This window comes from Mytilus galloprovincialis, chromosome 4, assembly GCF_965363235.1.
Source record: "Mytilus galloprovincialis chromosome 4, xbMytGall1.hap1.1, whole genome shotgun sequence".
In the NCBI taxonomy this organism is placed as follows: Eukaryota; Metazoa; Mollusca; class Bivalvia; order Mytilida; family Mytilidae; genus Mytilus; species Mytilus galloprovincialis.
This window is the reverse complement of record NC_134841.1, coordinates 24,071,530-24,143,618: the sequence shown is the minus strand read 5'-3', so window position 1 is coordinate 24,143,618 and position 72,089 is coordinate 24,071,530. Positions and strand designations below refer to the sequence as shown.

Sequence of the window (72,089 nt, the reverse complement as noted above, 5' to 3'; positions counted from 1 at the left end):
GTCGAATTCCTTACGCTTAATGGCTTCATGGAGTGCTAATTTCCGTTTTTTATAAACGCCAGAAATATGAGTTCCGAGTTGGCTATCGTGATTTCTCGTTCTATTATGTAAACGTTGCAATCTATTTGCCTCACGTCTGGACTTAAGCATCCGATCTAGGGGTTTGTCCCAAAAGTTTCTATAATTATTTACAAACGGAACTTTTTTCATAACCATATCAGCCGCGTAGTTAACTTTGGCTTTCCAGATATCCCAAAGACCATTAATATCATTCGAAGCTTCGTGCCAATGTTCATCGAATACATTGTCTATGTTAACTTTGAATTTGTCCCAGTCAACATTTTCAGTTTTCCACATAAGCCGTGTCGGATTACGCCGTTTATTAACTTCGTCTCGTTGTTTACGCAACCGAATCCGAACAATTACATGGTCGCTATGGAGATGTAAACTCCCAAGTTCGTCGATGAAAACCGATTTGACATGGTTACAAAGCGCTTCCGATAATAAAATATAGTCAATTGCAGACTTCTGGTTATTAAGAACCCTGGTGTAAAAACCTTCACAGCATTTCATAGAGTTGGCAATTTCTAGGTTTACGGTTTCTGAAAATTGACGAAGTCTTACACCGTTGTAGCTTTGTTTTATATCGGTTACTAACGTCTTGCCAGTAAAATCGCATTTACTTAGGCATTTACCATTAAAGTCGCCCGTAAGACAGATCTCGTACCCGAGCCGGCGAAAGACTGAACAGTTTTCCAAAAGCTCGTAGAACAGCTTATCAGTAGTGGGTTTATCCACTCCATCATTTGGAAAGTAAACCACCCCTACAGCCGTTTTAACATTATTCATTCTGCACAGGATCCAAAGTCGTTCAAAACTATCGTCTCGACTATCTATTAAGTTTTCGTCTAAAATCTTTAGCCGGGAGTTAACACATATACCAATTCCACCCTTATCTTTAGAACCAGTACGACATTTTCCTACCCAGACATAGTTATTGTGCAAGTCCCTAGGTTTGCAATTTGTCTTCAAAAATGTTTCAACCAAACAAAGTAAGTCTGGGGAATCTTGATCAAGGTGTTTGTTTACCTCTTGAATTTTACCCTTGATGCCTCTTATATTTAATAAATCAATACATGATTGTGACATTTTATTTTTATTTTTTCCACCCCTGTGATGGCGTCGATTCTTTGTTGTCTGACTACATCTTACGTTTAAAATATCATTCGAACTGTCGCCGTGTCCGGCGCTAACATCATGGCCAAAAACCTATGTAATGAGTCTTTCACAATATTTGAGAGATTGGTGAGTGTGAACCTCCGTATATAGTTTTACCAAGAACAGCTGAACTAATAAAACCCAGATCTTAGCCACGATAAAAGATTCCCAATTTAACATTGATGCGTGAATTACCACGGTTGTTGGAAAGGAACTGAATGACTTGATTAATCTTGGTACGACCATAATTTATATGTGAAAAATCTTGAAAATATTTTGGGTGCAGTTTGATGGATATTTCTATTCAAGACAATTATTTTCGAATGCAAGGCTACTGATTTTGTCTATTAAGCAACTGACATGGTAGAATCAAGCTTCTGTAGGTCTAGGCGTACCTTGTTAAACAGTTTATTGATGATAGGAGTGTTGCGGGTTTTTATATTCAAAGTTATGTGCAGGATGGCTTATATTTCCAAATTTATGTTCATGGTTATTATTTTGCTTGCATGTTCGAATCGAGGGTAAACCAAAAAGTGTAGTTGATTTTTATTGGTTAATCAGTAAGGACTCTCGGTGTCTTTACATAGTATTTTCTTTTGATCTCGGTATCATCAATAGTTGTTTAGATTAAAGCATTTTCGAGTGCTCTTTATATACAAGTTTGAATTGTATGCGGTTGGTTAAAACTGGGACTTTTATATTATAATAGTCCCAGGTTAGAGTTGTTATTTTTTTACCTGTACGTGGTATATAAAGCAGACATTTTATTGATTCGGCCGCTTGGTCGTTTAACTAACGCATTGGCTTGTGGGTGGTAGGGAGATGTAGTTATATGCCTTATCCCATAATTCTTCATTACTTCTGCTGTAATTTTTTAATTGAATTCTCCCCAACAGTCAGAAATTATTTCATCTGGTGCTCCGTAACGACAAATTGTTTCTGACAATTTCTCAGCAACTTCCTTAGCCTCTTTTCTATACAGGGGAAATGCTTCTGATCATTTAAATAGATAATCTATCATAGTTATAACATATATGCAAAAAAGAAATGTATTTCTTACTACCAAAATATCTACAATTACGTATTAAAGCTGGTAAAAAAATGAGTGTACATCTGTTCACAGTTTTTAAACAATTTTACGGACATACAATGTACAAGGTCATGATTTATGAAATGCAACAGCTGAATCTCATTTTAACTGGTCAATAAACAAAATTTACAGAAAAAATAATATCTTTGATTTCTACATGTTTTTATTAAAAAAATAGTAATCTTCATACTTTTACAGACAGAATAATAATTGTTACAGTTTACATACATATCATTTAAAAACATTCAAATTTGTTCTTTATTATAAACCTGTATTGTATTATGATGGTAAAAAATGCAATATATCACCAAATTTGATTTATGATTTAATAATGTCCCCAATGAACTAGTGTCCACCGGACATTATTCCCTAGTTAATACGGTCCCTGGACAATATTTACTTATATTTTTAACATTGCTTTTAACAATTTATATATATATACTAACCTATATCCATTTGTTGATATTGGTAGTCTTTCCTTGTTTATGAATGGTCCAATTAAACCAATCCCTATTTCCCCCCAAATTCTCTTTCCGCATGGCACTGGACATAGCTCTGGGATTATCGTCTTGGCTTTCTTATCCTGTTTCTGATATTCATCACATGTCTGTATATATTTCCTTACATGTTCTATAATGTTTGGAAAGTAAAATTTAGAAGTAATTTTACTAACTGTCTTGTTAACACCAAGATGGCATCCACTTTCATCATGACATGAATAAAACAGCATCTAGCTTGTCACAGTGTACCACTAGTTTTTCCACATTTTTTTTTGCTTTCTTGTCATAGTACATATATTACAGTTCTTCAAATTTAATTTTAAACTTTACACATTTCCTTCTTATAGTTCTTCTTTCATTTACATTTGTATTATCAGGATATTTCTTATAACTTAAATAGTTGTAGATTTCTCTGTATTCCTTTCCATCCATTTTTTTTTATTTTGTTTATATTAATCAATTTCTAATTAAACTTTCTTATTTTATTAAAATTCAAGCTTATATTAATAAAACATTATAATGACCATTGTATTACTTCCCTTGGAGGACACAATTTGTTAATAATAGTAGGATTTAATAATGTCCACTATGAAATAATGTCCTCTATTTCATAACATTCTGTAGTCAAGTGGACACTATTTCATAGATATATTGCTATGACAATCTGTCCACTTAGGGGACAATAATAAATGTCAATGGACATTATTGAATACCTAAATTCTAGGAAATAGTGTCCATGTGGACACAATTTCCCAGGACACTGTTTTGCCTTACACTGGTTTGTTGTTTTCATGTTTCTTTTAAAATGTTTAAGTGTTTTATTGTCTTAGAGATGAAATCATCTGTAGGTTTTTCTTATTTGAGGTTGGATTGTAATGCGATGCCTAGGTACTTATGATTGTGAAGAATGTACCTATGTTGCAAAGGTTAATGTTTAGTTGTGATAGAGAGAACAGTGCATTTGTCTAGGTGGAAAGCCATCATCCAGTCCACTTCACATTTCGCTGCTGCATCAAGATCAGCTTGAAGTTTAAGGCAGTCATCCTGGGATTTAACTGGCATGTATATGATACTGTCAGCAGCAAATAATCTTAGTTTGCTATGAACAAGATAGTCTGGAAGGTCGTTAATAAAGGCCAAGAATAAGACTGGTCTTAAGACAGTACCTTATTGAACCCCAGAGGTGAATGGGACTGTGCTTGATGATTTTCCTTCCAGAACAATTGTCTTAGTACGGTCGGAGAGAAATACAGAGATCCAATTAAATGTGTTTCCAGTGAAGCCAAAATGATTTAATTTGTAAAGTTAGTGACGATTTGAAACTTTGTCAGAGGTTTTTGCAAAATCCACTTTTACGAGTTCTGTTTGTGTATTTGCAGTTCATGAATGAAAGAGAGAAGTTGTGTTTCACAAAATAGATAGTACCGAAAGTCATGTAGGAGGTCCTATGAGATGTTATTGGATTCAAGATGTTTCATGTTCGAGGTGACTATATGCTCCATTAACTTGCAGTAAATACAAGTTAACGGATTGGTCTGTAGTTGACCGGTTTATGTTTGTCCCCCTGTTTGTATGCTGGTGCGACTCTAGCATATTTCCAGTCTTTAGGGGTAATTCCGGTGATGTAAGATTTTTGGAAAATTTGACAAAGAATTGGTGCGATTTGTGTTTGCATTTCTTTGAGTAAGCGGCAAGTGATGTTAACTGGGCCTGTGGCTTTATGAGGGTTAAGCTCGTTTGATTGCTTTTCGATTCCTTTTGATGTGATATGTAAGCTACTGATTTTAGGATGTGTGTTGATGCCCCTTTTGGTATTTGTTAGGGTGATTCTTCGTTACTTCGTTTGATTCTGTTTTATCTAAAATATAGGGTCTAATTCCACAGCGTGTTCTTGTAATAATAGAGTTGGAGAGTTTTTATATAATCCTGGTACCTTTGATAACTATTTAAATTTCGGTGTTTTAAACTTAATATTTAATGAGATTACCATAAAGTTAAATAGTTTAGGGTTTTTACGGTAGAATTCCGTTTGTCTAGAAGCCGTTAATATTCCTCTTACATTTTTGAACTATTACATTAGTTTATAATGCAATATTTTGATAGACTTGTTCAAGTGCACTGTTTACGTATACATTGTTGACTTTGATACGTCATATTGTTATTGCATTTGACATGTGTTGATATGTGAGCGACCTTATTTTAAATTATTTAAAAAAAAGTACTAAATCGATCTCTTCAGCCATGGAGACTCGCGGCCCAGTGGTTCGAACCTTTTATGAGGTTAACGGAGGTTTTATAATTATTGAAAGTCGGAAATATCAAGTAGACTTGTGTTTCAGAAATTAATTCTTACCGAGCCATGAAATCAATTCAGCTTGATTTAATGTAATCGTCCGATTGCAGGTATTCAATTTGAGATATTGAGGTCAAGGTGCGTGATCAGTATTATTAGAGGTCGGTCATTTAAAGACGCATCAACCGTATCATATATGTTGACGTATCCGCATCTGCAGATATACCAAAAAACAGTATGTGATCCCGAAAATTTAATTTATGTACTTTCAATAATGAAAATGGGCGACTGATTAATTTCTAATGCAGAAATTTACAAAACAATAAGGAAATTTCGAGATTTTGTGGAATATGTAACCCGACTTTTAAAGAGATTTCGGATAGTTAGAACAGTTTACAGGCATGATAGGAGTGAATACAGTAAAATCAATTGTGTGTGTGTATGAACTTGTGCTCACGTAGAACCAAATTGTTTATTATGTCAAATAGAGTGATACTCAGTACTTTTCTATTACCTTTTATGATACAATCGCAAATGAACAATATTCAAAGTTCCTTACATGTATATAAGTATTGCATTTGGTTTTGAAATTTTTTTAACTATATTATTAAAGGATTGTGTATATTGGCTTCTTTTTAACGGCATGTAAAAGTAGTTGATAGAACCCCTTATTTTTTTTTACAAAACACCATTTTCATAAATATTGAAACTATGTTTAATTGTTTCGAAGAGATTTCAATCACTTTGTTTTAAATGAAGCATGATCTTATTAATAACCTCGGGATCACATAGTATTTTTCGATATATCTGCAGATGCGGATACGTCAACGTATACGATACGGTTGATACGTTTGTAAATGACCGACCTCTAATAGAGCATTTGCATTAATCAAGTATTTACTGGCGTATCCGTATCGACGTATCGTATAACACGTATATGAGGAAAGGATAAATTAAGTCAAGTGAGTCCCGATGAAAATATTATATAATGCATTAAATTTTAATTGAGATCGGGGTAAAATCATTATTGTAAACAAATCTGTTCGATACGTATAGGTCGATCCGTGCACGTATCCTGATACGTGAATAATGCAAATACTCTATTAGTGAGTTATAGTATTTATTTGTCGGTGTACTTATAAAGGTGTGTTCGAGTAGTAGAAATACATATTGTTGGAGTAGATTGTATTTTTACACACTATTTACACACTATTAAACAGGTCGAGAACTCTAGAATTCCTGACGTTAGAATATATTTGCATAGTAATTTCCCAAACACAAGGCAAATACGGCCTTGAAAAACTGACCAATCGACTCAATGAACTACAATGCATTGTGGGCTACTACAAGTTTATTACAGTAACTACTTGAAAACACGTGGAATTAGTGGGAAAACTGTCAACTAATATAGTGTCTGGGACTCTGAAAATAAATGTTTTGTTCTGCGAATATGTTTATTGTAAAATATATAACATAATCATCAATTTGCATGCTCAGATTGAAAAAAATATTGTTTACGGGCTTCACAATTCGACTTTATTTTTCGCCATGTAAAAGTAGTTGAACAGATTTTTTCCATTGTTATGCATTGTCCTTGTGCAATTATTTCACGGCGTGAAAGAGTGAAATGTTAGATGAATTAACCACTGTCTAGTATGAACAATTTTTTAGCTCTTTTAAACCTGTATAATGTCATTCCAAAAAATAAATATTTCTGCCTCGAAAAACATGAAAACTGGCAGTAAAACACTTCTATCTGTACTGGATGTGTAAACATTTTCATCAGGACCTGAACTAAAAGTAAGAGCACCACAATATTCAGTATGCTAAAAATAAGTGTTTAATATTAAAGCGGGACGTCAATAGCTGAAACATACATTGTATAGTCTCATCCATCGATAATATCCGAATGTTGCTAATTTTATCCCAAAATATACCACAGAGGTATTCGTATCGTTCAGCTGCTGTCCTTTTGACGTATGCGCAACATCTTCAATTATTTAAATCCTCTGGATCATAGTGGGTGCCAAATTACCTATTAATTAGGTTTTCTAGAACGTGCTTTGTTTATAGAAATAAGAAGATGAGGTATGACTGCCAAATGGGACATCTTTCTATCCACGACACAATCTAGTAGAGTAAGCACTCATGATAGATTTCAATTCTGAAAAGTAAGCTATACAGGGATAATGAATTACAAGTGTAAAACAATCCAAACAATAACAAAAAAAAAAAACAACGGCCTTTTTTATATACTAAAGGAGAAGAAATTTATCCAATAGATAAAAGAAATATAATAGGTTTAGATCCAACGCTGCAATTTTCACAAAAAATATCAAAGTTCCCACTTTGTCGCACATAAACATGGATAACTTTAAATAATAATAATCTTTATTGTCAAAAAAACAAATTTAAACGTGTTTGTGACAAACTGAAGAAAAAAAAAACGAGCATACACTCATATTAATGATTTTATTAAGGTTGGCAAATGTCCGAGTCCGTTAAAAAAGAATTTAAAAAAATCCAATATCTCGTTTAGAAAAAAAAACTTTGCAAAGACAAAAACAAAATGAAACTACAGTTGCATGTTTCACTACCTTCAGAACAAAGGGAACAGTTTGAAAGTCCTAATACTGAAATATGTCAAAAATTAAGTTATAGATTTTGTTAACACTGTCAGACAAGAATTTAAAAAGGTCTTGTGCAGTTTTGATGAAATATGATAGATGATATAGGCTTTGTTCATGTACTTTACCCGTCAAATTCTGAATAGGGAAATATTACTTAGTGTTCTACAGACGTCGGTTAATATTTCATAATGGAAAACCGAACTTTCTGAAAGACGTTTGTATACAAAAATAAGGATATGTGATATGATTGCCAATGGGACAATTATCTACTTAAGCTCAAATGAAGTGGATGTAACTTATGATATGCAACCGTAATGCCTTCAACAATGAGAAAAACCCATACCGTATATATAAATGGCCCCGATTGATGATTATTAGTTGTTGTTTTTAAAGACAAATGAATACAAACATTCTTATCGTCGATTTAAATTAGATTTTAATCATAAAAGAAGGTACAATATCATAAAAAAAAATGTGAAAACCCCATCAGATATTTGTCAAACTTTTAAGTCTTCGCCTTTTTGTACAAACAAAAAATTCAAGGATCACACATTTTTCTTTAACTTTCTATACGAAAATTGCTGCCCTCATGAATATAAGCACCGGCTGTTATCGACGGCTAACCTTACACTAGGAAGTTAAATTTGTCGTGTGGGTAATTGTGTTTTTATACGACCGCAAAAATTGAAAATGTTTTGGTCGTATATTGGTATCACGTTGGCGTCAGCGTCGTCGTCGTCGTCGTCGTCCGAATACTTTTGGTTTTCACAGTATTACTTTAGTATAAGTAAATAGAAATATATGAAATTTAAACACAAGGTTTATGACCACAAAAGGAAGGTTGGGATTGATTTTGGAAGTTTTGGTCCCAACAGTTTAGGAATAAGGGGCCAAAAAGGGCCCAAATAAGCATTTTCTAGGTTTTCGCACTATAACTTTAGTTTAAGTAAATAGAAATCAATGATATTTTGACACAAAGTTTATGACCACAAAAGGAAGGTTGGGATTGATTTTGGGTGTTTTGGTTCTAACTGTTTAGGAATTAGGGGCCAAAAAAGGGCCCAAATAAGCATTATTCTTGGTTTTTGCACAATGACTTTGGTATAAGTAAATAGAAATCATTGAAATTTAAACACAAGGTTTATCAACACAAAAGGAAGGTTGGGATTGATTTTGGGAATTGAGGTCCCAACAGTTTAGGAATTAGGGACCAAAAAAGGGGCCCAAATAAGCATTTTTCTTGGTTTTCGCACCATAACTTAGTATAAGTTAATAGAAATCTATGAAATTTAAACACAAGTTTATGACCATAAAAGGAAGGTTGGGATTGCTTTTGGGAGTTTTGGTCCCAACAGTTAGGAATAAGGGGCCCAAAGGGTCCAAAATTAAACTTTGTTTGATTTCATCAAAAATTGAATAATTAGGGTTCTTTGATATTCCGAATCTAACTGTGTATGCAGATTCTTATTTTTTGGTTCCGTTTTCAAATTGGTCTACATTAAGGTCCAAAGGGTCCAAAATTAAACTTAGTTTGATTTTAACAAAAATTGAATCCTTGGGGTTCTTTGATATGCTGAATCTAAAAATGTACTTATAGATTTTACTCATAAAATGTGTAATTCTTAATATTTTAGGAAATCAGATCAGAGGCCAGGAACCAGTATTCTAGTTTGAACAGTTGATGGAACTACTTATTCCCAAAACGTCTTTTAAAAAGAAATTATTTAAAACTTGAATCAATCCTTTGTTTTATGTCACTTTAGACTAGTTAATTTATTCATCATTAAGGCGTTTTCTTAATATACAATTGTTTGGAATATGCGTGAACTATTTGTCACTGAAAAATAAACAGTTCACAATCAATTAATCAATAGTTTCTGCCACATCTATTTAACATGTATAAGTATCAATACGTATGCTGACCTTTTTTAGTCGTTGGGTTTATGTCTCAAAGACAGATTATGTTCTTCATGATTCGCGTGTGTTGTTTAAAAGATCAATTTTACACTTTGCATATCTACAATGTAGTACTGCTGATTATGATTAAGCAATACATTTTTTTTAACATTTACCGTCAAATGAATCCCTCTGAAACAAGGATGAAAGGTGTTTTACAAAAACTAAAATCACCTATGATTCTTTGTATGCCTTTAAAAAATATTATGTGTATGCATGTCTTATTTTGTAGAAAGTATTTCACCCCCCTTTCCCGCCCTAGGTGACTATTTAATTTTGTTGTTTGGTTACTGTTTTATTTACGCTACCCAACTTCTCTGTAAACACTTCTGTTTCTTACAGGTATTCACAAAAAAGAGCAGATGCCATTTCGCCGCAGGATGAAGACACTTTATGGTGTAAAAGAATAATATTAGGTTTAGATTCTGCAGAGGGCTTAAGCTATGGCATATTTTACTATAACTGTAAACTGTTTGGTTTTCGTGGCATGGATGAAATCGTGACCTTGATGCTACACAATTTGAAGTGGTAACGGATTCTGTCCAAAAGAAAAAAATGCGTTACATTCTAGGGCCGTATCAGTAAAAATAATAAGGGAGGTTTTTTTCATAGAAAGATAGAACAAAAAAAAAGTAATACAGTGGGAAGATAAAAAATATCCTCGGGATATTGTAAATTTGTTTTCTACATATCTTCCTCTCATCCCGAAAACGGGCCCATTCTACCGAAGACCTATAGGATTAAACACCTCTGGAAAACAACACAAAGTTCTCTGCACAAGTTGTTGGTGTTAACAAACTTTCAACATATATAAAAACAATGTTTGAGTAGCAAGTATAGACCACACTGACCGTAATATATTAAACCACTCTGGGAAGGTTACTTGTGTAACAACCTTGTATGACAACGGTTTTGACAATGCCGGGGTAACATCAAGAAGTGGCCACAGAAGCAATGCTGTCGAAACTTACAAAAGGCAGAGTGTAGAAATGAATGATAGGAGAATCAAATCTTTGAAACCACATTTACGACCCTTCAAATTTCGAACCTTGATTTCAGGTCTCGGAACATATAGTCTCTATAGGAACCTTGCAAAAAAGATCTCCTCTACAATAGCTTTATAGCCATAACACTGGCCTTGACTAACCAACTATTTTTACAGGAATACATTGTACATGGAATAGACCACGCCACCACTTTTCGACCTGTGTTGTCGACTTAGTTTTGTCGATTGTTTGAATGATTTTAACACCATTTAAAAACGTGAAAATCTAACTATCAACCGTCGGCACGAAATCCTTGTCAATTAGAATTGGATTCGAACGCATGTTATCAACAGCGGAAATCTGTATTGATATATCAAGCTGAGAGCCGTGGTGTAGTGGTTAGTGCATCGGACTACTAACACAAACGTTCCTAGTTCGATTCCCGTTCGGGATGAAAATTTCAGGGACTGAATTTTCGGCTCTCTCTTGACACCATTTGCGAGTATGATCTTGAGGAAACGATGATAGTCCGTCGGAAGGGGACGATAAATGGCTGACCCGTGTTAAGAGAGAGCCATATCTCTTGCACGTTAAAGACACCCTTGTAGATATCGAAAAAAGAGCAGGTTAATGCCATTACAAGGCAGCACTCGCACCCGCAAAGTGAAAGGGATTAATATAAGTTGCAAAACTTATTTCCCAATCCACTATAAACAAGTATATTTAAAACTATTAAGCTGATGATCACCGAAGATGCAAACTGTTTGGGCGGGAATTTCGACTGTTCACATGTTACTGTCATCAAATTGATTGATTTAAACAATATCTGTACCTTGCCACAGCTTGGTCTATGGACATAAATGAATCACAACTACATCCTATCTTATTATGGTTTAATTGCAAATAAATGTTAGCTTTGCTGATAAATGATAACATGCACTTTTTATAACCTTTGCGGTTTTATAATAAACAAACAAACATAACCTGATGCGTGGGTAAGTTGTTATTATTGTAAATGTCTCTCCTCATTAACTTGAACTTGTGTTCCATCATTTGAAAATGAGTCCTGTATTTTTTTAATAAGTTGACATAGTTTGGGCGAACGCCTTCTTTTTATTATGTTTCTAGGTTTTATTTCAGTTTATAATATGTTAATAATGTAATATGAGGTTACATTTTGTCACCAACGTTGTGTTGACGTATACATTCATATTTTTAACATCTTTGGTATCTGACTTGACTGTCTTTAAATTATGTATATTGACTATTCTGTAAATAAAACACATAAAAGTTCTGAAAAGATAAGGAGTGGTGTGATTGCAAACCAGACAATTATCCATGTAGATGAATACAGGTCGTCGTCCCGTAAATTCAGCTTTAAAAACCCCGGTATGACAAACTGTTTAAAAAGAAAAATAAACTGCCAGATTTTTATCACAACATTGAACGTAAAACCAAATATGGCAGACAACCAATGACAAAGAAAAATAAAGAAAAAAAGCATTAACAAAGTTCAATAATTTCACTTTAAGATGCATAACTTCAAATGTTAAATTTGATATATTTAAAGATGGTCAACCTCATATACTGTAATCTGTTTTCAACATCCTATTTCTCAGTAGTTACATACCGTCTGTCCCATCATATGGCTCTTAAATATTTATTTTGACACGTTACTATCGTGCCTTTTCACTAGAAGGAAGTCATTAAAAGGGAGTTGTTCCTACAACAAAATTAAAACTACTCTAACTGAGCTGAATGTAAACGAGAACAAACGACAGAAATAGTCGGTTTATAGGTGTTATGATCGCCCTCACGAGTTGGTCAACCTGTACGATGTGATTTACTCACTTGTTACATGTTTGTTGTGGTCTTAGATAATACAACACAATAAACGTTTTGATTTCAAACATGTAACATGTCCACACATAGACAAACTGGTGAAAAAGATTAAAAAAAAAAAAAAAAAGAGTACAGGAGTAGATCGGATATCATCTAAGCTAGTACGAGCTGGTACACCAGTTCTGAACAAATGTGTAACAAACTTATTAAGAGTACTATAGAATAAAGTGAATTTCTAAACAGACTCAAATAAACTTAGGTCGTAACTCTACACAAAAAGAACGATCCACTTGCTAAAAGAACAGACCTGTATTAAAGCATTTTATTCTACAATTTCAAAAGTTTATGAATTAAGTGGTTATTTCTGACCATTTTATTGTTTTTTAAATCTATTTCACGCCTTTATTATTTGCATTTAGAACAGGTCATAAAAGTCAGACAAGTTTGATGAGACTCCTTGAATTAAGATGTGAAAATAGCTCTGAATAACAATATGTATGTGGCAACAATACTAATGGATCATTCGTTTTGACTGTCTACCACATTCATGCCATTCTTTTAAGTTAATAACCTGCCTCTGGTTTTTCTTCGAAATCAGTGAAATTACTTCAAAATTGACATAGGCAACGCATCAAAATTCATGGAGTATTCAGCAGTTTGACTGGCATCCAGAAAGGGGTACACCAAGGCTCAAACATCGGACCTCTATTATTTAAAAATTTTTTTAAATTACATATTTTATTTTTACTTTGCGATGACCATGAGGGCATTCCGCCGATGATGCATTGCTACCGCCTAGATTTCCATTACGTAACTTTCGTTTTGGGTTATATATATATCAACATTATAAATACGCGCACACAAACGAGTACAAAATAACATTCCTTATCGTTTGTTATAAATACATCTCTTAAAGGAATACTTATAAAAATATTTTTGCTTAGAACATAAATTAATACTTGTAATATGAAAATGTTTTTTCGTTAGATATGTATATACAAATGAATGATTTTTTATTTATATATATATATATATATAATAAGTAAAAAATCAGTCATTTGTTATTTTCTATGCACACGTACCGAAAAAGCGTGTTAATGCTTGCAGAAGATCATCTGAAGAACGTTTTTTGGTCATCCCCGCAAGGACTGGTAACTCTGCATGGAATATTGGTTTTGCGGGAAAATATAAATGTCTATAATCATATCCAATCTTTTAGAAAAAAGGTTTACAGAAGAGTGTCCACCATGCACTTGCACTGCACTATTATCAGAATAGTAGATTGGAATGATATACAAATGGATGAAAATTATATATACAGGTGCCGATCCAGCCATTTTTAAAAGGAGGGTTCCCAACCCAGAGTAAAGAGGGGGTTCCAACTATATGCTCCCATACAAATACATTGATCGTCCAAAAAAAGGGAGTCCAACCCCCGGAACCTCCCCCTTTTTAGATCCGCCAATGTATACATATAACTGTTATATTGATATGATATATAACAACAAACCAGTGTATACTGATTTGTATCACTTCAATATAATAGTTATTAAGGTGAGATTGAATTTCCTGTCATTTATTCATCATCCAAGCACGAAATAAGTCCCAGATAAAGAAAAAATATATCTCTGTTCATTAACCCCAGTTTCCGGTATAGAGATGTAATTTGTTTCTGAAACAAGTACCTTTAACCATCCACAAGAACTTGCGGTCATCCGATGTTCAGTACTTCAGTACTTTGTTCTCAACATGGTATCCTGTAATAAAAACGCCGACGATAATACTATTTTGAAAATTTATTATGTATACTTGAAAGACACAGTGCTGTTTTAATTGATATTTTTAGATTCAATTGTATAAGAAAATCCTAATGAATTCCAAGATTTTGTGGTTGGAAAATAAAACAATTGCAAAGAAGCCTGATTTTAATTTACTGTGAGTCAGCTTAAATATCACGTGATGAGATTGACCAATTATTTAACCATATTTTAAATTTTTGTCGAAAAGCATCTCAACAACTGAATGTTTAAAGCGCAGTATTTGCTATCTTACTAAATTGAATAAACTTACATTTTTTCATACCTTTATTTTATCTAATTTATTTTTTTTGTCCTTTGTCATGGCATTTTTACAACCAAAAAAAATACCACTTAGTAGAGGTTTCTCAACATCTTACGAACGGACGAAACTCTACGAACGTATCGTTATGGAGCAGTAATTTTGTTATAATAAAATCCATAATAAATGTCTTCCGATACTGCAGTGTGTTTAAAAGACAACAGTAAACAACTAAATGTCCTTTTTTGCAACCTTGCATTTTATTGTTGTCATTAAACATCCTTGTTCCAATTTATTTTCTGTTGTTGACTGTTGCGTTTTCTTACGTTGAGTTCCGTTTGTTGACATGTCGTATATATGCGTTCGATTTATCTCCCTTATCTATTCAAAAAGAACATTTTTTTTATAATGTCCTTGATTAAAAAAATCAACACATCTAGTTTGCAATTGGTTGATTGATTGTTTGGTGTTTAACGTTCATTGGCAAATATTCCATTCATTTCATTGCGAAATTAGCGTTTGGTAAAGGATTGATAAGTGATTGAGATAACACATTGGATAAGTTAATTAAAATTTATTATGAAATGTATCCACACGTCCCTTCTATGGGTCCAATTGGTTTGAGTTACTATGAGTTTCATTTTTTCGTGTCGAAGAGTATCTTGGATAGATACGTCGTAACATAGCTCTTTTATTTCTAATATTTATTGGGAATCAGTTTAAGAAATTTAAAGGTGCACTCTATCTATCGTTAGAAATAGAGTTTTGTGTGTTTTTGTTGAAAGTATGAGTGCTACAGCCCTAACAAAACTGGTAGTCACATAGTTATCAAAATATATATTTTTATATATAACACCCCTAACTAAAAAGAAAAATGAGAAATATGAAAAACAGAGGAAATATGCACAGTATGCCGTAGAAGCTTAACGGAAACAATAAATAAGAAAAAAATTATGTATATACATGTACTTATAATTATACTATAAAGGAAACATACACACATAGAATAAGAAAGGCCATGATAACAAAACAAACACAATATATAAGTTTAAATATGTATTTCAATATTTTCCTTTATTTTTTTTGTTAAGTCTACCAATGTATAACAATATATCAATAAGAAGAAATCATTTGGATCTTAGGGGATGGGGCAAAGAAGTTATCCCGGAACTTATTGGGATTTAAATCGAAAGGCGTTCACTCCTAGATTTATTTTACCTCATGTCCACGAAAGAATTTTTACCGTTAATCAACTTCTAGCTAAGATTCAAAAAGATTCCTATCCCTTTCCATCCATATATCTATATTTACCTTTTTCACATATACTACATAGTGATGTTGTCATCATGTTTATTAAAATTTCTTGTACGATTACTGTCCTTTGATTAAATATTATCTATTCTTCGCTTAAATTTATAGATCAGTAAGACTTTCAACTGTGTTGATTGAACAGTAAATTGTATATTATATATTGAATAATATCAAATAAATATAATATGTATTTGATTAAAAATGGATTTAAAAAAACAAGCATGCATATTTTACATATAAAAGACATTTCAAAGGGAAGAAGAGCACAGCCGATAATCCAATATTATAAGATAAATTACTGCTCCCTCTTTTCTCGTTACGGCAAGTTACGTCAAGTTAGGGCGATTTTCGTTCGTTCGTAAGATGTTGAGAAACCTCTAGTAAGATAAAAATTGACGAAAAGCACTTTACGATTATAAGCTACGCTATTACGTACGATGAATTACTTATACGAGCAAAGTTTTCGTCACTGAAAATTAGACGTATGCGTAACATGGATATTGAATGTTTAAAATGTAACCACAATGTATAACCGATTTAGCTGTATTAAAAGATTGTATTATATATAATTCTAGATATTCTTATATTGTAGATAAACCTCTGGTTCGAAAAAGATGTTTATTGCGTTTCATTTTTGTGTTATGGAATTTATTGCACATGTACATTGCGTTATTTTATTGTTATGTCTTTTATGTCGGTTAAAAGCTCATGAGCCAAATGATACTGAAATAAATATACATATTTATATAAAATTATTAAGTTTTAAAAAAACTTATTCTTATATATCTTTATGTTAAATCATTACGTTTTATATCATGAGTCTTGCTATAAATTATTTAAAGTTACAGGAAGTTTGAGTTGTCATAACCGTTGTCAAAATAATAACATTTTTATGGGTAGCTGTCACATATGTTTACGATGTATCTGATGAAGAAGTTCCTTGCGAGATTTGATATTCATATACCTTTTGCGTTTGTATTCCTTCAATTGGTCAAGTAATATTGTCCACTGGCGACTTGGCGACTTGGCGATTATTGCCATTAGTCTGCTGTAAAATATCTATAAAAGATTCTATGACAAAAGGGATAGTCACTTTTATAACATACGTGTCCGAAAACAGACACAATCATCTGTCATTTATTGCGCTTAAGTTCATTTTAAGGTTCTAACATGTATATATCAAACTTGTAAAAAAAAATACAAATCTATTCTGTAATGTAACTATATGTTGTACCTATATATCTAAGCCTTCAGTAAATAAGAATATTTGTCATCGTCATGAGGATCAAAGAAGGAAAATCTTGCACAAACTTTTACGATCTTGTAATATTTTTTCCATCAAAAGTTGGAGTAATATCGCTCAATATCATACGTTTCGTTTCTACTTATTAGTACTAAAGAAATTTCATACAGTGCGACGTTCAATTTATGAATATGAATTTGCGTACCCTTTCTGGGGCCAAATATTTTTGTTTATAAAACAACAAAAATAAAGCAATTAACCGACAAAATAATTTGAACGATGAAGACAGCGTTTGGAAATCTTGTTTTTCTATTTGTGTTATGGGGTAAGTGTTTTTTACTTGTTTTGTGTCGTAAATAATTCAAGCGCTGTTTTACATATTTACATCAGAAGTAAGCATTGACGAATACTGATTCGCATGCTACCCATCTGTATTGAATTTACTAGTATCAAAACTGTCCTTAAACCTGCAATTGATCAATGATTATGAAACAGTGTACGGACACCTCCTCATATTTGACTTGTTTTGCTGCACGGATACCTGCTCGTCTTTGCTTTGCTACATGGTACATACATCTGCTCATATTTGACTTTAGCTAGTTTTCTATTTGTGTTTTGTGTACTTTTGTTTGTCTACTTGCCTTTTTTTTTTAGTCATGGCGCTGTCAGTTTGTTTTCAGTTTATGAGTTTGAATGTCCCTCTGGTATTCATCAGCTCATTGTTGATATACTAGATATATATACACCTCGCCAAAAGTAAAGCAACACCTGATAATTTTCCAGAATCGTTTTTTACTGAATTCATAACTTATCGAAATATCGATACAATGAACTAAATGTGTTTTTATAAGATAACATATATAATATAAATTGAAAAGTGAAAGTTTGGAATGTTTTCATGATTGTATTTTTACTATTTCATTTTGGCAAATGGTTGTAAAATGGCAAAACAAAATACAAGATGAAGTTTCAACTTGTACTGACGTTTTTGAAAATTTGCTTTGCTCTATACACAAATTCCTTTTTAAAACTCGACAGTGACAATTTGTTAATACATTAAATCTTTCACGCTTCCGGACAAGTTAATTCACACGTCGTCTCAAGCTTTGAACCACGCCGCGTTTATGTTCTAACAAGAATTCTTTGCCATTCTTCAATCAAGGCTGCTCGTAATTCCTGTTAATTCTTACTAGCAGGAATCCTGTTGTTGATTTTTGGACCAATATCATCCCAGACATGCTCAATGGGATTCATATCCGGTGACATGGGTGGCCAAGGAATAGTGTCAGTTACCTCCTTGCGTAAATAATCTGAAACAATGCGTGCTCTGTCTGGCTTAGCATTATCGTCAATGAATATTGGTCTAGTTGCAAGATTGTGATAGTCAAAATGTGGCTCATCGATATCCCGGGTATGTTATCACGATATTTTAGACACGTCATAGTCCCATCCAGAACATAAAGGTCCATTTTGCAGTCATATGAAAAGCATCTCCAAAATGTCAAACTCCTACCACCAAACGCTGTGGTTCCAATAATGTACTGTTTCCTTTATGCTGTATTCCGAGGACGCCATACGGCCATGCGCTCATCAATATGATGTTGGAGGAATTTTCTCTCGTGAAATTTTCAGATGAATCGGACAACCGGTTGTTGGGTTGCTGCCCTGAATTGGTAATTTTAAGGAAATTTTGCCGCTTTTGGTGTTATCTTGAATATTATTATTAACAGCAATAATGTTCAGCAAAGTAAGATCTAAAAATGAGTCAACATGACCAAAATGGTCAGTTGACCTCTAAAGGAGTAATTGTCCTTTATAGTCAATTTCTAACAATTTTCATTAATTTGGTAAATTGTTGTAAATTTTTACAAAATATTTTCCTCTGTAACTAAAGTAAAGGGCCAAGTTTATTATAGATAGAGACAATTGTAAGTAGCAAGCATGTTCAGTAAAGTAAGATCTACAAACACAATTCTGTCATGAATCCATTTGTGTCCTTCATAGACCAAGGTGAGCGACACAGGCTCTTTAGAGCCTCTAGTTTAAGGTACCTAGGAATAGAATTTGTACCTGAATTCGTACCTTTCGATTAACAATAGATTAAAGAAATATGTGGAATCAAAGCAGTATCAAATTTAATTTTAAAAAAAAATAGGAGAAAAAAAAGTAGGTGTTGCTTAACTTTTGGCGAGGTGTATATATAGAGTTCACTTATACTTCTTGCGATACGGACAGAATTTTATCGTTTAAATTTAAGACTTCATGGACACCGCCTGATCGTTGAATTTCTAGACTGCATATATATACATGCTAACCGTTGATCATGACTTGGTAGACTTACTTCTACTGATATTTGACTTGGTAGACTGGTCGGACTCTAATCGATATTTCACGGACACCTGGTCATCGTTTAAGTGGTAGATTTACCAGATTCTTATTGATATTTGACATATACCTACGTATCGTTTACTTGTTATACTGCACAGATTTCTACTCATGGGTTCATTGCTTTGCTATCGGACACTTGCTCATTAATTCATCAAACATGAGTCGTTAAACTGGACGGTTTTATATACTGGTCTTTGCATTGTACATGTTCTGGACACAGCGGACATATTATGGTTACAAAATTGAACATTTTCACATTTTGTAAAAAAAAAAGTTTTCTCTCTCTTAATACATCTACTACATTTATAAATTGAAAATTACAGACAAATAGAATTAAGATCTTGCCCTACGTTTTATTATTGGATACAAAACATTCGAAATTTGTCCTAATCCTTTTGAATTTTCTTGACATTTTTATGTAATTTTAATTTGGTAACATACTCAAAATACTTTTGCAACTCCGAGCATCACACATGAAAGCTGACCTATAATTTCCGTAGTGAATAAAAGACTAATTAAAAGCTGCATGTACATTTTAAGTTTTCAAACCTTTATGAATGATTGGAAATATAGTGTGAAACAAAAGCTTTATTGAAGTGCAAGACTGAAATACAACTACAAGTACAATCAGATAAAATTTAGAGAGGGTGGGAACGATATAAACAGCTTTTCCTAACTTGTGAATCTTACTTCCAGAAGTGATGTTAATACAACAAATTGGGACAAAACCTGTCGAACCCCCACACACATCTAATACAGCTGATACCGGAAGTCATGCCTCTAAGCCAGTTGATACCGGTACTCAAAAGGTTCCCTCAAAGCCAGTAGATACCAGCAAACAAGGATCGCAGCAAGATGATACCGGAAGGCCAGCAGATACCGGAGTACCAGCATCGAAACCAGCTGATTCCATTACACCACAACAACCGTCTAAGCCAGTAGATACCAGCAAACAGCAAGGATCTCAGTCAGATGATACGAGAAGTCCATCATCTAAACCAGCTGATCCCGTTAACCAACAAGAGCCCTCTTCGCCAGTAGATACAGGCAAACAGCAAGGTTCTAGGACAGATGATACTAGAATTCCAGCATCAAATGTAGCTGATCCCGTTAACCAACAAGAGCCCTCTACGCCAGTAGATACAGGCAAACAGCAAGGTTCTAGGCCAGATGATACTAGAATTCCAGCATCAAATGTAGCTGATCCTGGTAATCCACCAGGTCCCTCACCGCCAGTAGATACAAGCAAACAGCAAGGATCTCATTCAGATGATACAGCTGGAAGTCAGGCATCTAAACCAGCTAATCTTAATAGTCCACAAGTTCCATCTAAACCTATAGATACCATCAAACAGCAAGGATCTCATCAAGATGATACAAGAAGTTCGGCATCTAAGCCAGCTGATCCAGTTAACCAGCCCTCTACACAAGTTGATACAAACAAACAGCAAGGTTCTAGGCCAGATAATGCTGGAAGTCATGCATCCAAACCAGCTGATACTGGACGTCTAGCATCTAATCCAGCTGATTCCGGAGGTCCATCATCGAAACAAGCTGACCCCATTAACCAACAACAACCTTTTATACCACTTGAAACCAGCAAACAACAAGGGTCTCAGGCAGATGACGCCAGAATTCAAGCACCTAAACCAGCTAATCCTGGCAGTCCACAAGATCCCGCAAAGCCAGTAGACACAAGCAAACAACAAGGATCTCAGTCAGATGATATAAGCAGTCCAGCATCTAAGCAAGTTGATACCGGTAGTCAAGCATCGATACCAGCTGATCCATCTAACCAACTACCTTTTATGCCAGCAGATACTATCAATCAGCAAGGATCTTTGCCAGATGATACTGGGAGTCAAGCAACTAAGCCAGCTAATACCGGTACTCCACAAAGTCCCGCAAATCCAGTAGATACCAGCAAACAAGCATCTAAGCCAGATGATATCGGAAGTCAAGCAGCTAAACCAGCTGATCGAATTAACCAACAACAGCCCTCTACGCCAGTTGATAAGCCGGTAGATACCAGCAAACAACAAGGATCGCCGCTAGATAATACCGTAAGTCCAGCATCTAAACCAGCTGATCCCGGTAATCAACAATTTCCTTCTAAACCAGCTGAAACTGGTAGCAAACAAGGATCTACGTCAGACGATACCGGAAGTCAACGAGAACCTAAGCCAGTTGTTTCTGTAGATCAATCAGCCACTACAGAATGCCCGAATTTACCAACACGATATGAGGATAACTTACTCATTATTGAATCAAAAGACTGTGAAATGTAAGTATAGCAAATACTGTATCAATTAATGTTAATATATTTCCATTGCTCAAACGACCAGAAAAATACAACAAATTTCTTGTCTATGCGTAAATCTGACACTAGTTATTTTTTTAACGAAAGAGGTTATATTGATCCTAATTTTATTTTCAGAGAAAAAAATGATAATAAATAAAAGCACTCTCTGGATATTTGTAAAAATCATTAAATGTGCACTTGTCTGAAATAATAAAATTAATGTAATAATTTTAATTCACAGAGGAGTCTATAAATTTTCAAGGCGATAGAAAATATATTTTTTTTAATTTGATTTGAGATTTATAATATCCTCATTTAGGTATGAATTTTTCCTTTTTCAAAACCTATTATTTAAAATGAGATTTACTTACTTTCATTTTTTATTTGCATCATTAATTAAAAGAGTCAAAGAGTAAGCTATTTTTTTTGGAAATTCGACGTTTCCGCAATAAATAGTGCAATGAGAAAACAATTAGAAAATTAATATGTCGTGTACAAGTTGCAATTTTGTACAGGTTATAACATGTACAAAAGTTTTGTACATGTTATAATTTTTACAATGCCAAAATACAAGTTATAACATGTTCTGTACATAAGTACCTCGTACATGTTTAACATGTACAAAATATTGCTTAAAAATGGTTTTAACCTGTACAACATTTTAAAAAAATAATAATAAAGCAGAATATACATTCACGTAAAATTTATCAAATAATTAAGAACAATAATCAAATGCAAACGTAGGTGCATTATTTAAACTATGCATAAAACACCTCATTTTCATACATTTTAGAAACAAGATTTTTTTACTTGTTGCTACAAGACAGAGACATGTAACACTTTTGAGTTGCACAAAACTTTCATTCGTCTATATTTGAACCTACCAGACTTACAAACTGCCTTTCTTACACTGGCAATGCACAAAACTTTGCCCTCCAATTAATGACATCTTACGCACCATCTCTCTCACACACATATCACTCATGGGGACTTCAGACACATTTAAAGCTGCATTTCCAAGAAATTGAACCTGTTTTTTTTACTCCAGTTGTCCAACTAAGGTCTTAGTTCCAAGTTTATAGCCACCATGTTCATTAATATTCATCAACATGCTGCCTGTTATGTTTTTTCTCATCGGCAGGGCCCATATCAATAGAAGGAATGGGAAGGATAACGCCTTGGGAGAGAACAGTTAATCTAGTTTTTGAGTTTTTGTCAAGGCTTTAGCTATTACCTACTAACCCGAAAAAAGCCCTCTTTCGTTCACGTTTGATGTCAATATTTGTAATCTTCGATAGATCCTCACTGGTATTGACAGCAGGAATATCACCACCTAAAAGCGCCCTCTTTTGAGGAAGTATAGCAGTAGATGGTCATGCTGATACTTCCTCACCAACTATGTTATAATCAATTCATTCAAAAACCATTGTTTCAACAATTTGTACATTGTTGTCCATTCAATTCACCGTCAGTTTCAGTGTTTGTGTTAGTATTAATGTCCGTCTCTGACATTGTTTTGTCAGTTTCAATTTAAGTGCCGATATGTTCTGTCTCGGTAAAGGGGTCTTCAATATCAGTATTATTGGATACAGAACTTGCTTCAAATGTTGCTTCTAAATCTTCTTCTGTTTGAATACCAGGTAAGAATACAGAATAATGTTTATTGACAACATGACTTGTTGTTCATTTTAAAGTCTTTAAGGTATTAAGTTATTTTAAAAACTTTTAAACTGGTCATTAACTGTATCAAAAAGGTATCAGACACTATCATGAATGGACAATATAAAAAAAAAATATGAAAATATTATTGAGGTTAATGGCATGTGTTAATATAATATTAGAAACATACACATATATGTTTAAACTCTTTTAGGTCATTTTTTAGTAGCAATAAACAAAAAAACTATGTCAATTGGACATGCTTTGATACTATATATGCCCTTGAATTTTTACTAGATAACATTTTTGTTCGCTTTGGGAATTCCGTATATCGTCAGATTATCGGAATTCCAATGGGGACTAACTGTGCACCACTTATTGCGGACCTGTTTTTGTATTGCTATGAGTTACAATTTATGACAAAAATAAGCAAAGACCCTGGCATCGAAACAACATCTGATAAACAAATTTAATAATACTTTTAGATATTTGGATGACATTTTGGCTCTCAATAATGACGACTTCAGTATGTATATTAAAGAAATTTATCCTGCTGAACTTACTTTAAATAAAGCTAATACTAACAATGACCACTGTCCTTTTCTCGATCTTGATATCTATATCACTAACGGAAAGCTGAATACTAAAACTTATGATAAAAGAGATGATTTTTCATTTCCTATCGTTAATTATCCATTTTTAGATGGTGACGTTCCCTTGTCACCATCTTACGGTGTTTATATATCTCAACTTGTACGATTCGCTCGTGTATGTAACACTCTTTTAGATTTTAACGAGAGAAATTTATGTATTACTGAAAAATTATTACACCAGGGTTTTCGATATCACAAACTAGTCAAAACATTTACTAAATTTTATCATCGGTATAAGGACATCATTCGTAAATATAGCTCAACATGCAGACTTCTTATACGTTCAGGTATTTCACATCCAATTTTTTATGGAAATATTCTTTATAAAGCACAAAGGTGTCAGTATTCACCTCAAAAACTAACAAAACCTTTGAATAGACTTATTAAGAAGGGATATAGTTACGATACTGTTGTCAGGTCAGTAAAGACTGCATATTTTGGCGTTAATATTGATTCACTTATAGGGTCTTTGCATCGGAACTAAACACATTTATTCAAAAACCAGTTGTTGGCATGACACGGGTTATGTTCTTCTCATATATGTTATGATGGTATGATACTAAACCCCTAACGGGAAGGATTGTGCCTGATGTTCATATGATGAAATCATAATCTTTCAGTCAGTTTAATTGAAGTCTGGAGCTGGCATGTCAGTTAACTGCTAGTAGTCTGTTGTTATTTATGTATTATTGTCATTTTGTTTATTTTCTTTGATTACATGTTCTGACATCAGACTCGGACATCTCTTGGACTGAATTTTAATGTACGTATTGTTACACGTTTACTTTTCTACATTGGCTAGAGGTATAGGGGGAGGGTTGAGATCTCACAAACATGTTTAACCCCGCCGCATTTTTGCGCCTGTCCCAAGTCAGGAGCCTCTGGCCTTTGTTAGTCTTGTATTATTTTAATTTTAGTTTCTTGTGTACAATTTGGAAATTAGTATGGCGTTCATTATCACTGAACTAGTATATATTTGTTTAGGGGCCAGCTGAAGGACGCCTCCGGGTGCGGGAATTTCTCGCTACATTGAAGACCTGTTGGTGACCTTCTGCTGTTGTTTTTTTTTTCTATGGTCGGGTTGTTGTCTCTTTGGCACATTCCCCATTTCCATTCTCAATTTTACATGTATTTTTTTTTTCTTCTTCAAATTTTGTACAAGTTAAAACCGTTTTTTTAAAAGCAATATTTCGTACATGTTATAACATGTATGAGGTACTTTTGTACATGTTATAACTTGTATTTTGGCATTGTACAAATTATAACATGTACAAAATTTTTGTACATGTTATAACCTTACAAAATCGCAACTTGTACACGACATATATATTGATGAATATTTATATTGCTAATCAGGTCATCTAATTATGTATGGTGTGTATTATATTTTTTCCCTTTTATACAAATGATATTAGATGTGGACATCAAAGAGACATTAACCTTTGTAACACATGTACAATAAAGGCCATACAAGACATCTAATGTTAACATATGTTGATAAATGTTTAAATAATTTACATTATCTTTTTCAAAAGCGGCCCGAGTCTGGACAAATAGAAAGAAAATTTCAACAGATACAAACAAAAAGGTCCCATCATTAAACAGTATATTTCTGAGCTTATTTCCAAATCTAAACTATCGACAATATTCTATGATTTCTATTGACTAAGTATTTGGGTATGTTTCAGACTTTCGGTTTATTCATAGCTTGTCTAAACTGTGGGCTATAAGTGACAGGACATAATTAACAAATAATGTCTGAGCCTGTCAACCACGGGCTGACCTTAACATAACTTTAAAAAGGTTAGGATGTAAATGCGTGTTAACTTATATTTCCAGAACTACTATTAATCAAGATGATAATATTTCAAGATTATTATATACATCTACATGTACATGATAGTCGATGGACAATAATTAGAAAAGATGCGTCAAAAAGAAAATAATTTAAAAAATATATTCGGCCATATGCCGAAGAAGAAAAAACAATGTCGTATAGAAACGGCAAATGTAAAACCAGTATGGTATTTTCGAATTAACAACTTAAAAAAACACACGAATTTTGTTATATGTATTAAGACTGATGATTTTTACAGTGTGGTAGAACCTGCAGATATTAAAGACGTAGATTTAGACGACAGGTAGGTCAAATTTAACAGATAAAAACAGGAAAGTGTTGAGCAAGAATGTAATGAAGTATTGCATACACATTAATGCACCAAACAATTTTATGTCAGAATAAAGTTTCATCGTTTTCATATCAACGTTTTTCTCGTTTAATCTCATTCAGACGAAACATGTAACGTATTTTTTTCCCAAACTATAATACATACATTCTGTATATTATCCGTTTTGAATGTGGACATGCAATAAATGTATCCACACTTTGCAAAACAACTTACCAATCTCAATATATCATAAGAATGTGGTCACAGAAGAAACTTTAGAAGGTTCAACTAGACAGTGAAAAGATCAGTGATCACCAAAATTAATTATTATAATAATATCTGGAATGAATCGGTCTTCGGACAAATGGATTGTCGGTTTAATAGGTTGTTGAATTAATGAGACGATGGTGTAATGATCTATCAGCAACTTAGGTTTGTAGTTTTTTGAATGTCAGACTATAATTAGACTTTTGCGTTACCGGAGTTAGTTAGTCAGCGAAACAGGAAACGAACAATAGTGTTTGTTGACTGCTTAACTTCCACTGGCAAATATTTCATGAATGTTCAGGACGATGGAAACGAACAATTTAATATCACAAGATAACTGATATAAACCAAATTATTTAGATCGTGTTTTAACTCGCCATTCAAAGGGGCACTAGCTATCGAATTCATGTTCACCGATTTTAATCAAATTCTAATATTAGATTTATAACAATGTAAAACATTTATTCAAACTATTAAAAGTCTTAAATAACCAACTCACAGGGAACGAACATGAAAATACGTAGCTTCGTTTCGTGTGTATTTTAGTCTAGACGCCATCTAATTAAATATCGAGTTGACCTCTAAAGTCATCCGATGACCGTATAAGCGATGTAAACATAATATAGTTATAAATAGATTAAACAAACTCGTGCTGTTTGATTTTTCTAGGTCTATTTAGTTTCATATTATAGATGAAAAATATGTTTATCATCGTTTTTACCTGTATACGAATGAGTTTTTGAGAATCGAGTCAGTCAATGCAACTAAATGATTTACTTTTGTTTCGAATTTCACATTCGATGTTGACATTCTTTGCCTTTAAATAACTTTACACATGAATACGGATCAATGAGGTCGAAGTATTCACTTGCAAGTGAATAATTCATAATCAATGTTTTTTTAGCTTATTTTGACAAAATTGAACCATACTGGCTACTAAAAGCAAAATTTTTTTTTCGATATTAAATTATTTTGCATTTCATTAATGATTGAGCAAAAAAATAATATATTAGATTTTTTATACATCTCAAAGCTAGTGCCCCTTTAAACAAGAAGTAATAGGTTATTGAATATTATCGTGTTTATATGTATTTCAGAGACAATAGAGGAAAAGGCAAAGGCAGAAAATCCAAACCGAAGAAACACATGTACGTACTACTATTCAGTATTATAAACTAACTAAAAAGTAAAATCACAAAAATACTGAACTTAGAGGAAAATCAATTTGGAAAGTCCATAATCACATGGCAATTTCAAATAACAAAACACATAAAAAACGAATGGACAAGAACTGTCATATTCCTCACTTGGTACAGGCATTTTCAAATGTAGAAAATGGTGGATTAAACCTGCTTTTATAGCGCTAACCCTCTCACTTTGATGACAGTCTCATCAAATTCCTAACTTTCCTAAATATCCATTAGGTGATTTAAAAAAATAATAATAAACACTCATTGACAGCAACTATTAAATCCATTGTGTTTAATGTGTATTTGTTTAAAAAACACTATCCCGTTAACATATTTATGAACGTAAAACTTCATACGCTAAATATAAATGTTTGTGTTAATTTTGAGAATGAAGCAAGAAAACTAGACACTCCAACATGCCTGCAGAAAATTAATAGTAAAACTGAATTGTAAATGAAATTAAAGTAAATTGAATCGCCTAACATTTAGAATAAGGTGCTTTATATATTGCGTATAAAAATCTTTCTCACAATTTTCCATTATAGGAAAGAATACCGGCCAAAGGCAACATTTAAATATATCAACAAAGCAAACCAACAATTGAATGATGACCAGACAGTGGTCTCATCCGGGTCCTGTCCAGAATTACCAACAAAACGTGTGTTCAATGTAGTAACAATAGAACTGATTCCAGGTCAATGTGAAATGTAAGTCATTAGATCTTCTTTTCTGTCAATGTGAAATGTAAGTATATTTTCTGAACAGGAGTTACAGCTTCTTTTTTATAGACATTTTCTATACGAACCTTCATATTTTTTTTAGAAATTCTATTGTCAAAATGTAACGCGATAATAATAATCATCGATGTATGTTAAAATTAATACCCTTAATAGTACAAATTTACTAGATTAATTATAATAAGTGGTATGTCATAAAATGATAAAAAAATTATATATTTATACTCTACGGAATAACTTGATAATAAATCTTTTGGACATAACAAGTAAAAGTTAAGAAAATAAAGAAGTACAATTTTATTAATTGATTGTTATTCCTGTAAACTCAAGTGACATTTTTATATTTTCGTCACGACGCACTTGTATTCGATCAACTGGCGAATGCATAAAGATCTGTCGTCTTTAGTAACACCAGAAACAAAGCAAGCATACTATTACATATAGTTACTCTAACATCCTGATAGAGCTCTTACATATCGATTTCTGTTATGAATAATACCATATCTTAGACTCGTAAAATTCATTTAGTAATATCATATTTACTGTCTAGTTAGTTGTAATGTGAAAACAAAACTGCACATGACAGACGTTATTTTCTTTTTATTAATACTAGCTTTTCACTATAACCACTCACATAAGAGAAGAAATTTACTTTTTATTTAAATACACTAATTTCGTTGGACAGTTGGCTATTATTGAGTAAACGTAATACGTCAAGTAAATTGCATTCCGACTGGGAACTTACTGTGCCCCTTTGATCACAGATTTGTTCGATTCATTATGATTATAGGAATCACAGCTTTTGATATGTTGATATTTCACATTAAGTATTTGTATTGTTCCTACGATACTGGTATTCCAATGTTAAATATTCTTTTTAACATTTATAATTCCATACTTCACTTTTATGGTTATATAATTCATAAGTTCATGAACGTCTAAATAAAGAACTTTTTAGTGCGTCTTTGAATTACTGTCTCATTAAAGAACATGTGTCAAGATGTTATTTTTTTTATAAATACTTGTACATGTAAAGGTTTGAATTATTAAACATCAGCTGTTAAATAATTCTCACCCTTTAACATGAATTTAACATCATGATATATAATACCATAATAAGACAATAATTCAAAGACGCACACAACAGTTATATAATATTTAGACGTTCATGTACTTATGATTACATGATATGCATGTTTCACGAGAATCTGTCAGTTTGATTGGCTAACAACAATTGCGCGCGTCATTAAAAATTAATATTCATATCAAAATGAACTTTTACTTTCGTGATGACACGTGCGTCAACAAAAAAGTGCACATAAAAAAAAGGGGACAAAAAATGTTCACGGTCTTAATAGCATACCAATATAATTATGCGAAATGAATGCTTTTTTTTTTTTTTGGTATTGGGGTTTTAATGTGTAATCATACACACAATTTTTTTAAACGCACTATTGTTTGGTCAACACTTTAATTACCCAATAAATTTACTAAAAGAAGCATCCAGTTCTTACATAAATTGTAAGACCATAAAAATCATACACACAATTTTTTTAAACGCACTATTGTTTGGTCAACACTTTAATTACCCAATAAATTTACTAAAAGAAGTGCATCCAGTTCTTACATAAATCATAAGACCATAAAAGTGAATTTGTGTAATCTAAATAAAAAAGACGATGTGACATGATTGTCAATGAAACGAATCTTCAAAGAAGACCAAATGATAAAGAAATTAACAATATATGTCCACCTTACGGCCTTCAACCCATATCTTGTAGTCAGCTATGATAGGCCCCGAAATTGTATGTACAAAATAATAATGTTGGGTAATCGGTTGAAATTATCAATCGATTATCTATAACTACATGTATCAGTTGACAGCAACCAACCGACTATCGGTTATATTAACGCATCATCGAATTTTGCCCTTTTTTTTAAATGAAATAATGCATTTAGTCAGATTGTAGATGTCTAATGAGTATATTGCACATCATTGCAGAGTTTTAAATGTTCATATTTGATTTTTTGTTTCCTTTTCCTTTTTTATTTAGCAATTAAGTCAATGAATCAATTGAAGTCTTATCATTACAACAATCACACTGAAATCTATAAATTTTAATGGTATAACTCCCATTATAATTTCAATTTCAAATGCATAGCTGTATAACAATTTGAATGCTTCTCGTATACGAGATATATAAAGTATTCACTTTAAAGCAATTTAGCTAATTTGTAGGCCCACTATTCCTCCCCTAGGCTGAGAGGTGATGAAACTACAGTACAATAATAAAAAAAGCAAACTATAAAAATCAGTTGAATGGGGTTTATCTCAGCAGATTGATACAATTAAAAGCCACCAAACAAAAGAGATTACAGAAATGAATGCTTAGACAAGCTTAGTCACGTAGAAGAAATATGTTCTTGGCAGATTGGAGCAAATGAAATTTTCATAGTCAGAAGTGCGAAACCACGTCAGTTGTTGTCGTCATATCTTTATATCGTTGGGTTGCTGTCTTATTGACGGATACTACGCCTCTCCTTTTATTTCGAATAAAAAATGCATTAAAAGTTAAACATACTTCGAGTTATTAAAGTCTCTGGTTTGAAATCTTGTCTGAGAGGTAATACGCCAATACAGATTTTACTTGTTAACATTTCGTTATGAAACACATTATTATATACTGTAAATGACATGTTTTATATATGGCTTATTCAATAAGATAAACATAATAATAAATTATATCGGAAACACATTAGGTTAAATAAAAAATGAAAATGACAAACTTAATGTTTATTAAATTGCAGAGAACTGGAACTAGAAAAAATTGAGAGGGACGATCAACTGGATAAAAAAGGAAAGGGCAAAAAAGGCAAAGGTGGAAAGGGAAAGTATGTATGAATTAAACTTTGTGCCAATTTCAGCTCCAAAGAATACCGTATTCCATATGTATTCCACATGATGATTCAATTATAATTTCGTCGCTTACGTCTTTAAATAGTAGTAGTATAAGAATCCTACTAAATCGAGATGTTGTGTAACAACTTATACGAAAAACTACAAATTATCATCTTCAATTGGATGAAATTTTGGTAGACATGAAAGGAAATGCACGAAATTTTCAATTTACTACTGTACTAGGACAGATTATTGGAATGTTTTTTACAATAAAATATTTGGGATATCTTGTACTGTCTGCTTCAGTTTAAAAGTGCATTCTATAGAATTTAGGCAATATCTCCTACAGGTAAAGTTGCATAAAAATAATTATGAATTTTGACGTGAATTGGACTGGTACCATATTTATCTCAATTATGATGTTGTGTCATATTCATTGTTTACTTCATCATTTTGTAGTTTCAATCTGTTGTATGTAAAAATTTCGTAGACCCCATATCGATACAGAAAGATATATATATATAAAAGAAAAAGCCGAGTGATGACTTAGATTTGAGACTATTCAAAGGAGATAACTAAAATCTTTATTTGTACTAAAAATAACATTTAGTTAACAATTATAACAGATAGAAGCCAAAGACAATCCCTTCGGGCAGTTGTAATACAGAAAAACAATAGAACAAACTTCAGTTGAAACGGAGGCTAGACCCAGATGTGTATTATATTCCCAATTTTTTACATGTCGTATGAGTACAACTTTTTTCTGGTAACGTAAAGGACCTTAAGTTTGTGCAAAGATCAAAACATAAATAAAACCAAATCAAAATAAATAAAATTTGAGGTGACTGAATATATTTTTTGTTTTTGTATTTTATATGCATCTTGCTTAATTTTAGGAAACACAGTACAAGACCAGACAAAAAATTGTAAGTTTATTTTGATTGCACGCTCAGTGATAAAATATAAATTGAAATGTGATTCTAGAAAAGTTTTTAAAATAACACCTAATGTTATCCATTGCACAGGTAAATCGTCTGTTATCGTTGATGACATATTATTTATTATAGAGTTATTTACTTGCTTTTTCTGTTTTTGCCCTGTTATAGATTAGAGCTGTATTGGATCCGAGACTCGAACAGCCAGTTTATAACAATTTTACATGTTTTTGTTAATTAAATGATTTTAATTCTTCGATTAAACTAAGAAACTTACCATGAAGAAGATATCGTAATTCATATCTGAACTTGTCTTTTCGCATTCAGTGATTCACGATGGTTTTTTTTCTCAACATTATCAGATGTAATTTCTGATTTTTACGTATTGGCGTTTCTTAATTTTGTATTTTAAAAGACATTTGTAAAATTGAAATATTATTTTCTACATTGTAGATTGGAAATGGTCCCAGCTGTATCATTCAGGTCAAAACAGACACAACCACAGTTACCTTGAGTCGTGTTTACACGGACAGCCACTAAAATGCCTTATACTGTTGAATAGACATTTTTCTTACGATGTATTATAATATATTCTTTTCCATTTGTTTCTTTTGTACTAAAACTTAAAAGAAAAACTCGTTTTCATTTCTAGCACACTCCCCATCATAAACAGTCGTCTTTGCATTTCATATGTATCAATATGTCCAGCTCTTCACAAAATTCAACATCACTTCTATATAACGTGAAGTGACATTTCCAATTTGATATAGTGTTAATAGCGAAAGCATTATGGTGCGAACTTGTAACGTGAAATCTGAAACTATTATGATGATAAGTTTCCAAAACGTAAAAAATATCCATGCGTTTGACCAAGAAACACTCCCAGTGAATATGGTAAACATGATTGTTTTATGTTTTGCATTAGGAAAAAGCAAAATCACAAAAATACTGAACTCAGAGGAAAATCAATTCGGAAAGTCCATAATCACATGGCAAAATCAAAGAACAAAACGCATCAAAAACGAATGGACAAGAACTGTCATATTCCTGACTTGGTACAGGCATTTTCAAATGTAGAAAATGGTGGATTGAACCTGGTTTTAAAGCTAGCTAAACCTCTCACTTGTATGACAGTCGCATCAAATTCCATTATATTGACTTATAAAGCATAACATACTTTTTATTCGTTTCGCGATCTGCTCAATTCATGTCATGTTGGGCCTGGGTGGTTAAAACCCTACGATTTCAACATCATGTATATCATACAATGTTATAAAAAATGTGCATGGATTAGATTCACTACCACTATGGCATTCAACAACCTTGACTTCACATGAGGGTCTCGCCCGGTCGATATTTTTGGATACACTTGAGACATAAATTTACGGTAATATTGAGAGACGAACAAAGAACAGGCTCTTTTTTTAATTTTTATACTCAGTTTTAACGTTTTGTCTTACAATCATTTACATGAGAATAATTCTCAGCTTGTTGATAATGATAATAAACGAGATATAAACATTAGAACAGTAACCTAGTTTTATAATGTTATATAAAACTGAAAGTAATTAATTGTCATGTTAACTATGATCAATCTTAGTAAATTAACACATGAAGTTTTTAATTAATCTTATGCTTAAGAATATGTGCATTTTGATATACGACCAAACATTGAATATTTGACACAAAGGTGAAAGACTATGTGGTAATTTGTAGACATAAAATTATATTTTTCTTTATCATGCTTACTTTTTATTTCACACTTTTTCGAACATTACAAAAGAGGGGTGAACATGCCACCTTATAACAGTATAGTGGAAAACAATTGTACATCGAAGTAAAACAAAAAACGGCTTGCGATAACAAAGCATTCAAATGACCCCAGACTAAAGCCCATGGGAAATACCACAAAACGAGAAATTTCTTTGAACCATGATTTGAATTTATGAAAAAATGTACCGTTAAAAAATTTCATTTAAATAATGTACTTCAGTTTGATGAAAATAAATTACCATTTATTTTAATTAGGATGGCATGTTGTTATTTAATTTTATTTGGTACTATTATCAACGATAATACAAAACAATCATTTAAACAAAAGAATTCGGGGAACGATTGTCAATGAGACAACTATAAATTTAAAGACCAAAAGAATTACATTGTATGTAAACATTTATTAACTAATTGTATTGAGCTATGAAGAAATATTCCACACAAAACAGCTAGCACTAAAACGGTTGCCCATAGATAACAACACATATAAACGGTTGCCAATGGATAACAACACAAATATATCCGTATGCCAGCTTTAAATGAAGCCAAAAGATTTGAAACCATCAATTATAGACCTGTATCTCTTACCTGCATCTGCTGCAAGATTATGGAGCATATTGTCACCAGCCACATAATGAATCACGCAGATAGATATAACAGCCTTTACAAAATTCAGCATGGTTTATAAAACAATTTTCATGCGAAACCCAACAAGAAGAGTTCATTGACGACATCACGAAGAACCTTGATAATGGACAACACACAGACTGCCTCATCATGGATTTCTCGAAGGCATTCGAAAAAGTAAGCAACAGCCCCCTAATGCATAAACTTGACCATTATGGAATTAAAGAAAAAAAATGTTTGGATAAAAGGCCTTCTCTCTGATAGTACACAAAGGGTTGTCATTGAAGAGGAGACGTCTCTGACTTCAAAAATGTAGAGTCCAGAGTCCCACAGGGATTTTTACTTTGACCTAGCCGCTTCCTCTTCTACATCAATGATATGCCGGAAAATATTTCATCAACGGTGAGGCTATCTGCAGATGACACCATTGCAAAACTCACTGTATTATTAGAAAGCAACATCCTACAAGAAGACCGAAATAACCTAGCTAGCCACATGGAAAGACAATGGATGATGCAGTTCCATCCTGACAAATATGTTGTTCTGCCAATAAACAAACAGAAGGAACCAATACTTAATAATAACATCCTTGATTGCAACAACTAAGAACCTGACGTATATCATCAGCCAAATATCTAGGAGTCACCATAACAACTGATCTTAAGTGGGTGCTCATATAAATAACGTCTGTCAGAAAGCGAACAGAACAATATGATTCCTTAAACGAAACTTAAATATAGCTAACAATGAGATTAAGGGAAAAGCATACTAGTATACAGCTTTAGTAGGACCAACAGTTGAATATGCAAGTTCATTTTGGGATCCTCACCTACAAAAAACCGAGCACAAACTCGACATGATACAACGAAGATCGGCAAGGTATGTAACAAACAGGTACCACATCACATCATCAGTTGAATCTATGCTACACAAACGAAAATGGCCAACACAATAGGAGAAAAGAAAGAATGCTAGGCTAACCCTCTTATATAAAATCTCAAATGAGGAAGTGAGGGTTGATGCTGTCGACAAACTAATACCATCAGACAGATAATCAAGACATATGAACGCTCACTCATTCCAAATATTATCTTGCAAGACCAGCAACAGGAAAGAGTCCTTCTATCCACGTACAATAAAGAATTGGAACACCTTACTTGCCTTGGTACGCGCCACAGAAAGTCTTGACTACTGCATGCACAATTAATCTTATTTAAGTGCCATGTTTTTTATTATCACCATGTATATATGTTATGTATAGCACAACAATTTTCATTTTTGTTAAAATTATTTTTGGACTAGTTAAGTTTGCAAGCGCACGCCAAACAGTGACAAGACAGTCTACCTAATGACGGTGGTTCCATAGTGGTTGAAGAAGAAGTACGGGATTACAAAATTTGCAACCATTTAAAAGACGATACTGTCTGATCTAAACATATCACATTTTTGAAAGCAGAATACGATTATGGCAGACGGTTACCAACGACACCTGCTAGAAGAAAGGTTTGTTTTTGGTTGATGGCTACAAATGCGACGTATAAGAAGATCGCTATTTTTAATGAGTAGCAAGATGTCACATACCGCTATTGAACTATCATAATGTACTTTTTACTCATGAAGCATCTTTAAGTTAGTACAGTCAATCTCGTTTTTGGTTTCGTTTGTGTCTCTCAAAACACTTTCAGTTCAGTGTTTATTGTTAGTTGCCTGTTCGTCTTATTTCTTTTTCTTATGTTTTTTTCTTTCCTTTTACAACTTCGAAATTCGTTTAACATTCAATTTGTTTACATTTGTGAAGTAAACCATTTTAATATATTTGAAGTGAAAAGAAAATCGAAGCGAGAAAGAAGATAAAATAGATATATTTTACCAAACATACAAATAAGAGTTGTAGATCTTTCACCAGCACAGTTTGCTAGCGTTTTGGTAGCTCAAATTGTCTACAAAAATTAAAACCATTGTGCATATACTTGTGACAACATTACTTTGTACAAACCTTTTATATTGTTTTGGTATGTGAAACCTTTCTCGAAACATATATATATGTTACGTTGGTACATAGATGACTTAACAAATGTATAACTATCATAACATCCCTTGTGCATAAGTTTGTTTAAATGTTTTATTAGCGTTTGAGGTGAATGACAACATCTATGTGCTTTGTATAGAATGTTACCATAAATGATGGAATGTGAAATACTTGATCGTACAATTTGCCTGCACGTTGAGTGATATTTACCACGATGTCCATGTGGTGATGATAAAATTTAGTAAATGTTTTGACAAATTTGTGATATCGAAAAGACTGGTGTAATAATTATTCTGTAATACAGAGGTATCTTTCATTGATATAAAAAATAATTAGTCAGTAATACAGAGATTTTGTTTGTTAATATCAAAACGTGGTTTCATACATTAGCAAATCAAACAAGTTGAAATATATAATAGAATTTATGTAATATACATAAATTCGGTTATTCTAGTGGAAAGTTTTAATCTCGGCCGTTGCAGTGCTTTCCTTTATAAATTCATATGTAGTCGATAAGATGTATAGTGGTGACGTCAATTTGACGTTAGCGTTCTTTTTAACTTTGAGCTGCAAGTGAACAGACGTGTAATTACAGAGAGAAGTATTTTGAAAATATCAAGTTGAATTGCTATAGTGGATATTAAAGTTGGTATTTTATATATGTATAATAGGCAAAGAGATATATGGATAATACAAAAAAAAATTGTTTTAATAAAAAAGAATTGTAAAATAGTTAGAAATTGTTGAATTTCGAAACGGCGTGGCCGCCACGTGATGCCGAATATGAAATAAAAGAAAAATTATTTAATCACAATACGACTTAAGTTAAAGAAATGATATTTTTGTTGTGACTTTATATTTGGTGAACAATTCACCCAGTGATTCTGCTGCGGAAGTAATTACTTCGTAGAACACGACATACTATCAATTCAACAAAAACGATACATACATCGTTTGAACGGCTACAGCTTTAAGATATATTGTCATTGATTAAAGACTTTTGGTTACACACACAAACAAAACGAATACATTTAAATAAGTAAATAAATAAATTTAATAAAAATAAATGAATAAATAAATCTATTTGTGAGTTTCAGTATGTTGAGAAGAGGTACCAGGAAGCGTACAGCATCAGCGAGAGCTGGAGTAAGAAGGACCCCGGTGGTGTCGAAGGGAGTTTCGTCACGGGCGTCAGTACAATCATCTATGACGGTTACAAGGCCTGAGGCTATCTATACAAATTCTGGACATGACGGCGCTGCCATACCAACAACTTCAACAGTATCAACGACAAGAATGTTGATGCCAACATTTTCTAGCAATCAGGACAACTCCGTCCACATTCCGGACATGTTACCATGGCAACCGAGACGAGCAATAGACCTCCAGCCAACTGTTGATAACACACAGTTTGTGTCACAAACAGGTAATGTGACCAATAATGATTATGTACAAATTCCCAATAGAATTGAAATTGTTCATGAGAATCTAGGCATAAATGTAACACAGTCAATTAAAGAAAAAATATTGAAAGGGGAATTCATAGATTTAGCTTGTCTATTAAATAAATCAGTCAACACGGGTTCTGACAAACAAAAGTTGACATGGGCTCAAGGGGAATTCATTTTACAACCCATTTCTCAACAATCAAAAATTACAAATATTGAAAAGTGGACAGATGCTTTCATCATTTTTATTTATATTTATTGTGCTGTGCACGTAAACCGATTTAAGGAATTGTTAAAATACATGCACACAATACGCCTTGGGGCTCAAAGAAACCAAGGTATGGGTTGGAAAAATTATGATGAGCAATATAGACTAAGAAAAGCTCATGAACCATCCAGTTTATGGAGTAATATAGACAATGAGCTTTGGTTGTTATATATGCAACCAGTGAATACTATCTCAAATGTGTCCTTAAATGTATCTAATAGTAATATTCAAGACAGTAGTGGTCAAGGTTTTATGATGTCATAGGGTCTATAAAAAATAAAAAGCCTTTTTATTCAATTAGAATAAATAATGATCTCAGAGAAGATGCAAAAATTTGGCTGATTTTTATGGAACATTTTAACGGAGATTGTTATCTATCAGAAAACACGTGGATAAAAAATGAAACGTTGCATTTGTACACTGACAGCTGTGGTAACTCTGATTTAGGTTGTGGTGCATATTTTGATGGTAAATGGGCACAATATAAATGGCCGGAAGCATGGTCAAATATGCCAATCATGAGGGACATTACTTTTTTAGAGTTAGTTCCAATTGTTTTAGCTATGTTTATATGGGCATCAAATTTCCAAAATCGAAAGATTTTATTTCGAATTGACAATATGGAATTAGTTAGCATTATCAATAAAAGAACTGCCAAATCGAAGCGTGTGATGGCATTTATTCGCCCCCTTGTTCTTTTTACAATGCAGCACAATATTCAGTTTAAAGCACAACATATTGATGGTTGTAAAAAGGAAATTGCAGACTCGATTTCTCGTTTTCAGTTGAAGAGATTCCGGGAACTAGCACCCGGGGCCGAGTCGGTTCCAGAAAACAACCCAGAAGAGTGCAGAGATTTGATATTGAGTCTGAAACAAACAGATTAATTAATTGTTCGCTTGCTCCTTAATACAATTCAAGCTTATCAACGAGCTTTAAATGCTTTGGCTAAATTTAGGGATAGTTTTGATTTAGATCATAGTTATCCAATACCATTGAACCACATTACTCAGTTCATTGCATACATGTCTTGCTTGGACATGGCTCCATCTACGGTGAAATGTTATATCTCAGCTATCAGTTTTTAATAAGATTAATAATTACGAAGATATGTCTCCATTAATTGTTGTAAGGAAAATGATTGATGGAATGGCAAGGTCAAAGTTGAAAAGACCTGACAGTAGATTACCTATTACTTTAGATCTGTTAAAAAATATTATAAAGATTTTGCCCGCATTTTGTAGCTCCAGATATGAAGCTGTCTTATTTTCTAGTGCTTTTTCAATGGGATTTTTTGCATTTCTGCGAGTTGGTGAAATGAAAACTGCATGTGGCAGGGAAGGGTCTAATCATGCCATAAAAATTGAAAATGTGGAGGTTACTAATCATAATATAAAAATATACTTGGCGTCTTCAAAAACAGACCAGCTAAGTCGAGGGACTTCAATTTTTGTGGCCCGACAATCAGATGTTGGAATTTGTCCGGTAAAATTACTGCAAGAATATTTAAAGATTCGACCTCGAATTAGTGGTCAATTATATTGCCACTTTGATGGCTCTCCGATGACTCGATATCAGTTTTCAGGAATTCTAAAACAAGCCCTGGGGTATATTGGTTTTGATCAATCAAAGTATGGGACGCACTCATTTAGAATCGGTAGTGCTACTTCAGCAACTATGCTTGGTTTTTCTGATGAGCAAATTAAAGGAATGGGTCGTTGGAATTCTGATACTTTCAAAAGTTATATACGAATACCACAATTTTGAATAAATTTCGTTGAATTTGATGGTCAATTTAGAATATTTCATGTCAATACATACATGTATTAAATTGTAGGCCAAGAAGTGTCAGTATGGATAGTAGGCTCATCTTTGATAAGAAATGCATTTGTACACGCAAGAAGTAGAACAGGTGGTGTAAATTTAGGTCTCCATAGAATAGGAGTTAAAATTTGGTGGCAAGGGTATGGTGGCATGGGTTTAAAAGATTTGAATCAACAATAAAAAGACTGATGAAATATGAAAAGCGCCGAAATATCTTGTCCTTCATATTGCTGGAAATGATTTGGGGAAGACAAAACTAGGGTTTTTAAGGAATGAAATCAAGGCCACCTTGGAGAAGGTACAAAGTTATCTACCCAATAGTTCGATTGTCTGGTCTCAAATTTTACCGAGAACAAATTGGCGTCATTCAATAAGTCAGGATAGCATGATGGCATGCAGAATTAGGATAAATAGTGCCATTGCATCATTCGTGTTAAAGAATGGGGGGCATTATATAAAGTATCCAGATATTCTTCCTAATAGTACTTTTTTAAAGGAAGATGGTGTTCATTTGACTGATCTAGGAAATGACATATTTCTGAATAATTTGCAAGGTGCGCTTGAAATGTTTATTTGTTCTGGTTCTTATACATATCCAGATACATTTGGTACTATATAGTATGTGTACATCTTAAGAAATTTTAAAACAGTATTGGCCACAGTCCTATCGCAGCTTCATCCCCACTTTAGTGGCGGTTGATCAGGTACGGTTGAGTTTGACATATACCGTACCTAATCAATTTGGCAACTTCGCTGCGTGTGATAAACTACAGTTACAGTTGTCTATATTTTAGTGATATTAAAAGTACATTTTGTGGATCGCTGTATCCCAGGATCCAACAGCTAAGTTAGTTGATCGCTGTATCCCAGGATCATACATCTATCTATCTATATATATCTATCTAGTTATCTGTAGGTTGCCAGAGGTAACCAAAAAATGATCTATACATCTATGAATCTAGTTATCTATGAATCTATCTAGTTGAACAATATATATCGTTGAATCTATATGTGTACATATTTAAATTTGTGTTTAATAATAAAAAGCTGTGGTCAATACTGCCAATAAATCTTAGTTTTACAAGCCATCTCGAATAATAGAATTTATGTAATATACATAAATTCGGTTATTCTAGTGGAAAGTTTTAATCTCGGCCGTTGCAGTGCTTTCCTTTATAAATTCATATGTAGTCGATAAGATGTATAGTGGTGACGTCAATTTGACGTTAGCGTTCTTTTTAACTTTGAGCTGCAAGTGAACAGACGTGTAATTACAGAGAGAAGTATTTTGAAAATACCCACCCTCCCTCCACTATATAAATAGTTAAACCATTTAGTTTTGTTTGGGTACTGCTCTTTTGTTCTTTTTATTTTCAGGTACATGTATATACGAGTAGTTAGAGTTCCAGTATGAAAAATTCTTCTCCATTGATGATTTGCCATGTGATATCAAAAATTGCAGTAGTCAGTTAGATGTTGGTTGTATAGAAACATTTGATCGTTAAAAAGTGAAAAATGTGTTTGGCAACTTCGCTGCGTGTGATAGGCAACTTCGCTGCGTGTGATAAACTACAATTACAGTTGTCTATATTTTAGTGATATTAAAAGTACATTTTGTGGATCGCTGTATCCCAGGATCCAACAGCTAAGTTAGTTGATCGCTGTATCCCAGGATCATACATCTATCTATCTATATATATCTATCTAGTTATCTGTAGGTTGCCAGAGGTAACCAAAAAATGATCTATACATCTATGAATCTAGTTATCTATGAATCTATCTAGTTGAACAATATATATCGTTGAATCTATATGTGTACATATTTAAATTTGTGTTTAATAATAAAAAGCTGTGGTCAATACTGCCAATAAATCTTAGTTTTACAAGCCATCTCGAATAAACAGCCTATTAAGGGAACGTCATAATCTAAAAACGGATAATCAAAACTAAGAAATTGAAAATTAGTTTATATTTTTATTTCATTTGAATGTTCACTTAATATTGACTTATACGATATTTTTTTTTTACCTCGCAGGTTGCTACGTTTTCACGTCATTTGTATTTCAGGGGGCATGTCAAAGTATGCGTCCAAAGATAATAATGTCTAAGAATCTTAGGACTTGTGGAAGACATATCTTGGATATATCTTATCGGAGGAGGATTTTGTTTACATGACATAGGAATAAGATGTTTCCTATATGAGCATCGTAAAACACGTCCTATATGGCAGCTTCGTTGAAACAGCATCAGAGCATTTTGTGTTCGATTTTTAAGTAGTCTTTTTACACGAATTTGTTCAGGAAATTTAGGATCTTCAATCTGTATGAAAATACAAACGTTAACAAAAACATTAAATATCTCTAACGATAGTTATCAAAAGTACCAGGATTATAATTTTTATACGCCAGACGCGCGTTTCGTCTACACAAGACTCATCAGTGACGCTCAGATCAAAATAGTTAAAAAGCCAAACAAATACAAAGTTGAAGAGCATTGAGGACCCAAAATTCCAAATAGTTGTGCCAAACACGGCTAAGGTAATCTACTCCTAGGGTAAGAAAATCCTTAGTTTTTCGAAAAATTCAAAATTTTGTAAACAGAAAATTTATAAAAATGACCATATAACTGATATTCATGTCAACACCGAAGTGCTGACTACTGGGCTGGTGATACCCTCGGGGACGAAACGTCCACCAGCAGTGGTATCGACCCAGTGGTGTAAATAGTTATCAAAAGTACCAGGATTATAATTTTTATACGCCAGACGCGCGTTTCGTCTACATAAGACTCATCAGTGACGCTCAGAAACAGTATACAAAAAGGAGACAAAACGTTATTGTACAGTTTTGCTTTTCATTTTATATCGACGAACTGGAATCTTGATAGACAACATGACTCATAGTATGATATAAATAATGATAGGGTCTATTTAATGTATCACAAACTATTAAATAGTACCTTGAGTCTACATGTATTACCAAATAGACATAAAATTTAGAATGGAAATGGGGAATATGTCAAAGAGACAACAACCTTACCAAAGAACAGAAAACAGCCGAAACCGGAAGGCCACCAATGGGTCTTCAATACAGCGAGAAAATCCCGCACCTGAAGGCGGGCTTCAGCTGGCCCATAAATAAATATATGCATTAGTTGAGTGATAATGGACGTCATACTAAACTCCGAAAAATAAAATAAACTAAAATTAAAAATCATACAAGACTAACAAAAGCCAAGGGCTCCTGACTTGAGACAGGCGCAAAAATGCGGCGGGGTTAAACAGTTTTTTTTTAATATCTCAACCATCCCCCTATACCTCTAGCCAATGTAAAAAAAAACACCATTTTTGTCATGGAGACAGATTGATATACGCACTTTCTGTTTTGTTCTTAATCCTATTTGTTAATATAAAGTGATATTGTAATTTGTATAATTGATAATAAAATACTGTTTACACTTATAGACACCATAGCTTTTATCATTGAACTTTTGACAGTTATAGACAATGATCCGGACGTGTTTTCTCCGTCATAATTGGTTAGCGAGTCCAATCATGGTGATTATGCTATTCTTAAAAGCAGCTTAAAAAGATTAAGAAATGGACAATATAAAATTTGTAATTGACATAGAGTTTATTCAAAGATTTCTAACATCTCGCTCAAGGTTGGCGGATATTAAAGAACGGGTTTAATTTACGTATACATACCAACAGGGATAATAGCATTTCCGTTTGCTTACAGAGGAATGAATCTTCTGCGATTAATTTCTCGATCGAGGTTAACTTAGTGTAAAATTGACAATCATTTTATTTACTTGAGAGGATAGAAGTATAAATGAAATCAAGACATATTAGACTTGTTGTATTCGATCTTGGCGAACTTTAATTATGGAAAAGTAAACACCATCAGTCTACAGAGCAAAAGTTCAAAACGCTTATCCTGACTGAAACACTGATCTTAATTATAATGTGGTAGTTCATAAGGTAACCGACCGCAGACAGACATGTCAGTTTACGTGGACACATTATTCTGACTCCCAGCTGACCAGTCTTTACTCTGACTCCTTAATATCAGGTGCTTAGCGTATAAACAACAAATACCAATTTTAAATTCTTTGGTTTGACCCGGTCGTGATTCGAACCCCATACATGTATTATCTCCCTTGAGGCAAACATGATACCACGAGACCACGAGGACATCAGAAACATAATAACAAAGTCGAAAACGATAACATTGTAAGCAAGCACTCTTTGTCATAGTATTTCAAATAGTTCGATCGTTCGCACTCTCGTTCCACCAAATAACTTCTTTTGATAACAGATTAGTTTAAACAATATTTTTTCAGATAATTCATCATGAAACGATATTATACAAATGAAATAATATTCAGGATTCAGAAACAAGCAATTTGCTTTTACAAATCTGTCTCTCTTTACAAAAATAATACACTTATTCAACAATACATAAATATAAATACTGGCATGCTCTGTAATAAATATATGAATATGAAAAAGGTGAAAGAAGAAGAAGAAAAAAAATTAAAAAAAAAATAAAAATAAAAATAAACATGAATTATTGTAATGTATACAGTGTGAAATGCTTTGATAACAGATTATAATTTCATATGTGGAAGTCGTGAAATTTATTACTGGTGATTAGAAAAAAAAGTAAATGTCGCATTTTTTCACAAGACATTTAACTCAGGAAGCTATAAAATACTAAACATAATACGAAATAACGATTCTTATTACGATTTATCGTGAGATAAGACGATTATAACGAGACTGGATATCAAAGATCTCTGGGAATAACATAAACCATCTTATACATTTATATATGTATTTTAATTGTTTTGATGACTCTTTTTATTTAATGCAAAGCCAGGAAATAATAAATAAAAGGAGACAATTACGTCTTAATAATCGATTCAAATATGATTTTATTTTCGCCCACCATGCTTTTGTTCGGATTGTTATTAGTTGAAACCCTTGTAAAAAGTATACCAATTTCTATTGTGTTTGATATTGAAAAGTTTCTGATACCTAATAATTGTTATAGAATAACATAAATTCGATTTGTTTACAATATACTAGAACACACCCGTATATCGCGGGTCCGTGACTGAATTAAAGTATATAACTATGCGCAAGCCTTATTTTAGTATTAGTATTGTCATCTGATAAAGTCATGCTGATTATAAGATACACAGTTTTCTCTGCTTTCAAATCTTTCTGTTTGAACCCGTCGAACTGGAACTTATCAATTATTGATAACATTAATTATTTGGAAAACAAAAGGTCCTGGAATGGAGTATTTTTTAATCAACAGCATTGTCCTATATTAGTTATAAATATTGAATTCTTTGATTCGCTGTTTTACGTCATGCCCGCTAACAAATTGAAAACTGTACCTATACGCCTTATTTTAGTCCAGATTTTTAGTATTCGTATTGTTATCTTAGAAAGTCTAACTGATTAAAATACTACAATAGGTAACAATTTGACAATTAAGTAGTGTCAACCCTATGATTATGACCCGTGTCATACTATATAGCATATTAATCCTGAATACACCGTTTGGTGGTGCGCCTGTCAGATGCGGAACGTACAGATAAGGTAATCGGTAACAGGTGAATATACTATTGGTATCGGTATCGGACTCGACCCGGAACTTCTTAATTATTGGCAATATTAATTACGTGGAAAACAAAAGGGCCTGGAGTGGTGTAATTTTTAATCTACACTTTTGTACTATATTAGTTATATATAAAGTTGAATTCTTTGATTCGTCGTTTTTACGTGATGACGGCTGACAAATTGGACCTCGTAATTTTAGTATTATAGATATTATCATCGAACAGAGAGATTTGTGACACCTCTACATACTGTGACTACCAAGTCATTTTATCTGCACTATGCGTTTTTCTTAGTATTTGTCTTTGGTTGCACACCTATTTGTCGGAGTAAAAAAAAAATGGAGATGGGTGTAATCTGTCTTGAATTGAACGCCTTTTTGCCGGAGGAGTCAGGAATTGAAGGTGGGTGTGGTCTGTCTAGTATGTGTGTACGCATATTTGTCGGAGGACCCATGAATTTTGGGGGTGATCTATAGAACTATCCAACATTTATGGAAATTCATGTGTTATCCTTTTAATGTGTTATTTATGTTTGTCTTTTGATATGGAAATTGGAACTGATATGATCTTTAGGGACAATTGAATAATAAGGAAACCTCAAATCTACTGAGCCATTGCGGTAAAAATGTGAAATTGAAAATCTAGAAAGTGCACTCATTAAAGTGTCATTTGTTTATATATATACTAGTCAACATTAGAAACGATACAACACTTTTTTTTCAAATTTAAGATAAAGTTTTCCGTTTATAGGACCAATATAGAAGGTAGTAATACTTAATCATTATGGAAATATAAATCCGTTTAAAAAAATATTTTTTTGCTTTCGTGATGTTTTTTGACGATTTTTTTTGTTTTTTACAAAATTTACATAAAACGACAAAGTTTCAACCAATGATGCCAACCTCTCATTTAAAGGTAAAGACAATGTTTGCCATCAATTTGTTTTTAAAAATCATACAGTTTCTTCGTTTATTTGTTTACCAAAGTTCGGCCCCACGAGAAATCGTTAAAATGTATACATTATCAACTGATTTACCATAGACAGTATGTGTAAAGTGATATTCAAAAAGCGGTCACAATCTTAAAACTAATCCGAAATGTTCCAAATTTACTGTGTGTTGTTTTCATAATTATCCAAAGCATTGATTTGAGACAAAAATAAAAAAAAAAATTGTTTTGGATTTTTTGAGATTTCAAAAAAACACCTTTTTTCCCAAAAATTTGAAAAAACAATATTTCAACCCATTAGTTACAACATGAAACACAACTTGATTAGCATATTGAATATTTTTAAACAAAGCTGAAATTTTATTTAGTACTTAGAAAATTACGTGTCGATTTTTTTTCAACTTTCCGCAAAACTTATTTGCACCCTATAGTCGTTTACAGGGAATTTAGATACTTTCCGACAAGTTTTGATTTTTATTATCACATGTGCATACATTGCAAATGAAAGCTTTTTAAATTAGTGTATTTCATTTTGTTTTATATTTAATACTTTTTGATAAATTTTATTTCAAAGTTGTGTATCGTTTCTTTTGTTGACTAGTATAGAATATCAACCACCAAAAAACGTTAACAAATATATTCAAACTGACAAGCAACAGAAGGTCATCACTGTCAGTCATGCCAAACTAAGTTTTTATTATTATTATCTATAATATCAAAAAATTTCTATGATTTGATTTGATTTGATTTTTGGTGTTTTAGCGCCACTTTTAAGCACCGCATTTAGGCTATTTCGTGGCGGTCAGTTTAATTGGTGGAGAAAGCCGAAGAGCCCGGAAAAAACCTTCGACCTTCGATCGGAACAACATTTCTATGGTAATGAACTATAACAACAAAACAAACAAACAAACAATCAACAACAACCTAGTGTTTACCTTAAACACAAAATTCATCATGATTTCTTTCAATTGTTAAAACTTTTAGTCCGGCGATAGGTGAAAAAATTGCTCAAATAATCAGTAGAGCACCAAATTTTTCATGATGGTACATTTTTGTGTACTAAGCAATATTAGCTATGGACCCACCCTCAACATTCAATATGGCGGCTTATTTCAAGATGGATGCCATACATTCTAAAATGTATTCCAGTATTGAGCAAACCACAGTGGATTTGATGATGGAAGCACAGAAATCAACATATTTGAATAACTTGGTGTACTTTTTTTTTAATTTTGTTTTGATCTATCTTTGAAATTCAAAATAGCGGCTATTTCATATTTACCACAAAAATGATTTCTTTAAACGCTTGCGGTATTGAATATTCAATAATGCATAGTCAAAAATAATCATGTATGTTATGGAATTATATATTTATTTCTTCATAATGGATCACGCAATTTTCAATGTCATTGGAAATCTCTTTTCATTTCATTTATGGTTTAAATGTTTTTATATGTTAAAAGTATAATATCCTACCGTAGTCTAAAATTGGTCATCATTTTAGTTCGGTCGGTATTTGTGTTTGAACTTAACACACGGGGAAACTATCCATTGACGCCACTACGCTACTTTCATCGTAGAAAATTAGTGAAGGATATGTTTGTTCTACTCTTTTGAATAAAAAAAAAAACATGTCTAAAGGTAAGTTTTAATTTTTATTCTCAAGTTTTGCTAAAAAATGCCAATTTTCTAATGGCCGTTTCAATCCCGACTTCCGTATGTCTAAAAACATTCCAGAACTTCACAAAATCCCACTTCCGGCCTCCATTACTTTGTGTACATTCCATTCAGCGTCATCAATCTTGTGACAGGCAATACTGTTAAAGCAAATCGTATTTTTATGAATTTCAAAATGACAAGCTCTTTACGATTTTCGCGATTTTCCCTCGAAAAATGCCCATACAAAATGAAAGGAAAACTACTTGAAAAAACGATGTCCATGCCATAATTTTGTGCAGGAATATAGAGTAGGTTAATAAAAAACAATTTAAATTTATTTTTCACAGAAAACAAAATTGATTCATTATAAAAAGATCGATCTTCTGACCATCATGACTGCAGGTAAATATTCATACAACATTCCCTTGATGTCGAAAGGGATGGCAAAAAATGAGTAGTCAGTAGGTTTAGTATGGGACATCATCGTACATTGAGTTACTGAGAAACAATTATGAGTTACAAAGCTTGATAATACATGGTAATAAAAATCAAAGCTAAGTCTACAGAAAAAAATAAGAAAAAGAAAGCCTTATGTGAACGACTTATCAACATAGCTGGATATGAGAAAAAAACAAAACAAAGGACGTCTAAGAATCGGAATGAGTCTAAATTATGAAATATCGAAAAAAGGTCAGACATCTTGCACTTTGAGATCATTTAAATGAAGACAAAAAGTCATCTTTAAATCGATTCAAATGATTCCCGGTACATTATTTTGTTTTCTTGCTGATAATTTCCTTGTTTCAAATTTTGTTCTCTGCGTAAAATATAGCAATAATTGTCCTAGCAGATAGCCTGGATTTACAACACATACATTTGAATCAGCGGTCACAACTGACAGCTAGACAGAGTATGAATTGTAGTAATATATACGGCACATCCGAAAACGTCATTATTGCAAGGTATTTTTTACACATGTTCTTGTATATGCAGAGATCCTGATACAGAGATCTGTTTAATAGTCATTCTGAGATCATGTAAAAATACGTTACAGATCTACCTTTCAGTTATACGGCAGTGTTATTATTTAAAATGTTAAGTTTTGTTTGTATTTTAGCTATTTTTAGTTCTTCTTTTATGAATTATTTTCACCCTTCGAGTTTAGTAGTGCAGTAAATTAGAAGGTCATTAGAAGGTTAATAGACGACCAAATGACGTCCATATATGTCATGTTTTGTGCAAGAACAAATTAATTTCTATTTTTGGATAATGATTTATCTTGTTCATTAGATTCCATGTACAAAGTCAATCCACATCACTACATTTTGTGACAGGACCCCAATTAAAAACATTAATGTAAGGTGATTTATTGCCTCAATTCAAAATAAATTGCTTCATCAAATTATACAATACAGCATTTAGGGGATTTAATGAGTGAAAAGGTACCCTATGATTGATTTAAAAATGACATATATCGAACTAAATTTCACTTTTAGTCTAGTGATAATCGCACAAAACAAATGCATTTATAAATGTGCAATATAATGAAGAATAATGAGCACAATATGTACAAACATTGCTCTGCGCAGAAACGTCATTAGTTTTCGTAGTAAGTTCAAATTTGTAAGTGACAGAAATACAATGAAGTTTTCCAGTCGTTAGGTCTTTACTTCTACCACTAAGTGACCACTGTCATTTGGTTGACCTAGGTTTATCCTGTCACTATTTGGTGTGCGCTTGCACACTAAACAAGTCAAAATTAATTTATTACAGAAAGACAGAAATTAAATGTGTGCTGTTCATATCATTGAAAGGTGGTGCAAATAAAAATATATGACTTGAATGAGCATGAAGTTGTCTCTTGAGCTAGTCAAGACTTTCTGCAGTGATCTTTGAGGGTAGTGAGGTGTTCCAATCTCTCATCATTCTTGTGAAGAATTACTCCTTCCCGGTGCTGGACTGAAAATGGTATTTGGTTAGAGTGAACGTTGGAATGTCTTGATAATTTGTGTGATATTTTCAGTTGGTCAAAACATTAATCTCTCTTGTTTGCAATTTTATATAGACAATAATAGTGCATTGACTTGACATATCAACGATATAAGGATGAGGCTTAGAAACGGGGAAATGCGAGGCTGTGCCGAGCATTTTCCCCGTTTCGGGCCGAATCCTTATATCGTTGATATGTCAAGTCAATGCACTATTATTGTCTTTATACTGCAATCTAAAAAACATTTTCAATTGTTGTTTATTGTGTTAATGTTATTTATTTGATTTAAATATTGGGGAAAATCCCCCTTTAAAAAGGCCTCATATCACACAGACGGAGAAATATAAAACACGATGAAATGTACATCATTACCGCAATCAATGATGAACGAATTCGTTGCAGACTAAAATATCAACAATAAACATAAAACATAATGATTTATAGGTTGCAAACAAAAAAAAATATTAATAAGTGAAATATGTTTTCCCAAAAATTGCAAAAGAAACAAGTTTGAGTCGTTAAACGCATCGTTGTTTACATTGGAAACAAGAACAGGTTGAAGAGGTCGTATGAATAATTAAATATAATTTCGACAATTTCTATTTAAATATTCATGAGGAAAAGTGATATCAGGTCAGTGACTGTATATGGCATAGAAATATACAGTCAACGCATTTTGACTGCTCAAAGAGAACGAGTGCAGTATAAATGTGAGGATTAGCCTAGCGTTCTTTCTTCTTGCCTCTTATGTTGGTCATTATAATTTTGTAGCAAAGTTTCAACTAATGATATGTTGTGATACATGCACATGTTTGTTACAAACCTCGCTGACCTCTTTGAATTATTTCTAGCATATGTCCGTCTTCTTTGTAGGTTGTGATTCCATACTGAAATTGTTAATTCAACTTGGTCTTACCAATGATGTACTAGTACATGCTTTTTCCTCGATTTCACTATTTGCTACAACGTTTTATTAAGGATTATATTGATTCAAAATTTGTGTTACCAAACAATATTTGACCACCATAAAGAAATATGATTCCTGAAATAATACCTTGAAATTTACCTTCATGAAAATAGATATTATTCATTGCTGTGAAGTAATTGTGATGTTTTTTGTCATTTTTAGCTCACCCAGTGAGCTTTTCCCATCACTTGGCGTCCGGTGTCCGGCGTCGGCGTCGTCCGTCGTCGTCGTATGTCGTCGTTAACTTTTACAAAAATCTTCTCCGCTGAAACTACTCAGCCAAATTTAACCAAACTTGACCACAATCATCATTGGGATATCTAGTTTAAAAAATGTGTGGCGTGACTCGGACAACCAACCAAGATGGCCGCCATGGCTAAAAATAGAACATAGGGGTAAAATGCAGTTTTTGGCTTATAACTCAAAAACCAAAGAATTTAGAGCAAATCTGACACGCAGTAAAATTGTTTATCAGGTCAAGATCTATCTGCCCTGAAATTTTCAGATGATTCAGACAACCCGTCGTTGGGTTGCTGCCCCTAAATTGGTAATTTTAAGGAAATTTTACTGGTTTTGGTTATTATCTTGAATATTATTATAGATAGAGATAAACTGTAAACAGCAATAATATTCAGCAAAGTAAGATTTACAAATAAGTCAACATGATCGAAATGGTCAGTTGACCCCTTTAGGAGTTATTGCCCCTTATAGTCAATTTTTAACCATTTTTCGTAAATCTTAGTAATCTTTTACAAAAATCTTCTACTCTGAAACTACTGGGCCAAATTCATCCAAATTGGCCACAATCATCATTGGGGTTGCTAGTTTAAAAAAATTGTGGCGTGACCCTGCCAACCAACCAAACTAGCCGATATGGCTAAAATAGAACATAGGGGTAAAATGTAGATTTTGGCTTATAACTAAAACCAAAGCATTTAGAGCAAATCTGACATGGGGTTACCGTAAATTAATCTATTAGGTCAAGATCTATCTGCCCTGAAATTTTCAGACGAATCGGATAACCCGTTGTTGGGTTGCTGCCCCTGAATCGGTAATTTTCAGGAAATTTTGCAGTTTTTGCTTATTATCTTGAATATTATTATATATAGAGATAAACTAAAAACAGCAATAATGTTCAGCAAAGTAAGATCAGCAAATAAGTCAACATGACCAAAATGGTCAGTTGACCCATTAAGGAGTTATTGCCCTTTATAGTAAATTTTTATTAATTTTCGTAAATATTTGAAAATTTTCCACTGTAATTACTGGGACAAGTTCATTATAGATAGAGATAATTGTAGCAAGAAGAATGTCCAGTAAAGTAAGATCTCTAAACACATCATGATCACCAAAACACAATTTTGTCATGAATTTATCTGTGTCCATTGTTTAATCTGCACATAGACCAAGGTGAGCGACACAGGCTCTTGAGAGCCTCTAGTTTAGTACTCATATAAATCATACTTTTGGTATTGCTTAAACGCTTCGATATTATTTTTGTGATGCTTTATAAATGTGTAGGTTTATATATAAACAAGTCTACTAAATTGAAAACTACGTTCAAACCTATGATTGCGTTGGATAAAAACCAATATAGGTTTATATATATATATATATATTTGACAAAGATTCTTTAGTCAATAAGTTATTGGTCTCTTTTAGCGACAATGCTAAAAAAGAATTACTTTACTGTTCCCACGAACGTCAGATAAATCTGTTCAAATGTCCATTAATATTCATTAAGAATTTATTAGGCTAGTAATACCATATAATCTACATTGATACGACATCAATGATGACAAAAAGACAAAAAGGATTTGCATACATTGACATTTCCAGAGTTTATGTACCTTAACCGCAGACAGATCACACTGCCATCATATAATCTTCTGTTTCAGAGATAGATACCAAGCTTATTGATATCAACAAATCGTCCCTTTGTTTTTAACAATATATATGTTATTTTATTTTTTTCTCTAAACTTAACTTGCTTTGTATGTTTTTGAAATATCAACATAGTTTTATGACTATCTATAGACAGTTATCAAAGGTACCAGGATTATAATTTAATACGCCAGACGCGCGTTTCGCCTACATACTAAGACTCATCAGTGACGATCAGATCAAAATAGTTGTAAAGCCAAACAAGTACAAAATTGAAGAGCATAGAGGACTCAAAATTCCAAAAACGTTGTGCAAAATATGACTAAGGTAATCTATTCCTTAAAAAAATTCTAAGTTTTGTAACAGGAAATTTAAAAAAAAATGACCATCACATAGTCATCTCATAAAAACGACCATCACATAGAAACACACATAAAATATGCCAGGCTTGTTATTGTGTAACCAAGACGCACGTTTCGTTTACTAAAGCTCACCAGTTACTCTAGAATCCAATCTGTTAAAAGGTAAAAAAAAACCGACGAAGTTTTGGAGCATTGAGGATAAAACATTCCGAAAGTGATTGCTAACCACAACTAAGGTAATGTATTCCTAGGGGCAGAAAATCCTTTTTGTCACGAACAATTCAAAGTTTTGCAAACAGCTTACTTAATTATATCAATTACTATTACCGTACATAAATGGAAAATTAACAATAAGAAAAAAGAAAAACTGTCCTTTTTGTGGTACATTTTAGTGATATGATGCAATTATATTATGGACAAAATATTTTTATTTTTATTTTGTATCTATAAAATTTGCTACAAATGTACATTGGTGGACTTCGGGTGGTGTCTGCTCTATGGTCGGGTTGTTGTTTCTTTGACACATTCCCAATTTCCATTCTAAATTTTATTTTTTGAAACTGAATGAAATAAGGAACACATGCATGTTTTTTTTTTAATTTTCTAAGATTTCTGTGGAAAAGGTATATTTTGTTTAATAAGTAAATGCTTAAATATCATTCCATTTAAAAGGATACATAACATAAAATGTTCAGCATTGTATTTCTTTTTGTTATCAGTTTTGTTTCTGTTGACAGATTTTTTCTTTCTTTTTTTTTTTAATCCATGGGATTTTTAGCAGTCTTAACCATAATCAAGTATATTAACGGGGTAGATACAGTTATAATAAGTAGTCTTAATGGTCAATTTCGTATCTAGCTTTAATAGAGGAGAAAGGTGTTTAATAGTCAGACTTGCTATCAAACTCTGAATAGTTTGAATTTTCAAGATATGGACCGAGATGGAGAGTTTTCGGAGTTTAATTTGTTTTGTTTTACATACATTTGCAGATCTTTGTATTACAATAGTCAGAACGTTTGTTTTTTGCTTTTATTTAAATGATACATGTTGTGTGTTTATTATAATTACTACAAAGCTAATGTTACACCTCCCTGATATAAAAGTGACCTGACGCGTGTGTAGTTGTAATGTTTAGATCCTCAAGGCTTTCAAACGTTTATGATTTGAACTTGTCAAATCTTTATTCCCGAGTAATTTTTATTAATCCAGAAATACTTTTTTGTATGCATATCAATCGTATCACACGTTTATTTATACTTTCTTGAAATTTTACATGAGCATTTGGAAACATAATGTAGAATGAATATGAATATTGCTGTACGAGAGGTGACTCGAAATTGTGGATCAAGTTCAAAATCACTGGTTCATAGTATTAATTTGTTAACAAACAAATTGTCACTTGATTTCTGTAAACAAAACTAATTTTATATACTGTATTTTCAGGCCTTTTCTTTTACACAATAAAGACGACAGTAGTATATCGCTGTTTAAAAGACTTAAGACCATTGAGAGAGAACAAATCCGGGTTTCAAACAAAAACCGTAGGAAGCGTATTAAATATCAGACGAAAACAACGCAACAACAGAAACACTGATGTGCAACGAAAACAAACGCCAATAAACATAGGAACGGACGTTTTTATAACATTTGCCTTATTTCTGACCTGGTTCAGAACATTTAAAAAAAAAATGGTGGATTGAACCTGGTTTTTAAAATAATAATTTTGTTCCCATAATTGATTCTTGTTAATACTAGATATTCCTGGGATTTTTTTCTGCAATTAATTAAACTTTATGTGAAAAGGGACACAATATAATGTTTGCCCGAAGCTTTAAATGCTAAAATGTAAAATTGAACCACAAACAATATTATTTACCAAAATCTAAAAGCAATATAAAAGGGTTTATCTCACTCTATTGATCATTAACGTTTTGGATTCGTATAAATGTCACTATAGATGTTTTCATGTAAACTTTATGAAAATGGTGTAAACAGATCAAATAACTATATCTAATAACTGTTAATTTCACCAGCCCAGTAGTCACCACTTCGGTGTTGACAAGAATATCAATTTTATGGTCATTTTAATAAATTTCATGCTGACAAATTTGAAAAACTAACGATGTTATTTTCCCAGGAATAGATTACCTTAGCCCTATTTGGCACAACATTTTGGAATTTTGCATAATCAATGCTCTTCAACTTTGTCATTGTTTGGCTTTATAACTAGTTTGATCTTAGCGTCACTGATGACTTATGTACACGAAACGCGCGTCTGGCGTATATTAAGTATAATCCTGGTACCTCTGATAACTAATAATAAATAGTGCCTAGTCGACATTTGAAAGATTTCTTTATTAGTTAAAAAGGGTACCAGGCTTATTATTTAACATGCATAACATCCGTGAGAATAAGATTAAGTTACCTTTTTGTGTGTTATTATCACATTGAAGACAAAGAGGCATACAACTGTAGAGAGTCGAAATATAACAAATGGATATTCAAATACATACGTCGAAATCAGAAAATGCCATGGCAAAAGCAAAAATTAAAAAGCAACCGAAAAACAAACAACTATACTTAGAAAAAAAACACAAAAAAGTACGAACTACACTACCACCAAAACTATAGGCGATAAGCAGATCTTGCTCCACATGTGGCAACCGTCATATTGCTGATGTAATTCCAAACCAAGTTTTGAGTTAAATAAGAAAGGTACACTATATTGTAATTTATTACAGTAACGGCTTGTTTCACATATAGGGTGTTGTATGCAAGAAGAAGCCTTTTGTGTCAGCGGACTCTAAGTATAGTAATACAGACAGTTGAACAGAACAAAATCATAAATCAATTACACGCGTATGAATAGAAAAAGATCCGGAAATTAATCCGTCTAGAAATCAGGTATAATACATTTATTATGAAAAACCAATTTCCGTCTTATTTTGGTTAACCATATTATAAATAGTTCTGTCGTTGTAATTGGTATTTGTAGGGAAATTTAATTGGAACAATGAACGTTAATTACTTTGCATAGACATTTCATTTACAAGGAAAGTGAACTTTTGATATCTAATATATTTTCAATACTGTCAAAAATTTAGCGACTAAAAATGTAAGATACCGTCAATCTTTAAAGACCCAAATGTTGCAAAACACTTGTCCTACCTCCATGAAAAATACGTTGTTGTCCCCGCAGATAATGTCCTAAACACCATCTGTTTTGTTTGTAAAACTCATTACATAAACTGCTTGATAAATAAATTAGGTATTGACAATTCACTTGGAAACTCAACATATTCCCTCACGACACGTAACAAAGAGGAAATCCTTGATAATCATAAATCTATTCTATGTTCCTTTTGGAATTTCCACCAAAGATGAAGAAACGATCTTCCATCACTGTATTGGATATCTAAACTACATAAGTGTCCTTACACACAACGGCATACTGCTGGCTCTTCCAAGTGCACAACGACATTTTTTTCTAAATTATTAACATGTATTTTATCAGCAATCAAAGCCGGGCTTCAAGTTATTATGAAACTGCCTATTCTAGAGGTGGCGTCATTTAGATGTGGATACTAAAAAAATCCAAAGATCTTTTAGAGTACATACAATATAAGACTCTTTCATCTTGCAAAAGTATTACAAGATTCGACTTGTCTACGCTTTACACTAGTAATCCCCATTCCAAACTAAAAGACAAATTCAAAGAGATGGTATTGCTTTGTTTCATAAAAAAGAATGGCCAACGTAGATACAAGTATCTTGTCTTAGTTAGGGATACATCCTACTTTGTAAAGGATCACACTGATTCAAACAAAAAATTCTCTGAAACTGACATTATCAAGATACTTGATTTCTTGATTGGCAACATATTTGTTACGTGTGCAGGACGTGGTTTTCAACAGACTGTCGGCATTCCAAAGGAAACCAATTGTGTCCTTCTTCTCGACGACTTATTTCGTTGTTAATATGAGACTGATTTCATACATGAACCTCTTATGATGAAAAATCAGAAGTATCCTTCAACTTCACTTTCCGCTATATAGATGATGTTCTTAAACTAATAAATCAAAATTTGGTGACTATGTTGAACGCATCTATTCCATCGAACTAGCTATAACGGATACAACAGATACAGTTAAGTCTGTCTTATATCTTGACTTACATCTACAAATTGACAAAGAGGGTCGGTTGTAAACAAAACTTGTAACCGACAAACGAGATGATTACAGCTTCCAATTGTTCACTTTCCATTTCTATGTAGCAACATTCCAGCAGCCACTGCATATACAGAGTATATATCTCCCAATTGATACAATATTTCCTAACATGATTTCCTTGATAGAGGGTTGCTCCTCAAAAGGAAGCTATTAAACCAAATGTTTCAAATGGTGAAGTTAAAATCATCCCTTCGTAAATTTTACGGACGCCATCACGAGTTGGTTGACCGTTATGGAATAACCGTCTCATAGATGATATCGGATATGTTTATTACGTCGTAACCACAATCCCCTTCCCTTTTCATGAATGTGACCTACCGAATTAGACTATTTACTGGGTGTGTAATAACATGAACAACAGGATGAGTGCCACATTGAGGCAGGATCTGCCTACCCTGCCGGAGCACCTGAGATCAACACCAGTTTTTGTTGGGGTTCGTGTTGCTCAGTTTTTAGTTTTCTATGTTGTTTCTTGTGTAGAATCATTTGTTTGTTTGTATTTTTCATTTTTGGCCATGGCGTTGTTAGTTTATTTATGATTTATGAGTTTGATTGTTCCTCTGGTATCTTTGGCCCTCTTTTCTTTACCATTAGACAAACAAATCTTATCTGAGAAAAAAATATTCACTGAAAAAAAACACATTGATGACTCAAAATATCTGGACCGAAAGAAAAAAAATCACATTTAAAAAAAATACCTACAGATATTTGGACCATATCATCCTTGTAAACTATCAAGATTTGTATAGAAAGATGAATGAACGATAGCAAGAGGGCAATAAAAAACAATAAGACAAAGAAAAAAAAAAGAATAATGACCATAAGAAAAAGACGCAACAATAGACACCAATCAGCAAAACAATACACATGATACTTAGTTAGTGACACGAACCTTTCCTAAAGACGAGAGGAAGTATAAGCAGTTCTTGTTTCCTGGCGCTGAGAATGTTAATTCTGCAATCTATAACGAGTTCATCAATAATGTAAATTATCACGTAATACAGATAATAATGGACGACAGAAAAAAAAACCGGACAGACAAAACATAAAGCAGATCCGATTCAACTCAAACATCCTTCTAAATCTAAAAGAGCCTAAAACATGTACTGCTTTATTTACAATAAGAATGTTCCGATACAGTAAAATAATTCATTTTTATGTATCAAATTGTTCTTTGTCAAGTTATTTTACATTTCGAAACTCGTTATGTGATTTAAGATGTTATAAAGCATAGCTGCATTACAATAATACCATTTTGAAAAATCTTTAAAATCCAATACCAAAAATTTATTTGACGAGCTTACTTGTATCAGTATGAAACATTATTACTGTTAATGATATTTTACGGACGCCATCACGATTTGGTTGAACGTTATGGAATAACCGTCTCAAAGATGATATCGGATATGTTAGGTTAAAAATTAATGTTAATAATTAGGTTGATTAAAGATTCTTCAAAGCAGTGTTGATAAATTTTAATTATACAAAGTAGACGTTTGAACAAAAGTGATAACATATATTTTATGCCGGCTACTTCTCTTAATTTGTTACAAACATAATCAAATCAGCAAAATATACTGTCTATTCCCCTTGATTCAGCAACACAGACTTAATTTGTCTCCTGTATCTGAATCATGCAGATCACTTGGGCTCAGTTAGTTCAGAAGGACACTAATTAATTTATAAAAACTATAAAATATTTAAAAAAACTAGGTCAAACATTCTTTCCCTAACTGACTGCAAGCAGGTTGCCTTAACAGTACTAACTTAACTGGATATGTCTGGAAATTGACTGAAAAACTGAACATAACTGAAATTGTTTATGTTCAGACTTTTCATATAATGTTAATGGTTGCGTGACACGTGAATGGCTTAGTTACCCGTGTTCTATATTTATTCTTTCTTTTTTTTTAAAGTTAAGAATTACAAAAGAAAAGCCCACGTTGGACAATATTTTAGAGGTTAAGACTTTGTAGCCCCAACATTTCCTCTCTAATAAATTTTCTTATATTTACACAATTGAAGGAATACAGTTTCATGCATCAGCAGCCAAAATTGTAATGAAATTCACTGTTTTAAATTATATGCATGGTATATTGAATAATAAACTCATCATAGATATCGGGATTAAAATTTTATAACTACGCCAGACGCGCGTTTCATCTACACAAGACTCATCAGTGACGCTCGAATCAAAGATGTTAAAAAGGTAAAAAAAGTACGAAGTTGAAGAGCATTGATGGCCAAACATTCCTAAAAACTTTGCCAAATACAGTAAGGTAATCTATTCCTGCGATAGAAAAGCCTTAGTATTTCAAACTTTCAAAGATTTGTTTACAGTTAATTTATAATTATGAACATATCAATGATAACTCAGGTTAAAACCAGGAATGCTGATTACTGGGTTGGTGATAACCTCGGGAAAATAAATCTCCACCAGCAGTGGCATCGACCCAGTGCTTGTAAATAAACTCATCATAGATATCAGGATTAAATTTTATATTTACGCCAGACGCGCGTTTCGTCTACACAAGACTCATCAGTAAAGCTCGAATCAAAAAATGTTAAATAGGCCAAAAAAGTACGAAGTTGAAGAGCATTGAGGGCCAAACATTCCTAAAAGTTTTGCCAAATACAGTAAGGTAATCTATTCCTGAGATAGAAAAGCCTTAGTATTTAAAATTTCAAAGTTTTGTTTACAGTTAATTTATAATTATGAACATATCAATGATAACTCAAGTCAACACATAAATGCTGACTACTTGGCTGGTATACCCTCGGGGAAATAAATTTCCACCAGCAGTGGCATCGACCCAGTAGTTGTAAATAAACTCATCATAGATATCAGGATTAAAATTTTATATTTACGCCAGACGCGCGTTTCGTCTACACAAGACTCATCAGTGACGCGCGAATCAAAAAATGTTAAAAAGGCAAAAAAAAAAAAAAAAAAAAATTACGAATTTGAAAAGCATTGAGGGCCAAACAGTCCTAAAAGTTTTGCCAAATACAGTAAGGTAATCTATTCTTGAGATAGGAAAGCCTTAGTATTTCAGAATTTCAAAGTTTTGTTTACAGTTAATTTATAATTATGAACATATCAATGATAACTCAAGTCAACACAGAAGTGCTGACTACTGGGCAGGTGATACCATCGGGGAAATAAAAATCTCCACCAGCAGTGGCATCGACCCAGTGGTTGTATATATGATACACGTCCAACAATGGTAAAAACGGTCATAGCTTTCGCGCTCTTTTGAAAACCCATTGTAGGTTTTGATGTGTTATCTGATCTGTAGTCGGATTGTTATCTCCTTAACACATTCCCCGTTATCATTGTCAATTTTGTTTCTTAATCTAATGCTTTGAGTTGTCAAACCTATCCATTTGTCTTTCTTAGATGCTTCTGCATCACTTTCCTAACCAAATGTCAACACTATAAATGCTTTATCGCTGCTAGGTAAAACGTACACATGAGTTCCAAAACATCTTAAAGAAATTTCTCCAGTACCCCAGTTCTACACTTTTAAGGATAAAGTCGTCTCACAATTAAGAGAACATGAATTGACGTTAAACTTTAATTAAGGTCAAATGAAATTAAAAATGGAAATTGGGAATGTGTCAAAGAGACAACAACCCAACCGTAGAGCAGACAACAGCCGGAGGACACCAATGGGTCTTCAAGCAGCGATAAACTCCCGCACCTGGAGGTGTCCTTCAGCTGGCCCCTAAACAATATGTATACAAGTTAGTGATAATGGACGTTATACTGAACTCCGAATTATACACACATAACTAAAATTAAAAATGATACAAGACTAACAAAGGCCAGAGGCTCCTGACTTGGGACAAGTGCGAAAATACGCAAAAAAGACCATACAAATACTGAAGATATTACAGTCTATTGTAATAAGTCCCATTAAAAAAGATGTGTTTAATTTAAACGAAAAAAAAAAAAAAAAACAAATTCGTTCACTGTTTTATGTAAAATATTAAAAAAATAGATGCACATTTGTTATGAATCACATAACAGCAGCGAAAGTTTTAACTTTATAACTCATTGCTATCCTGCACAAATTATTAAATATTCCTGGAAAATCAATATGATGCTGAATATTTTACTATGCCATTTTATTTAAAATAATCACATGATCACCGTATACATTATTAAGGTAGCATTTGGAAACATTAATGTAGTGCAGGAAATGCTTACCCTTCCGGAGCACCTGATTTCACTCCCGGTTTTTAGTGGAGTTCGTGTTGTTTTTTAATTATTATTTATAACTGTTGATGTAAATATCCTTTGGTTTTGTGAGTTTTTGTTTACTCCTTGGTTTTGATAGTTATTGTCTTAGCTAATCGAAAATCATTGCAAATGACTGACGAAAATTGAAAATTAAATTGTATAAAATAAAAGATATACTTGCAGCATTGTTCAACAATGTAACATATATCCAATCTAAATAAATTCAAGCATGTTTTCAAATTGCAGCCATTTTAAAGATTAGTTGTGTAATTTAAACATTAATTTGTATATTATTTAATATTGTGGAAAGTTAAAAGTAAAAAAAGCAAGGCTATGATTCTATAAAATATACTATAAAGTTTTGTTGTCAATACTGACTGAATAAATTTAATATTTTATTTGATATCAAATAAAAGTACCCAGAATATAATTGTTATATAGATTTTTAGTATGATGCAAGTGCCCATGTTATCTTGCAAGGGTTAAGAGTTAAATGATTTGACGAAAAAGTCAAACTTCAGTTAAGTATAATACTAAACCTTTTTTTTCTTTTTCACCCCATTGAGGATCATTGAGTTTATTAGAAACACATTAAAGGTTCGAATATGCATTAGTCACAAGTATCTAAACCCACAGGTTAGTCAGCGCTGAGCCTCAGAGAGACAACTTAAAAATCCTGTCCTTATCATAATCGCAAATCTCGATCAGTTAAATAAGCATTATATTTTAATACTTGATATCTCTGTTTGTGTCAAAAAGATTTGTCTGGCTATTTTGATTAGTAAGTCATATGTCGCATACTGAAAAGTGTTTAGAGAATACTTTAATTACTTCACCAAAAATATTGTCAATATTTCCAGACTTTTTAAAATTTGTTTACACCCTTGTCATTTGATATTTGGTCTCTAGTGGATAGTTGTCTTATTCATTGTACTAAAAAGAACACATAAACTTCTTTGATATGACAAGAAATACATTTGTTTCTATTATTGTTACTTCAACTTTGACAATTTAATGATAGATTAACAAACAAATAATAAATGACAACTTAAAAAAACTATTTCAAGTTCTTGTGTACATCATTAACACTTGATATTTTGTTTTTTCTGTTTTACTTTTGTATCTTTATCATCAAACCAATGATTAAATTGTGAATGTTTACAGAATGTGAACAGCGCATTTTAAAACCAAAATGTGTCTTCAATGCAGCTAGAAACTCCCGCACCCGGAGACGTACCTCAGATGGCCCCTAAAAATGTATACCAGTTCATTGATAATGGACGTCATACTAAACTCCAAAATATACACAAGAAACTAAAATTAAAAATCATACAAGACTAACAAAGGCCAGAGGCTCCTGACCTGGGACAGGCGCAAAAATGCAGCGGGGTTAAGCATGTTTTTTGAGATCTCAACCCTCCCCTATACATCTAGAAAATGTAGAAAAAAAACCAAATAACACAATATGGACTGTAAAACTCAGTTCAAAAGAAGTCCGCGCCGATGTCAGAATAGGTAACAAAAGAAACTAAACAAAATGACAATGAAAATGATATATAAATTAACAAAGGATTACTAGCAGTTACTGACATCCAGTTCCAGACCTAAATCAAACTGTTTGACAGATTATGTCTTCATCATATGAATATCAAGTACAATCAGCCCGTTAGGGGTTACGAATTATACCATCATACAATATATGAGAAAAACATACCCAAATAATGCAAACAGCTGGTTTTAGAATATGAATCAATATTAAAGCCAAAATATGCAATCTTTAATGATCTGACAACAGTATCGTATTTACATCTCTTCTAAATAAGTCTGTTTTAATGTTTTGTAGGCTTTTGTGGTGAATGGCGACATTTTTGTCCTTTGTAAAGAATATTAACATAAAAAATGTGAAATACCTGAACGTATAAGTTGTCTGCATGTTGAATTATATTTACGAATGACGTCCTTGTACCGATGATAAAATTTAGTAAATGTTGTGACTAGTTTGTGATATCGAAAACCCTGGTGTAATAATTATTCAGTAAAACACAAATTTCTCTCTAAAATCTAATACGTTGTTACATACATGCGCGAATCTTACAAGCAAGTTGAGATATATAAACACCATAAGACGTTGTCTATGGAACGTCACCATCTAAAAATTGATAATTATCGATAGGAAATGAAAAATCATCTCTTTTATCAGTTTGGTATTGAGTTTCCCGTTAATGATAAAGATATCAAGATCCAGGAAACGTAAGTTTTTATTATTAGTATTAGCTTTATTTAAAGTTAATTCAACAGGATAAGTTCCTTTAGTATACATATCGAAGTCGTCATTATTGAGCGCCAATATATTATCCAAATATTAAATTTTTTGTATCAGATGTTGTTTCGATGGGTCTTTGCTGATTTTAGTCATAAATTGTAACTCATAACCAGTAACAGGTCCCAAATAAGTGGTGCACAGTTAGTCGCCATTGGCATTCCAATAACTTGACGATATACGAAATCTCCAAAAGTGAACAAAAGTGTTATCTAATAAAAATTCAAGAGCAGTTATAGTATCGAAGCATGTCCAATTGACATAGTTCTTTTCTTTTGTTTGTTGTTACTAAAGCTGATTTTGTCATATTTCTAGTATATATAAAAGTGTTTCAAAATCAAATCAAATCAAGTTTATTGTACAAAAACAGACCTCCTGCCCACGCTACATTTACAAATTCACAATATAATATCAACTACAGTTCAATAATAAGATATATTAAACAATACAACACAAACAAATTACCCACATATATATATATATATATATATATATATTTATTAATTTTCAAAATGTTTTTATAAACTTGTATTTGTAATAAATTTATTTATTAATTAAGTATATTCATTTTATCAAGTTATAGTGTTTCAATGTTGTCCCCTGAATTTTAAGCTGGTTACCACGGAGAAGGTGAAATACGATACAATAATAGCGAAATCATTCAATTATTGGTTACATACGGTAAGTGTTTTTTGTTGCTGTTATTTTTCAACTTTATGCAACACCGTTAAGGACATACAATTTAATCGATAACAAAAGTAAACAAGTGGTTGCTTATGTTGTAAAGAACATTTGTTTTGCTACTAAATAAATGCACAGTACATTCTAAATTCAACATTGTCTTAAATGCTTTCTTGTCGAACTAGGTAATAAAAATACCTTTAAAAATGTAACTTATTGTTATTTAAAAAGTAGCCTTTTGCTTCCAGATTAATGTCCTGGAATTGAAATTATCTGCATATTTCAACAGCTCATCTACTCTTTCCGGCAACTATTACAAACGGATATGATGATATCAGTTTAACCTGCGAATTGAAGACTCGCCACTATCTCATAGGAAAAAAGGAGTATACTTTACTTTGCGTTGAAGACTGACTAATGGTCTTGGAGAATGAATGTCATATCGGTCGAACTGATTAAATCGTCAGATCATCTCTCTGATGAAAAAAATCAATTTATTTGATAATGCCAGATTTAAGATCTTATCTATTTTAATGACTAAGAACAATTTAACAAGTTTTATAGGATAAAACTAAATGGGCTATTACAAAAATCAATATTTATATAAAGACAAGATATTAACCGACAAATGTAAATGTACTTGCGTTGGAGGCATCATTTCCAGACAGAATATTTTCTTGAATAATTCATAAAGTAGATAGCTTTTCAAACTATTTTTTGCTACATGTATACGCACGAAATAACCCTTAATTGTCACATGTTTCTCATAATCTATAATTATTTTTTTCAAAACTACACTCCTCCAAAAGAACAAATTTGTCCGTGTGACTCTTTGTGTTTCTTTGATACATATGACGTGATTAAGTACTTTTTAAAGACATTCCGCCATTGTAATATCGTTCTAATATAATTTGTGTATTCTTGTCTGTCATATTTTCCAATGATTTCTCTATCTGCCTTTTTGTGTTTCTTTGGTACATAATGACATGGTTCTTCTTTTTTTTTGTTAGAAGAAATACACAATAAACATATAGGCAAGCTGCAAGGAAGACAATGCAAACTTCTAATTTACATTCTGCAGAGTATATACCTAAAAGAACTATAGACTATATTTTATTCATCCTTTAAACGACATTATGAGCTCACCAGGCCCAAAGAGCCAAGTGAGCTTTACTCATCACTTGGCGTCCGACGTCCGGCGTCGTCCTGCGTCCGTCGTCGTTAACTTTTACAAAAATCTTCTCCTCTGAAACTACTGGGCCAAATTTAACCAAACTTGTCCAAAATCATCATTTGGGTATCTAGTGTAAAACAATGTGTCCAATGACCCGGCCAACAAACCAAGATGGTCGCCATTGCTAAAAATAGAACATAGGGGTAAAATGTAGATTTTGGTTTATAACTCTGAAACCAAATTTTTAGAGCAAATCTGACATGGGGTAAAATTGTTTATTAGGTCAAGATCTATCTGCCTTGAAATTTTCAGATGAATTGGGCAACTGGTTGTTAGGTTGCTGCCCCCCATTTTGTAATTTTAAAAGAAATTTTGAGGTTTTTGGTTGTTATCTTGAATTCTATTATAGATAGAGATAAACTGTGAACAGCAATAATGTTCAGCAAAGTAGGATCTAATAATAAGTCAACATGACCTTAATGGTCAGTTGACCTCTTAAAGAGTTCTTGCCCTTTATAGTCAATTTTTAACAATTTGCATTAATTTGGTAAATTTTTGTAAATTTTTACAAAATATTTTCCTCTGTATCTAAAGGGACAAGTCTATATAGAGAGAGAAAGTTGTAAGCAGCAAGAATGTTCAGTAAAGTAAGATCTACAAACACATCATCATTACCAAAACACAGTTTTGTCATGAATCCATCTGTGTCCTTTGTTTAATATGCACATAGACCAAGGTGAGCGACACAGGCTCTTAAGAGCCTCTAGTTATTTTATATCTTCACTTGTGTGGCATTTACATTCTGACGTCAAACGCGCAATTATACGTCAGAGTTAATTTTAATCTAACTATTCGGTCCAAGTAATAAAAATCGTTGAATCCTTTATGGTCGGATTTAACATACATAAATAAAATACAAAACTAAGAAGTCAATGAATGAGTTTGTTATATTTGATGTATGCCTTTTGTGCTTCTTTGTTCAGTATTTAACTGTTTCATTATATTGACACTGTTTGTTTATTCATGCATCATTGTCAATATAATTGAATTTAACGAGACTGTCGTACAAGTTACAGGTTTAGTGCTATAAAACCAGGTTCAATCCACAATTTTCTACATAAGAAAATGCCTGTACCCAGTCAGGAATATGACAGTTGATATCCATTCGTTTGATGTGTTTAAGCTTTTGACTTTGCCATTTGATTTGAACGGGACTTTCCGTTTTGCTCGGAGTTCAGTATTGTGTGATTTTACTTTTTGCAGTGCATTGCAGATAATGAAGGATTTTAGCTACGCAAAAATGTTGATTTGACTCGATTCTTGGTCTGACCCCATTTCCACGGTCCATTGAAAATAGAAAATGATAATGCAAGTGGGGTATCCGTGTAATATTGACATATTCTTGTTGCTTTTTTTTTTATATTTTTGTAAGAAAAAAGACTTAGGTTTAATTCACTCAAACGGATGTTTTGGATTTAAGTATTTACATTTAATTCACACCACACCTAGAGTATGTTGATTCACAATAATAAAATTGTTGTTAATAGTTTAAAAAAAAAATCGAGGAACATTTGGAAGAGCGAGGAAACCAATTTTGATTTTAGGGACACTTATATTATGTATGTATCCAAAATAGTGATATTCCTAAGATATCTAGCTTCCAAATTTAGTTGAAATTCTAAATGGACATATAAAAACCTTATTCTTATTCCAAATATATATTCAACCGCCGTCTATCGAAATTCCACATCTTAATTTAGCACTTTTTATAATTGTGTTAAAGATGACAATGCTGCTGCAACCAGAGTATTCAATAAAAATGCACGTGGATATCTACAAATATTACCGTGCAATGCTAGAAAATGACAAACCTGTTCTAAATTATCTTCTGATAATACCATAAGTCAACAGTGAACGGGAGAGCGATTTCGCTTTCCTTTTCCTGTGACATTACATGAAAAACCCAAAGCCTCATTTATCTGGTTACATGAACAAAGCCAAAGTGTGGTATACAATATGTAGGACAAACAGGACGGGAGTTTTTTTTAAACGAACACAGGAACATCTATACCGCTTCTGAAAACTTAAGAAATTCAAAAGTATTATTTATCAACATTTAGGTTTTGTATCAGGAAATTTATAAAAATGATCACATTATTGATATTCATGTCAACACCGAAGTGCTGACTACTGGGCTGGTGATACCCTCGGGGACGAAACGTCCACCAGCAGTGGCATCGACCCAGTGGTGTAAATAGTTATCAAAAGTACCAGGATTATAATTTAGTACGCCAGACGCGCGTTTCTTGTACATAAGACTCATCAGTGACGCTCAGATCAAAATAGTTATAAAGCCAAACAATACAAAGTTGAAGAGCATAGAGGATCCAAAATTCCAAAAAGTTGTGCCAAATACGGCAAATACGTAAACGTCATTTTCTGAAAATTAAATATATTAACAGAGGTATTGATTTTATCAACTTATTTAGTATATTTAATGACTCCCTATTTTGATAACATAGAACCACCTATAATTTCATACACATACAAAAAAACCTAGCAGAAGTTTAATTTTTTTTTTACATCAGACGTGAATATAGATAATAATACTCCCTTAACTTGAAACTGTGAATCGTCGAAGTGTAGATATGTTTCCTATGGCCATGTTATTACAGGTGACCTCAATATCGTCCAGGACAGAGAGGTTAAAAACTTTTTGAAAAAGTGACCAAAATATAGTCCTCCATTTAAAAAATAGATTGGAAAGAATGTCGTCAAGTCAGCAAAGATGCTCTTTCCTCGTTTTGTAAAAAGTGGTGTAAACGGGAAAAATCTGATAAAAAATCTCCTGATTCTTATTTAAATAAATGTATGAATGTGGTAGATAAGAGAATATCACATTTTGAAAATAATTTAAAAGCAAATAATTATATATATATTAGAGTACATAATACACCTATTTCCAGAATAAGAAATAAACTTCAAGAACTTTCAAAGCGGTTTGTGTTTGTACCGGCCGACAAAGCAGCCAAAAATTTGGTGTTGGCCATGGTATGCCGTAAAGACTACACGTACGTTCTTAAGAATGAAATTTTAAATTCATCTACATTCAAGTCCATCCGCTCCACAGAGAGTCATATAGTAAACAAACATATCACAACCACATCAAAGCTTAAGGCTTCTTCTGAACATTTGAAGGTCCCTACTATGTATTGGCTACCTAAACTACACAAAAACATTTAAATATCGTTTCATCTAGGCCTCTACTAAGTTTTCTACAACTAATCTTTCAGTGCTTTTAACAAGTTCATTAACTACTATTAATTATATATATAAAGAGCTTATCATAAATTTTTGTAATAAAATATATGAACATAGTGGTATAAACTATTTTTGGAGTGTGAAAAATTCTTTGGATGTTTTAGATAAATTACGTGCTTTTGATGGTCCTTTTGATTCTGTTGACAGTTTTGATTTTTCTACTCTTTACACTATACACTTCCACACTATCTTATTAAACAAAAGTTTTTTTATTTAATTAAATGGTCGTTTGGTAAAGCTGAATGCAGCAGATATATTTGCTGCAACTCATTTAAAGCCTTCTTCTCTAATGAGAAAGGTAAATATGCTAGATATACTTACTGGAGGTGTGATGAGATGATTGAAGCTGTTAGTTTTCTCCTTGATAATAATTATGTACGTTCCGGCAACAAAGTTTCTCGACAGGTTGTAGGTATCCCCATTGGGCACTTATTGTGCGCCTTTAGTAGCAGACTGTTTTTGTACTATTACGAATCACAGTTTATGACTAAACTCAGTAAAGACCTGTCGAAATCGTATTTAATTGATAACTTCAACAACACTTATCGTTATCTTGATGATATTTTTTCGTTAAATAATCAAGAATTTTCTCAGTATACTGCTGAAATGTACTCCAAGGAACTTACTTTAAATAAATCATATTGATACGGTTATAATTGTCCTTTCCTGGATTTAGATATTTCGGTTTTTAAACGGGAAACTCCACACTAAAATTTACGACAAAAGGGACGATTTGTCGTTCCCTATTGTTAATTTTCCGTTTTTACAAATGTAGATGGTGATGTTCCTTTAGCACCATCTAACGGTGTTTATATTTCACAGCTCATTCGCTATGCCCGTGTCTGTTGTGATGTTTTTGATTTTAACGAACGCGATCTATGTATTACTGGTAAATTATTAAACCAGGGATATCGTAACCATAAATTACTTAAAATCTTTACTAAATTTTTCCATAGATATAAAGATTTAGTTTTGAAGTCTGGCTGTACCTGTAGAAAACGTATTTCAAACGGGATAGCACATTCTCATTTTTACGGAAATGTTGTTAATTATATATAACCGTGCCCGGAAATTTAGAAATGATCCTTATAAACTTATCGCTCCTCTAAATAAATTTATTTTAAAAGGTTACCAACTCAACACTGTAATAAGATCATTTAATATTGTTTTTATTGATATAAATATTGATTTTGGTATCAGTAAATTAAAAGCAAACTAAATATTACTCGTATGTTATATACATATACACATTCATGAATCTACAATCTGTTGATACCTGTAACTTGGCATTGCACAAAGTCGTGTTTTCTCTGATTGTTTATGACGTTTTTATACTAAATCCATTGGATGTTGGATGTGAACGAGTTAACAGTTTAGTCTTAGATGCATGTTTTTTTTATTAGTTGTTAGTGGTTTTGAACTAGCTTTCAGATAACTGCGAGTACTCTCAGATATGTTCCTAATGTCTTTTTGGTGTCGGGATGTACAAGAACGCGGCCACGTCCACTTGTATTATTGTCCATCTGATGAGTTAAGCCTTTTTCAACTGATTTTTATAGTTCGTTCTTATGTTGTACTGTTATACCACTGTCCTAGGTTAGGGGAAGGTTGGTATCCCGCTAACATGTTTAACCCCGCCACATTATTTATGTAAGTGCCTGTCCAAAGCCAGGAGCCTGTAATTCAGTGGTTGTCGTTTGTTTATGTGTTACATATTTGTTTTTCGTTCATTTTTTTTTATACAAATAAGGCCGTTAGTTTTTTCGTTTGAATTGTTTTACATTGTTATATCGGGGCCTTTTATAGCTGACTATGAATTATGGGTTTTGCTTATTGTTGAAGGCCGTACGGTGACCTATAGTTGTCTCATTGACAATCATACCACATCTTCTTTTTTATATATTATACCTGTGTGTCGTTTGGAATTGATGCCGAGTTTTAGAATAAATTGTCAGTCACTGTACCGAATTTCTGCATCACGCATCTGAAGTAACGTAATTTACACACAAAACTAAGTTGCTTGCTGCTAATTATAAAAAAATTGTCGCATACTTTCTATGCAGAATCGTAAGTTTAGCCAACTGTACAGCATTACAAGTAATTCTGTTTAACGGTTACGTGTAATATCATCTCATAACTGTTTATGCTGAGTTTTTAACCATGTGCACATCAGTAAAATATTTAGACTAGATAATTAACATTTCACAACTGTTTTCGGAAGACAATTCGTTTGATAGATTCAACTTAAACTGTTAAGTTAAAAAAACAAATTATGTAACATAGATGTAACTTCTTTCCTAATACAATATTTTAAGTACTAAAACACATCAACAATTTTCAATTTAGATGCAACAGTGTATGATATTAAACACATAAGTCT

The 72,089-nt window shown here is 32.6% G+C and overlaps 1 protein-coding gene and 1 long non-coding RNA gene across 2 annotated transcripts; both read left to right on the top strand.

The window, feature by feature from the left end:
• Positions 1-17,204: 17,204 nt before the first annotated feature.
• Positions 17,205-32,960, top strand: LOC143071673 (uncharacterized). The gene is made up of 8 exons (XM_076246146.1): positions 17,205-17,452; positions 20,212-21,799; positions 26,226-26,270; positions 27,662-27,712; positions 28,300-28,461; positions 31,300-31,383; positions 32,287-32,316; positions 32,779-32,960. Exons 1-8 carry the CDS (start codon positions 17,407-17,409, stop codon positions 32,837-32,839), a joined length of 2,067 nt encoding a protein of 688 aa, XP_076102261.1. The 5' UTR covers positions 17,205-17,406; the 3' UTR covers positions 32,840-32,960.
• A 4,213-nt stretch (positions 32,961-37,173) lies between these two features.
• Positions 37,174-42,166, top strand: LOC143071672 (uncharacterized). The gene is made up of 2 exons (XR_012976945.1): positions 37,174-37,399; positions 37,852-42,166. It is a non-coding gene; the product is annotated as an uncharacterized LOC143071672 (long non-coding RNA).
• The last annotated feature ends 29,923 nt before the right edge of the window (positions 42,167-72,089 follow it).

Bases quoted from the DNA above. Each gene is read 5' to 3' on its own strand.
- LOC143071673 (XM_076246146.1), top strand. From the start codon at position 17,407: ATGAAGACAGCGTTTGGAAATCTTGTTTTTCTATTTGTGTTATGGG. The intron at 17,453-20,211 runs GTAAGTGTTTTT...TCTTACTTCCAG, and splicing joins TTTTCTATTTGTGTTATGGG to AAGTGATGTTAATACAACAA. The intron at 32,317-32,778 runs GTAAGTTTATTT...TCTACATTGTAG, and splicing joins ACAAGACCAGACAAAAAATT to ATTGGAAATGGTCCCAGCTG.